This window comes from Triticum aestivum, chromosome 5D (genome assembly GCF_018294505.1).
Source record: "Triticum aestivum cultivar Chinese Spring chromosome 5D, IWGSC CS RefSeq v2.1, whole genome shotgun sequence".
In the NCBI taxonomy this organism is placed as follows: Eukaryota; Viridiplantae; Streptophyta; class Magnoliopsida; order Poales; family Poaceae; genus Triticum; species Triticum aestivum.
The window spans coordinates 318,393,863-318,465,951 of NC_057808.1; positions in this window are offsets into that span (position 1 = coordinate 318,393,863).

Genomic DNA, 72,089 nt, shown 5'->3' on the forward strand with positions numbered 1-72,089 from the left:
CAATGAGTGTACGGCTCCCTACAAAAGAAGAGAAGATTCACCCAAAAGGAGAAGTAGAAGAGAAGAATCACCTCCAAGAGAGAGAAGGGGTAGAGATGATCGTTATGAACGAAGAACCTCTGGGAGAAGCAAGGATTTGGAAAGGAAGGACAAATCATCAAAGAGCTACACAAAACGAAGAAATCAAGCTCACGTTGGTGAATGGGTATCCGGCTCCGACTCCGACCATCACTCCGAAAGAAGTTATCACTCCGACTCCGAATGTACTCAAGATGAAGGTGTTGCCGGTCTAGCACTTGTGTCAACCAACTCCTATGACATATTTGACTCGCCAAATGAAGGAATTGGAAGATGCTTCATGGCTAAAGGCCCAAAGGTATCACACCCCGAGTATGTTGATTTCAATAGTGATGAAGATGATTTGCTAGGTGATGATGATTTACTTGTTGACAACTCTAGTGATGAAAACTATGATGAACTTGCTATCGATCATGCTAATCAAGATAAAACGAATGATGATGATAAGAAGGAGATTGAGCGTCTAACTAAAGAACTAAACACTCTTAAATTAGCTCATGAAACTACCTTGGAAGATCATTGAGAACTTTTAAAGACTCATGAGAAGCTATGCTTTGAAAAGCTCAGCCCTGAGCAAGAGCATGGGTTCTTAAAGGCAATCAATGATGATCTTCGCAAGAAAAGTTCTTCTTACATTGCCAAGCGTTTACTCTTGTCTACTTACATGCCACAAGTAAAATCTAGCAACAAGAGTAAGAAAGATTCTTCTTCTAGTAGTAACAATAATCATGTTAAATCCAATATTGTTGCTTCTAGTAGTTCTCTTGATTCCACTAATGACTCCCTTAGCCAAGTTACACTTGAGCAAGAAAATAGCTTATTGAAGGGAATTATAGAGAAAGGTGTTTACAAGAGCCTTGCCAGAAGTAAGCAATTTGAGGAAATTGTGCGCAAGCAAGGAAGGCACTGGAAGAATCAAGGTGTTGGTTTTGAACGAAAGTTCAATGCCAATGGAGTTGAGTGGGAAGAAGATCAATACCCCAAGACGAAGTTTGTTCCTCAACAAGAGAAGTATGATCCTACTTCTTTCCAAGGGACACAAGCTCAAGATGATCTTCCACCACAAGACCACAAGCAAAAAGGCTAGGACAAGCTTCAAGAAGAGATTGATGCATTTGAAGAAGCTCCCAAGGCCTTGGTCAAGTGGGTTCCCAAGACTACATCAAGTTCTACTTCATCAAGTACGACTACAACTCCAAGGATTCCCATCAAGATGATGTGGATCCCGAAGAAGAAGAACTAGAGAGTTCTTGAGGGTGACTCCGCCAACATACTTCACTCATATCATCTTGGCGAGGACAAGTGCAAATAACTTCCACATCTTGCACTAGTTCAAGGAATCACAAACCCTCTTGTTGGTAAGACAAGGGACAAGGTAACCCAATGCATTCATGGACATCATCTTATGTGAACTTCACTCTATGTCTATGGAAATCCTTGTTTGTTCCTTGTGGGACTAACCCATGTAGGTATTGAAAGTGCAACTCACTCCAATGGATTGCTCCGAATGATCTACATCAACATTGAGCATCCACATCTTCAACATCTACATGAAGTCATCATTGACAAAACCCAAGGTTAGTTCATCCCTCTTAGGTGGGTATCACATCTAGGGGGAGCTTTACTCTAAATATTGAGCTAAAGCGACTCTAATGGTGTGAACACAATAATGCTTTATGTAAAAGTGGTAACCCCACTTGTGCTTAAACGATGAGTATTACCTATGATCAAATGTTCTCATTTGACTCCTAAGTCAATATACTCATATATAGATGACCTAGTCATCGCCAATTGCTTGATAGATGCTAGAGTGTTTGTGCATGCTTTGTCACATATTTCATTTGCCATTTTATTGTGTGAGCATGTTGATTGCATATTTTACTCATTCGAGGACATCCATTTATTGCTTTGCTTGTTTGGCTCTTTTTCTTTTGCCAAATGGATGGACAAGAATGCCTAAGAACTTCCTCTAGCTATCTATGCTTTTCTCGTCTCAAACTCTATTCATACTACATCACAAAGTTTGATCAAGTCAGATTCAAACACTCTGTGTGAGGAGCACTCGGAGTCCCCGATTCGTCATAGACTTAAACTTCCAAAACCTCTATATGCTTTTCGGTCTGGCCGATTCATCCTTTTCGGTCTGATCGAGTTCACTGAGTTGATCTAGGTTTTCAATCTCGGTGCAACTGATTAGAACTTTTCGGTCACACCAAGTTGCAGTAACCGCTTTTGATTCTGCATCTCGGTGCCACCGAGTTGTTGTCACACCGACAGTGTCAAGATATATATACCGTCAGGTCAAATTTTGGAAATTTCTCCAAAATCCTTCATCCCGCGCATGTCCTGCTCTGCCGCCTCGGGTCTCCGGATCTTCCTCTCGTCGCCAGCGACCTCCCGCTGCTGGTCTCCGTCGCCATCAACGGAATTCAACCCCACCGTTGCCGCCGTAGCGAACTCACCACCGAACTAGGGTATGAGTTCGAAACTTTGTGTTGTTCCTTACTCCGATTCTTAGCACAAAGCAAATGTCATGTTCTTTACCACATTTGCGATCATCCCGTCCATCAAGAACATCCCTTAGATTAGATTTGATTCAAAAATTTAGAATTAGGTTTCCGCCGAACTCATCTCGGACCGACTGAGTTGTGAAAATCGGTCTCACCGATTTGGCTTAGGCCATTGCACTTGCACTTTTTGGTCTGACCAGAAATTGCAAATCGGTGTGACCGAGTTCAACTCTCTGTGAAACCCTAGCAATCTCCGAGTCACCGAACCGTGACTCGGTCTGACCGATTTCACTAGTTTAGACTCCAAAAGTTGCTTCGGTGTCACCGAGTTTAACAAATCGGTAGCTCCGAAATGCTTTCTGTGGAAAACTAAAACTAAGTTTTTGACTCATTTGTTTTGCAAAAACTCTACACTTTGTGATGCTCATCCACTCTACCTCATCTATAACTATTCACAGGGTCTGCTGTCAGTTTGCTTTGCCAGTATGTCTGATCAGAGTGATAGCCAAAACAAGTCAGAAGAGCAAGTGAACATGAGTGAGGGCACTAGTCCCTCTAGCAGCTATGATGAGGGCAGCAGGAGCACCCCAAGCAACTTGCCCAAAGCAGCTACAAGGACAAGGAAGAAGAGAAACTCTAACTCAAGAGGATGAGGATTATGTTGCTGTTGAGGAAGAAGTGAGCTCCAAGAAAAAGGTTGTCAAGAAGGAGTTTGGCACAGTTGCATCTACTAAGCTAGGTCTGAACAAGAAGGCTCCAGCAAAACGAGTTCCTATGTCTAAGGCCAGATCCTCAACTCAAGAAACTATGGAGTTCACACTTGAACCAAAGGAGGATGGTGAAGGCAAGAAGAGGAAAGAGAGGGTCAAGAAGACCATTGCCAAAGTCATTGGGAGATCCTCTATGATAAGAAATCCAGCTGAAGATGAAGAAGAAGAAGAAGAAGATGCTGCACCAGCATCAAAGTCACAAAAGCTGATGGGGGATGCCACCAAGTCTGGGGCTGCCCCTTCAAAGCCAAATACTACCCCTAAAGCTTCTGCTCCAGCTCCAAAAACTTCAAAGCCCAAGAGGAGCACAAGGAATATTCCAGCTGTTGAAAAGAACAAGGCCCCAGTGCCTGAGATTGATGAACAAGATGCTGAAGCCCAAGTGCTTAGGAAGCTCAAACCTAAGATTCCAGATCATGATGACAGCCATCCAGTGGCAGAAGACATGGACATCAGGAAGGATGCAGGTCTCAGACTTTGGTGACAAACTGATCCATATGCTGTGTGGAGAAGGACTTCTGTGGACTACAGGTTCCATACCAAATAGCAGCAGGATTTCTATGAGACCATCTTGCTTGACAAGAAGCCCATTGTTTGTGATATGAAGTGGGCAGATTGGGATTACATTGATGAGAATGAAGATCATTTTCTAGGAGTGCATGAGAGCTTTAGACTTTGTGGAGTGGACAAGTTTGTGGGTCGGAAGCTGACCAAGTGGAATGATGAACTCATCATGCAATTCTACTCCACAGCACACTTCTATCCTGATGGTAGAATTGTTTGGATGTCTGAGGTACAAGGTACCAATCAACAGTTGATGAGTGGGCCAAATTGATCAATGCCCCTGAAGAGCATGAAGATGACTTGGATGTCTATGCCAAGAAGAAGAAATACCACAACTCAATGGCCAACATGTACAGAGAAATTCCAGATAAAGCCTTGGAAACTCATAAGCTTGGGTCTGTTCATTATTTGTTGTCTGGTTTGGCCACAATCAACACTATCCTGAGGCATACCTTATTGCCAAGATCTGGAGATCACAAGATGATCAGAGGCCATTCAATCAACTTGCTGCAACTGTTTGATGTGCCCCAAAAATTCAAAGTCATGAGCCTGATTGTGGAAACAATCAAGTGGACAGCTGCAGATCATAAGAGATCATGTGGGTATGCTCCACATATTCAGGTGCTCATCAACTCCAAGATAGGCACAGGCACCTACTTGTTAGATAAGGAGCATCTGCCATTAAGACCAGATTTTGAGGACAACACTGTTGTCATGAATGAAGAAGATCCCACATCTATACAGGCACAAGAAAAGAGAGATAAAGCTAAGGCTGAAAAGCTGCAAAGATGCCAAGTGTTGAAGAGGCTTCTCAAGCGTTTCTCAAGACCAAACAAGATCAACTTGCATATCTGATTCAAGCAACCTTGAGGATAGAGAAGGGCTTGGCCACCCTGACTCAAAACCAAGAGAGCTTGGAAAGGATCATTGAAACTAAGTTCTATGATCTTGATCTTAAAGTGACAGAGATGCAGATAGCAGTTGAGCAGATCTAGGAAGAGGCCGAGGAGAGGAAAGGGCAGACTACCACAGATGCCTTTCAAAGAGTGCCAAGAGGTCAGAGATTTGCTGCAGTGCCTATGGCTGACACTAGAGAAACTACATCAGCACCTGCAGCCACAGCTTCAATTCCACCTCCAGTTGCAACTCCACCAGCTCCATCAACTTCCACAGATGCATTCATCCTTGGAGTCCTCTCAACATTACCTCCCGAAGATCAAGCCTAGAGAGACGCATAGCACTATGCATTTTCAAACTTTTTGGTAACTCGTTGCCAAAGGGGGAGAAATGTATAGATCATAGGCTTCGAGAGATAGTGTTTGTGCCTCTTTTGTCTCTTTTGCTATTTGATACTTTTGTGTGCTTGCTTAATACTTTATGTCTATGTGTGTGAGATACTTGTATGATCATGTGTTTGATCATATCCTACATTAATGCTTGAGCTTGAATGATGTTATCTTTTATATCTCATGTATGATCATTCAATTTGCCTTCGTGATGAGTGCATGTTTTTACTTTCTATCATTTTGAGCGCTCCACCAAGATGTATGTGACATGGAAGAGTAACCCATGATCCTAATCGATTGTGCATTTGCATTCAAAAGCAAAATTTAAATAATGCACAAATTTAGGGGGAGATCTTACTTATCACATACTTCTCAAAGCGACGATGCATTTCAATCTTATTATCATTTGTCGAAGCTTTGATCTATATGTTGTCATCAATTACCAAAAAGGGGGAGATTGAAAGTGCAACTATCCCTGGGTGGTTTTGGTAATTCCTAACAACATATAGCTCATTGAACTAATGCTCTTTCAAGATGATCATTTCAGAAAGTTCAATGATTGGCATGGCATGGACTAGGAATGTGGACCCCTCAAAATGCTAAGGACACATATTGGCTCAAGCTCAAGACTCTACCTTTTTCTTTAGTGATCCAAGATCACATTGAGTCCATAGGAAAAGCCAATAATATTAAAATGGGATGTCGTGTTGCTTAATGGCTTGCTTGCTCAAAATGCTTAGTGATATGCTCCAAAAGCCTCAACCACTTTCTCATATCCACATATGTCCCAAACCAAAAGTCAAACTCGGCCCCACCGAAATGATCTATCTGGCGCCACCGAGTTCATTTGACATAGCCACTGCCAGAAACCCTAGTCAGTTCGGTCTCATCGATAGGGATCTCAGTGTCACCGAGATGGGATTGCAAACTCTATTTTTCCCTTCGTAACTTTTTGGTCCAACCGAGATGAGCGATCGGTCCCACTGAGTTCGCAATGCAAACTCTTTGTTTGCCTTTCGTAACGTTTTGGTCTCACCGAAATGAGCGATTCGGTCCCACCGAGTTTGCCTGACCAACTCTCTGTTTGCCTATTACAGAAATCGGTCCTACCGAGTTTATGTGATCGGTCTCACCAAGATTACATTATGCCCTAACCCTAATGAAATCGGTCCCACCGAGTTGACATGTCGGTCCCACCGAAAAGCCTAACATTCACATTTTGAACTAAATCGGTCTGACCGAGTTTCATGATTCGGTCCCACCGAGTTTGGTAAATTGTGTGTAACAGTTAGATTTTGTGTGGAGGCTATAAATACCCCTCCACCCACTCTTCATTCATGGAGAAAGCCATCAGAACGTGCCTACACTTCCAGCATACATTTTCTGAGAGAGAACCACCTACTCATGTGTTGAGACCAAGATATTCCATTCCAACCACAAGAATCTTGATCTCTAGCCTTCCCCAAGTTGCTTTCCGCTCAAATAATCTTTCCACCAAATCCAAATCTGTGAGAGAGAGTTGAGTGTTGGGGAGACTATCATTTGAAGCACAAGAGCAAGGAGTTCATCATCAACACACCATCTATTACCTTTCGAAGAGTGGTGTCTCCTAGATTGGTTAGGTGTCACTTGGGAGCCTCCGACAAGATTGTGGAGTTGAACCAAGGAGTTTGTACAGGCAAAGAGATCGCCTACTTCGTGAAGATCTACCCTAGTGAGGCAAGTCCTTCCTGGGCGATGGCCATGGTGGGATAGACAAGGTTGCTTCTTTGTGGACCCTTCATAGGTGGAGCCCTTCGTGGACTCGCGCAACCGCTACCCTTCGTGGGTTGAAGTCTCCATCAACGTGGATGTACGACAGCACCACCTATCGGAACCACGCCAAAAATCTCCGTGTCTACATTGCGTTTGCTCCCTCCAAACTCCTCCCTTTACCTTCATATGCAAATGTTTTACATTCCGCTGCTATACTCTTAGACTTGCATGTGTAGGTTGATTGCTTGACTTGTGCTAAGTTGCTAAAATCTGCCAAGACTTAAAATTGGGAAAAGGCTAGATTTTTATTTGGTCAAGTAGTCTAATCACCCCCCTCTAGACATACTTTCGATCCTACAAGGTGAAAAAGGCCGGGAAAACCACGTCGTCGAGCTCCGGCCCTCTGGTCGGCTGTGCCGCGGGGGATTGGATCCCCTCACGCGTCTCGGAGAAGCGATTAGAGGACCTTGCCACGGAGGGGCTCATCCTGGTGGACGGGTGGAGATGTCCGAGGGCGTGCAAGGTCGATCCGGTGCCGCAGAAGGACGAGTGTGTCCTCTTGATCACCCACATCGAGCGAGGTTTTTCGATGCCTCCTCACCCTTTCTTCCGTGCTTTCTTGGACTATTCTAGAGCTTAGCTCCACCATCTCCCTCCGAACTCCATCATCTATCTATCTGCCTTCATCTCTCTCCGCGAGAACTTCATCGGTTGTCACCCGCACTGGGGCTTGTTCAAACACATTTTCAAGTGCCAGTCGATGATCGTGAAGGACTCGCCGGCCGGTGAGAAGAATCATGTGATCCAACTGTGCGGAGGCTTGGGGATCCAAGATGAGCTTTCCCGACTTTGTTAAGGGGTGGCAAGGCACTTGGTTCTACTATAGTGACATCCCTGGAGCCAACAGCCAGTCGGGCCTTCCTCCATACTCGGCGGAGAGGGTAAGGACCACCGTGTCTCTCACAATGATGAAGGAGGAGAAGCTGGATGTGGGCATCCTGGCTAACTCCATGGTCAGAGTTGTGAACGTTGGCGTCAACGGAATGGATTTGTTGGAGACATTCGTTAGTCGACATATTCAAGCACTGGAGGCTAGGGCGCACCCCATGTGGTTGTATGAGGGCCCGAGTGATCCCACTCGGGTGCACCAGGAGGAGCTCGCCGAGAAGGACATGGGTGGCAAGATCAGGGCCATCACTTCTGCCCGAGACAACCCATGCTAGGCCAGGAGGGTGCCCCCGCATGACAAGGACACCTTGCCAATTGAGGTAACCCCATATTTGATCAGTCGGACTGTCTGTAAGTTTCTTTCTATGCATCTGAATTTTGACTATGTGATGACTTTCTTTCTTTCCTAAGAGCTTCCAGTAGCTGGTCTCCAAAGTGACGGTAGTTGACCGATCACCGGAGGATGTGACTAGTGACACGGAGCGTCAGTACTCGGAGGACAACAACAAGGACGAGGAGGAGAGCGACGAGGAAGAGAGCACCAAGGAGGGGGAGAAGGCCGAGTCCTCGCCATCATCTGACGGCCCCAAGGAACCCCGCACTAAGGCGCAACACGACCTGAGTGGTTGGGTGGGGGGCACTCTGCAGCCGACACGACGCCTAGCTCAAAGTGTGGGTGAGCAGAGGCGGAGAGCTCAGCCAAGAAGCAGCTCAAAGAGCCCAAGAAGATCTCCGTCAAGCCCCGGAAGGCCGCCGTGTCAAGGATCAAGGTGGTGATGCTGGTGGCTTTAACATAAGTGCCTTCGCTAAGCTTCCTTTTGTCGCCATTTTGACTCGGCTAAAAGCCGAGTGACTTCGTGATTTGCAGCAATGAGACATCGACAACCTCGTTGGACTCGAACTCCCCTAAGTAGGATCAGACGGAGGCACTAAAAAACACTTCTCTGATTATACGTGTTTGTCACAGTAGGTCAAGTTTTCTGTCATGCATGTACATCCATGAGGATTTTATGACAGAATCAAGATATTCATACATGTGATGTCGTAGAAGTGCTTCATGACAATACTAAAATTATCATCACGGAAGTGAGCACTTCCATGACAATAAACGGCGCGACATTGAAGTGTTTTCGTCAAGGGTAACCGACACGTGGCATCCACCGTAACGGGTGGCCGTTAAGTTATCGGTCTAGTTTTGGATCTGATAACCCGTTAACAGCAATGACCAATTGTGATTTTTCACGTGTAAAATTCTCACAGGCCGAAAGAACCACGTGTCAACTCCGCGTTGGGACAGATGTCATCCAGCGAATGGACGGGACGCGCCTATGATACATCGACACGTGGCTCGGCCCAACAATGGCCCATTCAGGTCAAAAGGATGGCCCATTTGACTTGGTCAAAAGATAGCGGGCCGGCCCACGGAAAGCCTGTTAACGACATGTTCGCATATAGCCCATTTACAGCCCACTAAGTCATGGCCCATTATGGCCTACCCGAATTAGGCCCAGTAGCGTCATCTGGGCCGTCCAATATGATTCCAGCCCATTATAACTTCCGGCCCATGTATGGCCCATGATGTCTTTCGGCCCATATGATGCCCTTTGTAACTCTAGGCCCTTTAATGGCCCGTGGTGAAGCTGGCCCATAATGAACAGTATATCTCTTTATACCCATTAACGGCCCATTATTTCATCGGGCCATTTCTAGCCCGTGTTAACTTTCGGCCTTCTAAGGGCCCATTTATTCTTGGGCTCATTTCCAGCATTCGATTACATATGGTGCGTTACTGGCCTGTCCGCATGTGGGCCAAATTCAGCCCGTGGTTACAGTCGGCCCGTTTGTGGCCTGCTAATCCACTGGGCCATTTTCATAGCGCATCTAATACGGCCCATTAACGACCCGTTATGCTAGTTGATAGAATTAAGCTTGTTATACATATCAGCCTATTAACAGCCTGTTATGGTCGGCCCATAAATAGACGATTCCCATTCTAGCCCATTTAAGGCCCATATTGCGGTCTGTTATTGTTCTACGAATTGTACGACCATGTTTGGCCAATCGATCATACGGCCCGTACATGGCCCATTGATTCTACGACCTGTAGAAGGCCCATGGATCCTACAACCCGTAGGAGGCCCATGGTCACTAAAGCAGGTAGCAGGACCATGGTTACAACGGTTCGTATGTTGCCCATGGTTATTGTGGCCTGGTTCTTAAGAAATATGTTATTGTGACCACTAGCAAACCGCGGAAAAAGAACTGCAGTGACTACAAGCAAACAAATAAACAAGACAATAAGGAAATAAATAAGCAAGCAACTTAAGCTAGGCTATTACTGCTATTACACATATTACATCCATTGGGCATCAAAGTTCGCCACCAGTGCAAATATAAGGAACAAAGCAGCATATTACATACACTCGGCGTCTAAATTGGCCACCAGTGCAAATAAACGTGGCAGCAGAACAAGTCCATAACTGAAACAACTTCAGAAGAGCTCAAGAAACGTTATCCTAGGTATCCACCATGCTGGCAATAAGCTTAGCAAGCTTATTAGCTTTCTCTTGTTTGGCGCTAAAATCCTCCAACGCTTGTTGTTGCATGACGTGGCTTGAATCTGCGTTGGTATTTCCCCAAAGACGAAGGGATGATGCAGCACAACTACGACAAGTATGTCCATCAGTTATGAAACCAAGGTTATCAATCCAGTAGGAGAACCAAGCAACACTATGTAAACGGTACCTGCACATAAACAAGAAATCCTTGTAACCCAACGTGTAAGAGGGGATGTCAATCCCTCCTCGGTAAAAAGATAGATTAAATTGTATGAGATTGGATAAATATATATGACTAAAACACAAAATAAAATAAGTAAAGAAAAAGTGCAGCAAGGTATTTTTGGGTTGTTGGAATAATAGATCTGAAATGATAAAAGTTAGATCCAGGGGCCGTAGATTTCACTAGTGGCTTCTCTCGAGAAAATAGCATACGGTGGGTAAACAAATTACTGTTGGACAATTGATAGAAGAACAAATAATTATGATGATATCCAAGGCAATGATCGTGTATATAGGTATCACATCCAAGATTAGTATACCGACTCCTGCCTGCATCTACTACTACTACTCCACACATCGACCTCTATCCAACATGCATCTAGTGTATTAAGTTCATGGAGAAATGGAGTAATGCAATAAGAACGATGACATGATGTAGACAAGATCTATTCACGTAGGAATAGACCCCATCTTTTTATTCTTAATAGCAACGATACATGCGTGCCTTGCTACCCCTTCTGTCACTGGGTGAGGACACCGCAAGATCGAACCAATCACAAAGCACCTCTTCCCATTGCAAGAAAAATCAATCTAGTTGGCCTAACTAAACCAAAGATTCAGAGAAGAAATACAAGGAAAGATTAAAAGAAGACTCGAATAATATTCATGGATAGATCTGATCCTAAACTTGAACTTCATTGGATCCCAACAAACACACCACAAAAAGTCATTACATCAAATAGATCTCCAAGAACATTGTATTGAGAATCAAAAAGAGAGAAGAAGCCATCTAGCTACTGCCTACGGACCCGTAGGTCTATGGTGAACTACTCATGCATCATCGGAGGAGCACCAATGAGGATGATGAAACCCTACGTGATCGTGTTCCCCTCCGGCGGAGTGCCGAAAAAGGGCTCTAGATTGGATCTCATGGTTCTGGAACTTACGGCGGCTGGAATTGTGTTTCGTGGAATCCCCTAGGGTTTCTGGAATATTTGGGTATTTATAGAGCTGAGAGGCGGTGGAGGAGACCTCCATGGGCCCCACCACCCATCAGGGCGCGCCAGGGGCCTCTAACGTGCCCTGGTGGGTGGTCGGCCCCATGGGTCTCCCCCAGGTGCTTCCCAGGCTCCCAAGTTGTCTTCTGGTCCAAAAAAATCTCCAAAAAGTTTTGTGGCATTTGGACTCCGTTTGGTACTGATATTCTACGAAGTAAAAAAACAAGCAAAAAACAACAACTGGCACTGGGCACTATGTCAATAGATTAGTTCCAAGAAATGATATAAAGTTGCTATAAATTGATTGTAAAACATCCAAGAATGATAATATAACAACATGGAACAATCAAAAATTATAGATACGTTGGAGACATATCATTGCACCAGAAAGTATGCATATTAATTCTGCAGGGACTTCCTCAGTCCTTCGGCTTATTGTCACAGCACAGCTGATCGATGTCTTTCAGCTTGTAGTTGAGACTCAAAAAACCGAACTGATTCACACAGTGAGTTCGAAGAGCTTGTGCTAGCGGTAGTGGCCAGTAACTCGAACATTGCATCAAGACAGGACTTTGGGGTTGTCTCACTGTCATCAAGATAGTTTTCCTTAGCTGTTTTATCAGCTTTGTTGGAGACCAACAAGGATATCTCACTATCATGAACCTTATCTGCATTACTTTCTTTACCATTGCTTAATAAGGTACTCTTCCCCAATATTTTGTCAGCATTCTAAAAGAAGAAACAAGCAGACACATAACATGTTTAGCATGTAGTATATGAAACTCATTTTGGTGAACCAGTTAAATAGTAAGGTGGACAGGATTAAATACCTGTGCTATCGTAGAAGACAATACCAAAATTATCATCATGGAAGTGTCCACTTGCATGATGATAAATGGCGCGTCATGGAAGTGTTTTCGTCAAGGGTAACCAACACGTGGCATCCACCATAATGGGTCGCCGTTAAGCTACCGGGTTCCGGTTTGGATCCGATAACCCGTTAACAGCCCGGACCAATGGGGATTTTCCATGTGTAAAATCCTCAATGGCTAGAGGAACCACGTGTCGGCTCAGTGTTGGGACTGATTCATCCACTCATTGGATGGGAGGCGCCTATGATACATCGACACGTGGCACAGAACAGTAGTGGCCCATTCAGGTGAAAAGGCCAGACCGTTTGACTTTGTAAAAAGGTAGCGGCCGGCCCACGGAAAGCCTGTTAACGGTATGTTCGCATATAGCCCATTTACAGCCCGCTAACTCACGGCCCGTGGCCTATCCGAAATAAGCCTATTAGCGTCATCTGGGCCATCCAATATGATTCCAGCATGTTGTAACTTCTGGCCCATGTATGGCCCATGATGTCTTTTGGCCCATATGAGCCCTTTATAACCCTGGGCCCATTAACGGCCCGTGGTGAAACTGGCCCATAATGAACAGTATATCGCTTTATACCCATTAAGGGCTCATTATTCCATTGGGCTGTTTCCAGCACGTGTTATCTTTCGGCCTTCCAAGGGCCCATTTATTCTTATGCTCATTTCCAGCATTCGAATAATTACGGTCCGTTACTAGCATGTTCCGCTTGTGGGCCAAATTCAGCCAGTGGCTACAGTCGGACCGTTTGTGGCCCATTAATCCGTTGGGCCGTTTTCATAGCGTCATCAAATATGGCCCACTAACGACCCATTATGCCTGCCGATAGAATGAATCCGTTAAACATATCAGCCTCTTAACGGCCCGTTATGGTTAGCCCATAAACAAATGATTCCCATTGTAGCCCATTTACGGCCCACATTATGGTCCGTTATTGGTCCACGAATAGTACGACCCATGTTTTTCCAACCGATTATACACCCCGTAGAAGGCCCATTGATTCTACGGCCCGTAGAAGGCCCATGGATCCTTCGGCCCGTAGCAGGCCCTGATATGTCTCCAACATATCTATAATTTTTGATTGTTCCATGCTGTTATATTATCATTCTTGGATGTTTTACAATCATTTTATAGTCATTTTATATCATTATTTGGTACTAACCTATTGACATAATGCCCAGTGCCAGTTGATGTTTTCTACATGTTTTTTACATCGCAGGAAATCAATACCAAAGGGAGTCCAAACGCAACAAAACTTTTTGCGGATTTTTTTTGGACCAGAAGACATCCAGTGGGCCAAAGAAGTACCGAAGAGGGAGCCCGAGGTGAGCACAAGACACCAGGACGCGCCTGGAGGCCCAGGCGTACCCTGGTGGGTTGTGCCCACCTCGGTGGCCTCCCACACCACCTCTTTGCTCTATAAATACCCCCAATATTCCAGAAACCCTAGGGGAGTCGACGAAAATCAATTCCAGTCGTCGCAAGTTCCAGAACCACCAGATCCAATCTAGACACCATCATGGAGGGGTTCATCATGTCCATTGGTGCCTCTCCAATGATGCATGAGTAGTTTATTGTAGACCTATGGGTCCGTAGTTAGTAGCTAGATGGCTTCCTCTCTCTCTTTTGATTCTCAATACAATGGTCTCTTGGAGATCCATATGATCTAACTCTTTTTGCGGTGTGTTTGTTGGGATCCGATGAACTTTGAGTTTATGATCAGATCTATCTTTTATCCATGAAAGTTATTTGAGTCTTCTTTGATCTCTTATATGCATGATTGCTTATAGCCTCATATTTCTTCTCCGACATTTGGGTTTTGTTTGGCCAAATTGATCTATTTATCTTGCAATGGGAAGAGGTGCTTTGTGATGGGTTCGATCTTACGGTGCTTGATCCCAGTGATATAAGGGGAACCAACACGTATGTATCGTTGCTATTAAGGATAATAGGATGGGGTCTATTCTACATAAATAGATCTTGTCTACATCATCTCATCGTTCTTATTGCATTACTCCGTTTCTCCATGAACTTAATACACTAGATGCATGCTGGATAGGGGTCGATGTGTGGTGCAATAGTAGTAGATGCAGGCAGGAGTCGGTCTACTAATCTTGGACGTGATGCCTATATAATGATTATTGCTTGGATATCGTCATGATTATTTGAAGTTCTATCAGTTGCCCAACAATAATTCGTTTACCCACCGTTTGCTATTTTTCTCTAGAGAAGCCACTAGTGAAATCTACGGCCCCCGGGTCTCTTCTTTATTATATTTGCCTTCGCGGTCTATTTTCCTTTGCTTTTATTTTCAGATCTATTAAACCGAAAAATACCTTGCTGCAATTTATGCTTATTTATATTATCTCGTGTTCTCGCGAGATCTATTTATCCAATCTATCATATTTTTATCCCGTCTACTTGCCAATTTCTGGCGCTGTTGCCCGAAAGGGATTGACAACCCCTTTAATACGTCAGGTTGCGGGTATTTGTTATTTGTGTGCAGGTGCCGTTCACGTAGTGTTGCGTGGTTCTCCTACTGGTTGAATAACCTGGTCTCATCACTGAGGGAAATACCTACCGTTGTTGTGCTACATCATCCCCTTCCTCTTTGGGGAAGTACCGACGTAGTTCAAGCAAACATCAGGCCCATGGTCACTACAACATGTAGCAGGATCATGGTTACAATGGTCCGTATGTTGTCCATGGTTATTGTGGCCTAGTTTCAAAAAATAGGTTATTGCGGCCACTAGAAAAACACGAAAAAAGAACTGTAGTGACTACAAGCAAACAACTAAACAAGACAATAAGGAAATAATTAAGCAAGCAACTAAGCTAGGCTATTACGGCTATTACACATATTACATTCACTGGGCATCAAAGTTCGACACCAGTGCAAATGTAGGGGACAAAGCAGCATATTACATACGTCGGCCATCTAAATTGGCCACCAGTGCAAATAAACGCGGCAACAAAACAAGTCCATAACTGAAACAACTTCAGAAGAGCTCAAGAAACGTTATCCTGGGTATCCCCCATGCTGGCAATAAGCTTAGCAAGCTTATTAGCTTTCTCCTGTTTGGCGCTAAAATCCTCCAACGCTTGCTGTTGCACCAGAAAGTATGCATCTAAATTCTCCAAGGACTTCCACAGTCCTTCAGCTTCTTTTCGCAGCACAGCTGATCGATGTCTTTCAGCTTGTAGATGAGACTCAAGAAACTGAACTGATTCAGACAGTGAGTTTGAAGAGCTTGCGCCAGTGGTAGTGGCCAGTAACTCGAACACTACATCAAGACAGGACTTTGGGGTTGTCTCAGTGTCTTCAAGATAGTTTTCCTTAGCTGTTTTATCAACTTTGTTGGAGACCAACAAGGATGTCTCACTATCCTGAACCTTATCTGCATTACTTCCTTTACCATTGCTTAATAAGGTACTCTTTCCCAACATTCTATCAGCATTCTAAAAGAAGAAACAAGCAGACACATAACAGGTTTAGCATGTAGTATATGAAACTCATTGCGGTGAACCAGTTCAGTAGTAAGGTGGACAGGATTAAACTACCAAGTCTTCTATTGCCAAGCATCAAACAAACATATATCTATGTCATATGGTCACTGCATTGTCTCACCAAATCAAAATAGAGACACAGTTCAAATCATATCAGTTCAAGACAAAGCAGCATTGAAAGAATACAAGTGTAGGAAACTACACTACACAACAAGATTTCATATGGGTACCACGGGTATACATGTACAACAACACTATTGGCTCTGTTGTGATGCTAGTAATGTGCATGATATGAGAAGTCAATTGTATACACAATTGAAATTGAAATCAACGGAGCAATTTAGAAGAGCAAACCTGTTAAAGAAACATGTTTAAAAATACATGTTGTGCCATTGGAGTTTTGATTGGATCCCTCATTTTTAAAATAAGTTTGTATGAGTAAATACAATGATACAAGAGCAAAGTAGTATGCACCATACCAATGGAATCTTAAATGAGAATTGTTGTTCTTCAGGTTTAAGCACTTGTTCTACACGAACAGAGTACAGTAAGACGCAGGCATATAGTACTTCAAAATACAAAAATGAGCTCATAGACCATACCACATTATTGGTTCGGGACTAGTACAGAACAAGGTGTTCCCAATCATCATCCCGTAAATGTGTCTCTGTAGAAAGTAAGGGAATTTGATGAGTTTCCTTGACAGTGAAGTATGTTTTCTTCACATAATTTGATACCGCCACAAGGCATTCTTGAAGATAGCAGAGGTATTAGCACAGGTTATCTCATCCTGAGCTTCCAAATCGGTCCTTCTTTATAAAGAAAAATGGGAACATTTCCAGTATTATAACCAGCATGGAGGTAGAAAGTATGGGACAAAGCAAAGTAGTGCCATGAATAGCATTACTTACACATAACTCGTGGACGAACACCTGCAACTGGATTTTTCCTTCATCTTCAGTATAATATTTCCATGGTGGGAAGATACGCACATGGGATTTAACGACATCAAATGCAATAGATGCTGAACTACGAGTGGTTGGTTGTGCTTCGTCCACAGGAATAGGTGTAGTAACTGGTGGAGTTGGGGTTCGCCGTGGTAGTCCTGGAGCTTTGGGCACTGGAGCTGCCTTACTAACTGCTCTTGTTTGGGAACTCTATGGTGGAGATGGTGTTGTGTCAACTAGAACTAGGTTGTTATCTGCTAGGGTTGGGGTTAGATTGGGTGAAGCTGGTTCTCTGTCCATCAGAGTAGGGGTACAATCTGCGAGAGTCTGAGTTATGTGTGGTAGGGCTGGTTCTTGTGCATGTACAACCAGGGTGCTATCTCCACCAAGAGGTAGCACAGTTTTATTTGAAGACCAAGTTTTTACTCCACTAGATACTGCCATCAGCCCCTCTAATTCAAATGGCTGAAAAACAAGAAAAGTAGTTGAATGCGCAGACCTTGTATGAGAGACATGCAATAGATAGTGTGGAAAGAAGAGGGCATGAAATAGTTCACATATATATTGTTTAACTAAAAAGGATAACATGACATAATTTCACATATATGATATCTATCTAAACTGGATAGCATAGCATGACATAATTCAAAAATATGATGACTAACTAAATAGAATGGCATGAGATAGTTATATGATGTCTTTAGTAAATAGGTTTGCATGACATAATTCACATACATGTTACCTAAGTAATCAGGATCACATGATATAATTCACATATGTGATTTATATACTAAGCACATGGCATTCCCATATATGATGTCTAAACTAAGAACATGGTGTTCAATATTGTGTATATGATATCTAAACTAGACAATGCAAAACACCATATGCATGATGTGAGGCGTATAACCGCGCCAAGTTAGAGCATACACTTCGGTGGGGGAATAGGACTAGTCATCTGTCTCTGAATCCATCTATGAGGAGCTATCTAGACCCATCAAAAGATCTGCTTCGACAGGTAGCACTGTTTGCTCTGAAGACCTTATTTTCACTCCAGATCTTTCCATCACCCACTCAAATGGCTGATTCACATGAAGACTAGTTGAATGCAAAAACATTGTCGACAAATGGGAATGTAATGAAAAGGGAATGGCAAGATATAATTCAAATATATGATGCCTGACTAAACAGTATGGCTTTGCATATTTCACATATATTATGGCTGGCTAAAAAAGATGAGATTGCATAATTCACATATATGATATAGAAACTAAACATGTGACATTACAGAACATGTCTAAACTAAGCAGATGGCATATATGATGTCGAAAGTACGCACTGCAAGGCAACATATGCATGATATGGCCAACATCATCATGCCAAGTTAGATCAAACACCTAGGGGTAAATAGGAGTGGTCAGCTCCGTCTGAATCCGCCTCTGAACATATATCTTCCTCTGGATTACAATCTAGAGGAGGGGGAAGGGTTTGCCATTGTGCCCACGATGGAGCGGTGTCTGGTGACATTGTATTGCCGCGCAAAACTCTTCTTTTTTCTCTACATGTTCAGCATGAGTGTGTATAATATCTGACATGCATACGAAAAAATATAGTGAGATTATGTAAGGAGAGCATGCAAAAATCTAGAGTGATGGTAACTAATGTCGGCTAGGACTACATCGGTATTTCCCCAAAGAGGAAGGGATGATGCAGCACAGCGATGGTAGGTATTTGCCTCAGTGATGATACCAAGGTTATCGAACCAGTAGGAGAACCAAGCAACACTACGTAAATAACACCTGCACACAAATAACAAATACTCGCAACCCGATGTATTACAGGGGTTGTCAATCCCTTTCGGGTAGCGGCGCCAGAAATTGGCAAATGGACGTGATAAAAATATGATAGATTGGATCGCGGGAACGCGAGATAAAATAAATAAGAATAAATTGCAGCAAGGTATTTTTGTATTTTGGGGTTTAATAGATCTGAAAATAAAAGCAAAGGAAAATAGATCACAAAGGCAAATAATATGAGAAAGAGACCCGGGGGTGATAACCCACAAGTATAGGGGATCAATTGTAGCCTCTTTCGATAAGTAAGAGTGTCGAACCCAACGAGGAGCTAAAGGTAGAACAAATATTCCCTCAAGTTTTATCGACCACCGATACAACTCTATGCATGCTTGACGTTCGCTTTACCTAGAACAAGTATAAAACTAGAAGTACTTTGTAGGTGTAACGGGATAGGTTTGCAAGAATATAAAGAGCACGCAAATAAAAACTAGGGGATGTTTTAAGTAAAGAAGCAATAAATTTAGTATAGCGAGTGTGGAAAAGTGGTGGTAGGAGTTAGGAGTTGCGAAATTGTCCCTAAGCAATTGACTACTTTACTAGACCGATAGCAAGTTTTATGTGGGAGAGGCCACTGCTAGCATGTCATTCCTGACTTGGAATTCTATGCACTTATGATTGGAACTATTAGAAATCATCCGCAACTACTAATGTTCATTAAGGTAAAACCCAACCATAGAATTAAGATATATTGGTCCCCCTTCAATCCTGTATGCATAAATTTCTATGCTAGGTTGAAGCTTCTGTCACTCTTGCCCTCCAATACATAGTCCTATCAACATACAACTAACCATATGGTGTGATCCACGCGTGCGCTCATATGATGGGCACCAAAGGACAGCAACATAACCACAAGCAAATTAAACCAATCATAGCAATTCACCAATTAGCGATAGGACAACGAAAATCTACTCAGACATCATAGAATGGAAACACATCATTGGATAATAATATGAAGCATAAAGCACCATGTTCAAGTAGAGGGTACAGCGGGTTGCGGGAGAGTGGACCGCTGTAGATAGATGGGGGAAGGTGATGGAGATGTTGGTGAAGATGACAGAGGTGTTGGTGTAGATTGCGGTGATGATGATGGCCCCGGCGGCGTTCCGGCGCCACCGGGACAGAGGGGGAGAGAGCCCCCCATCTTGTTCTTCTTCCTTGACCTTCTCCTTAGATGGGAGAAGGGTTTCCCCTCTGGTCCATGGCGGCGGAGGGGCGAGAGCCCCTCCGAGATTGGATCTGTCTCTTTGTCACTCTCTGTTTCCGCGCTCCAGATTCTGGCCTTTCACCGTTTCTTATATTCCTGGAGATCCGTAACTCCGATTGGGCTGAAATTTGGACATGATTTTTATCCGGATATTGGCTTTCTTGCGGCGAAAGAAGGGCACCAACTGCCTTACGGGGTGGCCACGAGGGTCAGGGGCGCGCCCCCTGCCTCATGGCCCCCTCGGGCATCGTCTCGCGTTGATTCTTCTTCCCAAAAATCACATTTATTCCAAAAAAAATCTCCGTCAGTTTTTTTCCCATTTGGACTCCGTTTGATATGGATTTTCTGCGAAACAAAAAACATGCAACAAACAGGAACTGGCACTGGGCACTGGATCAATATGTTAGTCCCAAAATTATATAAAAAGTTGCCAAAAGTATATGAAAGTTGTATAATATTGGTATGGAACTATAAAAAATTATAGATACGACGGAGACGTATCAACATCCCCAAGCTTAATTCCTGCTCGTCCTCGAGTAGATAAATGGTAAAAAAGATAATTTTTGATGTGGAATGCTACCTAGCATAATCTTGATCATGTAATCTAATCATGGCATGAATATTAAGACATGAGTGATTCAAAGCAATAGTCTATCATTTGACATTAAGACAATAATACTTCAAGCATACCAACCAAGCAATTATGTCTTCTCAAACTAACATAGCCAAAGAAAGCTCATCCCTACAAAATCATATAGTTTGGCTATGCTTCATCTTCGTCACACAAAATGCTCCCATCATGCACAACCCCGATGACAAGCCAAGCAATTGTTTCATACTTTAGTATTTTCAAACCTTTTCAACCTTCACGCAATATATGAGCGTGAGCCATGGCCATAGCACTATAGGTGGAATAGAATATGATGGTGGAGGTTGTGTGGAGAAGACAAAAAGGAAGAAAGTCTCACATCGACGCGGCTAATCAATGGGCTATGGAGATGCCCATCAATTGATGTCAATGCGAGGAGTAGGGATTGCCATGCAACGATGCACTAAGAGCTACAAGTGTATGAAAGCTCAAACTGGAAACTAAGTGGGTGTGCATCCAATTTGCTTGCTCATGAAGACCTAGGGCATTTGAGGAAGCCCATCATTGGAATATACAAGCAAAGTTCTATAATGAAAATTCCCACTAGTATATGAAAGTGATAACTCAAGAGACTCTCTATATGAAGAACATGGTGCTACTCTGAAGCACAAGTGTGGTAAAAGGATAGTAACATTGTCCCTTCTCTATTTTCTCGCATTTTTATCTCTTTTTTTGTAGGCTTCTTTGGCCTCTCTCTTTTTTTTGGGGGGGGGGCTTCTCTGGCCACTTTTATTTTGATAACCTCACATGGGACAATGTTCTAATAATGATGATTATCACACTTTTATTTACTTACAACTGAATATTACAACTCGATACTAGAACAAAATATGACTCTATATGAATGCCTCTGGGAGTGTACCAGGATGTGCAATGATCTAGCATAGCAAAGATATCAAAAAATGGACAAGCCATGAAAACATCATGCTAGCTATCTTACGATCATGCAAAGCAATACAACAATGAATGCTCAAGTCATGTATATGATGATGATGGAAGTTGCATGGAAATATATCTCAGAATGGCTATGGAAATGCCATAATAGGTAGGTATGGTGGTTGTTTTGAGGAAGATATAAGGAGGCTTATGTGTGATAGATCGTATCGTATCACGGGGTTTGGAAGCACCGGTGAAGTTTGCACCAACTCTCGAGGTGAGAAAGGGCAATGCATGGTACCAGAGAGGCTAGCAATGATGGAAGGATGGGAGTGCGTATAATCCATGGACTCAACATTAGTCATAAAGAACTCACATACTTATTACAAAAATCTACAAGTCATCAAAACCAAGCACTACACGCATGCTCCTAGGGGGATAGATTGGTAGGAAAAGACCACCGCTTGTCCCCGACCGCCACTCATAAGGAAGACAATCAAAGAAACACCTCATGCTTCAAATTTGTTAGACAACGGTCACCATACGTGCATGCTACGGGACTTGCAAACCTCAACACAAGTATTTCTCAAATTCACAATTGCCCACTAGCATGACTCTAATATCACCATCTTTATATCGCAAAACTTTTGCAAGGAATCAAACATATCATATTCAGTGATCTACAAGTTTTATGTAGGATTTTATGACTAACCATGTGAATGACCAATTCCTGTCATCTCTCTAAATAGTTATAAGTGAAGCAAGAGAGTTTAATTCTTTCTACAAAAGATATGCCCACGCTCTAACAAATATAAGTGAAGCAAAAGAGCATTCTACAAATGGCGGTTTTCTATGTGAAGAGAAACAGGCAATCCAAACTTTAAATGATACTCCCTCTGTCAACTTTTATAAGAGCGTTTAGAAAGTGCAGTTCAAATTTCGTAACGCTACGCAAATTGTGTCGTTTCCCATTTTGCCCCCGCGCTCACTCACTCATTGCTCACTCGCTCTGTTGATTCCCCTTCCTCTCACCGCACTCTCTCCCCAAATCCCTAGCTCCCTCTCGCCGGCGCCGCTCTCCCTCACGCTTGCGCTGCTCCCTAGCTCACCCGCGTCGGCGTTGCCCCTTCTCCCTTTCGCCTGCGCCGCCTTCTCCCTCTCACCGGCGTCTCCTGCGCCACCTTCTCCCGCTCAAGGCAAAGTTGCCTTTTTTACCAAGGTCGAGGAGGAGCGGGAGGACAGCCTTGTCCTGCTCGATGACGGTGATAGTTTTCTTCTGCTCGACGACGCCGGCGACGAATGTCGGCGCTCCTCATCGCCCTCGACGTGCAAGGAGGAGCGCCTACCCCATGTTGGGCCGGAGATCTGCTGGAGAAAGGAGTGCATGAAGAAGCCCCTCCAGTGGCAGCCGAGGTCGTCCACGGCGTCGTCGAAGCAGAGCAGCGGTGGGTCCTCGTTCAGGCTGCGGCAGCTCCTCCATGCGCGCCTCCATCTTCCTCTGCTGTGTCGATGGTGGATTGCGGAGAAGTCTGTATGTGAAGGTACTCTTCTTGCGTCTGTATGGATGTATGGATGATTCGAGGAGTACTATTGTATAGATAAGTGCATAGAAGAATTGCTCTAGGAACTCACGGATGCGAGTGGTAGGCTTGCTGCTTTTACCCCAGAAATAATCATACTGCATCTAGGAGTAAAATGCCAAACAGGAATGCCCATGATGCTGTGCTGCTTCTTTTCATACTAGGCTTCTTTTCATACTCAGTTTGTATCGCCAATTTTTGCAACAACACATGTGCTATAGCAAATGCAGTGGAGCAGGTATCCAACCAAACACCTGTCATTTGCTACTGCTATAAAAAATGCAGTCTTATCTACTGCTTCTATGAATCTTTTGTTCGAGTACAAATGATGAAATGTGGGCGTTTAGTTTATAAGAAAATGCCAGTGCGGCAAGACTCTCAACAGTGTATGCTTTACATTGCTTTGCTTATGACCATGACCAGCCTGACCATGATCTTTTAATTTTGTCCAATTGATCTACCACTAGAACGAGTACTCTTTCATTAGCCTATTTATCTACTTCCACTAGAGGCATGTTTGTGTTATTTTTTCTAAGAGGTGCGGGAATAAAAGAAGTCTGACGGCAGAGTAGCATCTTATTAGCACAAGATTATTTGGTGAATTATCAGCCGAGTCCTATTAGTTGGTGAATTATTAGCACAATATTAGGAGCTCCTCGTTCATGTTGAATTACTGCAGAAAGTACGAGGAGTAATTATCTCCTCTCCTACTCCAACAAACAAAAGGAAATTTAGAAACTCTCCTTTCCAACAAACAACATAAAATTCAAAAATTTGCATACAATTCAGAATATTTCAGAAAATGTAATCATACAAAGCCCTTTCTTCTCCTCTGTCTCCTCTCCAACAAATTCAAAAATTTCATATAATTTTTTTCTGAAATCATACATAGCCTTTCACAACTTCATATAAAATTCAAGTAATGTAATCATAGAAAGCCTCTCCACAAATTCAGAAATTTCATATAAAATTCAGGGATAAATTCTGAAACTTCCTAAAATTCATATAAAATTCCTAAAATTCAGAAATTCATATCCTCTCCTCTCCTTTCCACTACAGACATCGAGTACAAGACTTTCCATTACAAACATCGAGTATAAGACTTTCCATTACAAACATCGAGTACAAGCATCTCCTCTCCTTGCCTCTCCTCTCCTATCCTCTCCTCTCCTTTCCACACTAGTCAATGCCTTTCCACTACAAACATGTAGTACAAGCCTTTTGCTACAAGCCAAAATGGAGTACGACATCTCTCCCTTTCCAATCCAAGCTCACTGGACATCTTGTTCTAGAATATCCATGGCATTTTCATAAACTTCACGGGGAAAGTGAATCCTAGGTGGTAGGATTCCTTGCCTTTCCAATCTATCCTTGCGCAAATGTTGAATTTTGTATGAATTTTCCCCTCCATGGTTCATCACTTCTACCATGATGGTCTGAAGTGTTAGAAATATTCTGTTGAGTTTTCCGGCATCATACTCATCAAATTCTTCCTGCACACCTTGAATCAGTTCTTTGATAGTTGTGGGTGCTCTACAGTCGGTCAAAGACTCAAGGGATCTGAAATATCCAAGATCAAGTGTGTTTAGATCAGGAGAATTTGGAGGTTGGTTTATTATTTTAATGTCCAGACCAGTTGTAGCCACAGCTTCTGCAAACTCTACATCACCGGGAAGAATGTGCGTTCTTGCATTATCTTGCTGGATCAATATTGGATTAGTATCATCTGCGGTCCAGACTTCCTTTATTCTAGGAACCACTTTTTTCTATCATATACCTCCTCATTACCCGTCGGTTCATGTTGAAGGACTTGATTTCAATGGTCCATCTTGCTCTATACTCACTTCTTCTAGCAGCAGGAATTTCTTGCACAAAGGGCCAGACACCAATTTTACCCGAGAATGTCATATTGCCTTCAGCGTCATATCTAGGTCGAGCAACAGCGGTCAGAAACATCACTTTCCCAATATAGTTTTCGTTCCGAACAATTCTGACCGGGTCATCTTCCTCGGGGAGGAGGTAGTAGCATATGTTCATTTTTGTCATATAGAACCACTTTTCGTCAATATGCACAATGCTGTGCATACTGATGAATTTAGGACTTGGAGGTTCTAAGGTGGTCTCGTCAAGCATTGACAAACAAAACTTGATCCTTTCTCTTTTATTCTTTTCTTTCAAGGATGGCTTCAAACGATTGGAGTGCCTTCTAATCTTGCGAAGCTTGAGTTTCTTGTAGAGTGTAGTATGACTGACACCCAATTGGTGAGCAAGTGACCTGAGAGTCAACCTTCTATTCAAAGAACTGTGGGGATTTGGGATAGAGTATCATCCTTTCCTTTCCTCCCGCATCTTCGTTTCCTTCTGCTATCGTCCAGATTTTTCAAATATGTTGAACACCAACTTGAAAAATTTGAGCAACATCCTTCCTGTCATTTCTTTTGAACCTGCCACCCCTAGCCAGATGCAAGGTATGTAGTGCCATGTAGGCAGAATATCTCTGCTCATCTGTCATTGACTTTCTTTGCCTACACAATTGCTGACCACCTATAGTAGCAAAAGAAAAAGAAACTTAGGGAAATGATGGAGGCCTTGATGACCACAAGATAGACCACATGTTGCGGGTAGCTAGCTAGAGTGGCTAGCAGGAGTACCTGCTGCTTGACCATGCACTGCTTCTTCTTCTTCTTCTTGGAGTTCCATGTCAACTTCTTCTTGGAGTTCCATGTCAATGTCTTCTTGGTGTTCCATGTCAACTTCTTCTTGGAGTTCCATATCAACTTCTTCTCATGCAGGTTGAGTACTTGCTTGAGGTCCAGGTTCATCCTCTTCTGGTGGAGAACAATTCAGGTCAAGGTTCAACATCTTCGTGTTGCAGTTGCTATTGCTCTTGATATTGTTGATGTGTGCTGCTAATTTACTGCTGATGCCGCTACTAATTTGCTGCTGTTGTTGCTTGAGCTACTGCTGCTGCTGCTGTGTTTGTTGCTGGAGTACTTGCTTGAGCTAATGCTGCTAATTTGTTGATGGAGTACTTGATTGAGCGACTATTGCTGCCATTGTGTTGCTGCTTCTCTTGCTTATATTTCCATGAACAAGTCCATCAAATGACACAATCTTCAATTTATATGGTTCAGAACTGGTTAAGTTTATAAGGTAAAACATCAGATATGCAGATGTTTAAACTCTCTGTAATAAATTTATAGGGGGTATCATTAGATGCTACTGCAAAGATTCATAGTAATGCTGTTGTAGAGACAAAATGCACCTTCATAGTACTCCTTTTATTTATACAGAATTTATACAGAAGTTTGCTGAGTGTAAATTCGGCTAACTGATAATTTTAATATAGACAAGTGCTATATATGATGTTCCTGACCCACAATCAGTAGTTGTACAATGCTCTTAGAAATGTTGCATACTGTAGAAACTAAACTTGTGAATGTTGTACGCATACTGTTGTAGAGATTCATGTTGTGACAGTCATAGTTGATCCATTTAGACAAGGAGTATTGTGCAGTAGGAGTACAATAGTCTGTATTCTGACAGACAAGTGCAGCATCACATAGTGAATTCTCCTGTAAATTCTGTAAATAATGCATAGACAGACAAGTGCAGCATCTCATGTGTGACATGCATAACTGAATCTATGCTGAATCTAAATGATCCTTGTACTGATACTTGAGTCTCTTTGAAGAATTTACAGTAAAATTTACTCCAGGGAGCAAGATCACATTACTGCAGTTACGTACTCCCAGCTGTAGTTCATGATTTACTTTACCAAGATCACATTACTGTAGACAAGTAGTCCATGCTGTAGTTCATGATCTTACTGTGATTACATCATGAGAAAAAGGAGTAAATTCTTCTGTAAATTCATGGAGTAATTTCGATTGTTGTGCAAGGGGCGAGGCGAGGAGAACCTGCCTGGAGACAACGTGCTACGTGCGGCAGCGATGAGCCAGGTGGGCTGGGCGCGGCCAGGACCAAGCTGAGGGGGTGGCGACCAATCTTGCGCGGCGGCGACGAGGCTGTGCCGGCTGGGACCAAGCTGGGGCGAGAGTAACCAAACTGGGCGCCTGGGCGCGGCGGCGACCAAACTGGACGAATGGGTTGAGCGCCTGGAGACGGGGCCGAGCGCCTGGATAATGGGGACGACTCGAGCTCATGGCGGAAGACGAGGAGGCGAGCTCCTAGAGGAAGGGAACGGTGCGAGCTCCTAGAGGAGGGGGGCGGCCCGAGCTTTTGGAGGAAGACGAAGACACGAGCTCTTGGAGGATGGGGACGGCACGAGCTCCTGGAGGATGGGGATGACGCGAGCTCCTGGGGGATGGGGATGGCGTGAGCTCCTGGAGGATGGGGATGGCGCGAGCTCCTGGAGGAGGAAGACGGTGTGAGCTCTGGAGGAGGAAGACGACACAAAATTCAAATCGGGGGTAAAATAGTCTAATTCGCCATTTGTCGGCTGTGTCCTAAAATTCTAAATGCTCTTATAAAAGTTTACAGAGGGAGTATAAGTGAAGCACATGAAGCATTCTATAAAGCCATACTCAAAAGATATAAGTGAAGTGCAAAGAGCATTCTATAAATAAACCATGGACTATCTCATACCAGCATGGTGCATCAAAGAAAAGTGAAAACTGAATGCAAAAGACGCTCCAAGATTTGCACATATCACATGAACGAAATGAAACCAAAAACATACCGATTATTGTTGAAGAAAGATGGGATGACTTCCGGGGCATCCCCAAGCTTAGACGCTTGAGTCTCCTTGAATATTTACTTGGGGTGCCTTGGGCATCCCCAAGCTTGAGCTCTTGCCTCTCCTACTTCTCCTCACAACGAGACATCCTCGATCTTCGAACACTTCATCCACACAAAACTCAACAGAAAGCTCGGTAAGATCCGTTAGTATAATAAAGCAAATCACTACTCTAATTACTGTTGCAAACCAATTCATATTTTGTTTTTGCATTGTAGCTACTGTAATATAACTTTTCCATGGCTTAATCCACTGATAGAAATTGGTAGTTTCATCAAAACAAGCAAACTATGCATCAAAATAGAATCTGTCTTAAACAGGACAGTCTGTAGTAATCTGAACATTCACCATACTTCTGCTACTCCAAAACTTCTGAAAAAATTAGGAAAAATAAACAATTTGTATAGAAAGACAGTGCAAAAAGTTTCAGAACCGTCTGACGTTCCAGTAAAAAATGTCAAATCGCGCACTACAGCCAAAGTTTCTGTTTTGCACCGCACAAACCAACGAGCAATGTAAACATCCTAAAGGCAAATCTTGGCACATTATTTTTATTTTTAAACTTTATAAAATCACAAAAAAGAAATAAATGACTCTCTAAAACTTCCGGGTTGTCTCCCTGGCAGCGCTTTCTTTAAAGCCATTAAGCTAGGCATATAGTGCTCAAGTAATGGATCCACCCGGATCCCAAGGTATATCAAAGCCAATTTTAATTAACAATGATTTGTGATTTAGTAGTGAGCACAAAGTAACATATATCATGCAACAACAAAGTCTAACTCTCTTCGTGTGCATCGGCATGTCATAAAAGAACAATTCATGCACATCAAGTAAAGGCCAATGCATAGCATAAGGAGTTTCTTGCAATTTTATCGTGTTGGAAACATAGAGAGGCAGAGATGTAGTTCCTCTTTCATAATAATTGCAAGTAGGAGCAGCAAGCACATGCTATTATATCTATCAAAATCATCATGTGTAGTAGTGAAACGCAACCCATCAATATAATCCTTAATAAGGGCAAACTTCTCCGATATAGTGTAGTCGGGAGAATTCAAAAAGATAATAGGACTATCATGCGTGGGTGCAATAGCAATAATTTCATGTTTAACATAAGGAACTATAGCAAGTTCATCTACATAAGCATCATTCATATTGGCATCTTGGCCAGAAGCATAGCAAGCATCAAGTTCATCAAAAAGGGATATTTCAAACGAATCAACGGGATCGTAGCAATTATCATGGCATTCATCCTTCGGTAAGAACGAAGGGACATTAAATAATGTATGAGTTGGAGAGTTGCTCTCATTAGAAGGTGGGTACGGGTAGCTAACCCGATCTTCCTCCTTTTGTTCTTTGCTCTCCTCATCATCTTTTTCATCCAGTGAGCTCACAGTTTCATCAATTTCTTCTTCCATAGACTCCTGCAAAATACTAGTCTCTTCTTGGATAGCGGAGACTTTCTCAATAAATTCATCAATATCATAATTGTATTTATAATTCTCATAGCAATATTTAAGGATAGCTAAATTTTCAGGTCTATAAACTGAATCATCAAAATCTTCGAACTCTTTAAACAAAGATTCAATTTCACAAGCACCCTTAAAAGCAACAAATTCTTCTATTCGTTCCACATCATAGTAATCATATATAACATTAGCATAAGAAGCTAAGGTTTCATTATCATTAAATTTGCATGAAAAGGGAAGGTGTGGAGCCTTCATCCTAGAGCAACAAGTATAATCATGTCTCAAGCATAGATCCCGAGCATACCACCGCAACATATAAATTTGATCCCATAATAGTTTCCCTTCTTGAGTCAAGCGATAATCCCTAAAGTATTCACGTTGATCCAATGTGTCTCCCATAACATAGTTGAATGGGATTTTCCCAGGATTATTAAAGTAGTACATAATATCTTTCACGTAATGAACATCGATGGTTAGGAGGTTCCCCATCTCCATGAGTAGCAAGTAAACCTAATTTTTTTTTTGGTATTTCGTGTTCCATATCCATAACTAAAGATAGAAAACAAGAGCACAAAATAAAAACTACTTAGTGATAAAGCAAACAAGCACACACGAGAATATTCACCCCACGCTATAACTCCCCGGCAACGGCGCCAGAAAAAGGTCTTGATAACCCACAAGTATAGGGGATCAATTGTAGCCTCTTTCGATAAGTAAGAGTGTCGAACCAACAAGGAGCTAAAGGTAGAACAAATATTCCCTCAAGTTTTATCAACCACCGATACAACTCTACGCACGCTTGACGTTCGCTTTACCTAGAACAAGTATAAAACTAGAAGTACTTTGTAGGTGTAACGGGGTAGGTTCGCAAGAATATAAAGAGCACGTAAATAAAAACTAGGGGACGTTTTAAGTAAATAAGCAATAAAGTTAGTATAGCGAGTGTGGAAAAGTGGTGGTAGGAATTAGGAGTTGCGAAATTGTCCCTAAGCAATTGACTACTTTACTAGACCGATAGCAAGTTTTATGTGGGAGAGGCCACTGCTAGCATGTCATCCCTGACTTGGAATTCTATGCACTTATGATTGGAACTATTAGAAAGCATCCGCAACTACTAATGTTCATTAAGGTAAAACCCAACCATAGAATTAAGATATATTGGTCCCCCTTCAATCCCGTATGCATAAATTTCTATGCTAGGTTGAAGCTTCTGTCACTCTTGCCCTCCAATACATAGTCTTATCAACATACAACTAACCCTATGGTGTGATCCATGCGCGCGCTCATATGATGGGCACCAAAGGACAGCAACATAACCACAAGCAAATTAAACCAATCATAGCAATTCACCAATTAGCGATAGGACAACGAAAATCTACTCAGACATCATAGGATGGCAACACATCATTGGATAATAATATGAAGCTTAAAAGCACCATGTTCAAGTAGAGGGTACAACGGCTTGCGGGAGAGTGGACCGCTGTAGATAGATGGGGGAAGGTGATGGAGATGTTGGTGAAGATGACAGAGGTGTTGGTGTAGATTGCGGTGATGATAATGGCCCCGGCGGCGTTTCGGCGCCACCGGGACAGAGGGGGAGAGAGCCCCCCATCTTGTTCTTCTTCCTTGACCATCTCCTTAGATGGGAGAAGGGTTTCCCCTCTGGTCCATGGCCTCCATGGCGGCGGAGGGGCGAGAGCCCCTCCAAGATTGGATCTGTCTCTCTCTCTCTCTCTCTCTCTGTTTTCGCGCTCCAGATTCTGGCCTTTCACCGTTTCTTATATTCCCGGAGATCCGTAACTCCGATTGGGCTGAAATTTGGACACGATTTTTATCCGGATATTGGCTTTCTTGTGGCGAAAGAAGGGCACCAACCGCCTTACGGGGTGGCCAGGAGGGTCAGGAGCGCGCCCCCTGCCTCATGCCCCCCTCAGGCATCGTCTCGCATTGATTCTTCTTCCCAAAAATCACATATATTCCAAAAAAATCTCCGTCAGTTTTTATCCTATTTGGGCTCCGTTTGATATGGATTTTCTGCGAAACAAAAAACATGAAACAAATAGGAACTGACACTGGGCACTAGATCAATATGTTAGTCCCAAAAATAGTATAAAAAGTTGCCAAAAGTATATGAAAGTTGTATAATATTGGCATGGAACAATAAAAAATTATAGATACGATGGAGACGTATCAGGGGGCTGTAGGTTTCACTAGTGGCTTCTCTCGAGAAAAATAACAAATGGTGGGTAGACAAATTACTGTTGGGAAATTGATAGAACTTCAAATAATCATGACGATATCCAGTCAATGATCAATATATAGGCATCACGTCCAAGATTAGTATACCGATTCCTGCCTGCATCTACTGCTATTACTCCACACATCGACCGCCATCCAGCATGCATCTAGTGTATTAAGTTCATGGAGAAATGGAGTAATGCAATAAGAACGATGACATGATGTAGACAAGATCTATTTATGTAGAAATAGACCCCATCATTTTATCCTTAGTAGCAACGATACATACGTGTCAGTTTCCCTTCTGTCACTAGGATCAAGCACCATAAGATCGAACCCACTACAAAGCACCTCTTCCCATTGCAAGACAAATAGATCAAGTTGGCCAGACAAAACCCAAATATCGGAGAAGAAATATGAGGCTATAAGAAATCATGCATATAAGATATCAAAGAAACTCAAATAATTTTCATGGATAAAAAGATAGATCTGATCATAAACTCAAAGTTCATCTGATCCCAACAACCACACCGCAAAAAGAGTTACATCATATGGATCTCCAAGAGGCCATTGTGTCGTGAATCAATCGAGAGAGAGGAAGCCATCTAGCTACTAACTACGGACCCGAAGGTCTACAAAGAACTACTCACGCATCATCGGAGAGGCACCAATAGAAGTGGTGAACCCCTCCATGACGGTGTCTAGATTGGATCTGGTGGTTCTCGACTCTGCGGCGGCTGGAATTGATTTTCGTCGACTCCCCTAGGGTTTCTAGAATATTGAGGTATTTATAGAGCAAAGAGTCGGTTCAGGGGGCACCCGAGGTGGGCACAACCCACCAGGGCGCGCCTGGGCCTCCTGGCGCGCCCTGGCAGGTTGTGCTCCCCTCGGAGCACCCCCAGGCGCTTCTCTGGCCCATTGGATGTCTTCTGGTCCAAAAAGAATCCACAAAAAGTTTCGCTGGGTTTGGACTCCGTTTAGTATTGATTTCCTGCGATGTAAAAAACAAGCAGAAAACAGCAACTGGCACTATGTCAATAGGTTAGTACCAAAAAAATGATTATAAAACATCCAAGAATAATATAATAGCATGGAACAATCAAAAATTATAGACACGTTGGAGACATATCAGCATCCCCAAGCTTAATTTCTGCTCGTCCTCGAGTAGGTAAATGATAAAAACAAAATTTTTGATGTGGAATGTTGCCTAACATGTCATCTCATATTCTTTTCTTTATAGCATGGACATTTGGACTCTTATATTGTTAAAAGCAATAGTCTAGTTTTGACATGATAATTTAGATACTCAAGCATATCAACAAGCAACTATGTCCTTCAAAATATCAATGCTAAAATAAGTTATCCCTAGCCCATTGATACGTCTCCAACATATCTATAATTTATGAAGTATTCATGCTGTTATTTTATCATTCTTGGATGTTTTACAATCATTTTATAGCAACTTTATATCATTTTTTGGGACTAACCTATTGACCCAGTGCCAGTTGCTGTTTTTTGCTTGTTTTTTACATCGCAGGAAATCAATATCAAATGGAGTCCAAACACCGTGAAACTTTTTGTGGATTTTTTATGGACCAGAAGACCACCAATGGGCCAGAGCAGCACCTGGGGGTGCCCCGAGGGGGGCACAACCCACCAGGGCGCGCCTGGGGGCCCAGGCACGCCCAGGTGGGTTGTGCTCACCTCGGTGGCCTCCTGCACCCCCTCTTTACCCTATAAATTCACAAATATTCCGAAAACCCGCGGGGTTAACCTAGATTAGAAGTTCCGCCGCCGCAAGGCTCTATAGCCACCGAACACCAATCTAGACCGTTTCCGGCACCCTGCCGGAGGGGGAAATCATCACCGGTGGCCATCTTCATCATCCCGGCGGTCACCACGATGAGGAGGGAGTAGTCCTCCCTCAGGGCTGAGGGTTTGTACCAGTAGCTATGTGTTTAATCTCTCTCTCTCTCTCTCTCTCTCTCGGGTTCTTGAGATGTCACGATCTTGATGTATCGCGGGCTTTGTTAATATAGTCGGATCATATGGTGTTTTCCCCTCTCTATCTTGTTGTGATGAATTGAGTTTTTCCCTTTGAGATTTTGTTGTTATCGGATTGAATACTTTTATGGATTTGAGAACACTTGATAGATGTCTTGCAATTGAATACTCGTGGTGACAATGGGGTATCGTATTGATTCACTTGATATATGTTTTGGCACTCAACTCGCGGATTCTCGAGGTGACATTGGGGTAATCTATGCATAGGGGTTGATGCACGTTCTTGTCTTTGTTTCTCTGGTAGAAATCTTGGGGCACTCTTTGAAGTTCTTTGTGTTGGATTGAGTATTATGAATATGAATTTGGTTTGGTGTTATTTTAGTACGAACACTAGGATAGATCGAACGGAAAGGATTACTTTGTGTTATTTTAGTATGAACTCTTGAATAGATCGAACGGAAAGAATAGCTTTGAGGTGGTTTCGTTCCCTACAAAAAATTCCGTCTTATGTTCTCCGCTAGACAGGAATTTGGAGTGATTCTTCGTTGCACTTTGAGGGATGGTTATATGATCCAATTATATTAGCACTATTGAGAGATTGCACTAGCGAAAGTACGGACCCTAGGCCTCATTTTCAAGCATTGCAATACCGTTTTTGTGCCCGTTTACTATTTGCTACCTTGCTGTTTTTATTTATTCAGATTATAAAAATATATTTCTACCATCCATATTACACTTTTATCACCATCTCTTCGCTGAACTAGTGCACCTATACAATTTGCCATTGTATTGGGTGTGTTGGGGACACAAGAGATTTCTTGTATTTTATTGCAGGGTCGTTCGAGAGAGACCATCTTCATCCTACACCTCTCACGGAATGATAAACTTTAGGTCATCCACTTGAGGGAAAATTGCTACTGTCCTACAAAACTCTACGCTTGGAGGCCCAACACGTGTCTACAAGAATAAAGTTGCATAGTAGACATCAAGCTCTTTTCTGGCGCCGTTGCCGGGGAGGTGAGTGCATGAAGGTATATCTTTAGATCTTACAATTGAATCTTTTAGTTTCTTGTTTTATCACTAGTTTGGTTTATTAAAAGAAACTACAAAAAAATGGAATTGAGGTTGCATCATATTATTGATCATCTTTATAATATCTTTCTTGAAAATGATGGATCGGAAAATTGTGCTCAATTGTTAGAAGAAGAAGTCAATAAAATGTTTGGCATAAATGATGAGCATGATTGCAATGCTATTAGTATGAATTCTTTGAATGTCCATGATGCTAATGATATGCAAAGCCATAAGCTTGGGGATGCTATGTTTGATGAAGATGATATTTTTAGTCCCCCAAGATTTGATGTGGAAATTTGTTATGATGATTGCACACCTCCTATTTATGATGATTATATTGATGAAAGTGGATTCGGAGGTGTCATGACTTTATTTGATGATGAATCCACTATTTTGGAAGAGGTTGCAATTTATTATGACAACAAAGTTGCTATCTATGATGACTATGGTGATGACATGTATGCTATATTGAATAATGATAACCATGAAACTTGTCACCATGATTTTAATTTTCAATCCCATGATAGTTATTTTGTTGAGTTTGCTCCCACTACTATTCATGTGAATAAATTTTCTTATGTGGAGAGTGAGAAAATTTCTATGCTTATGCATCATGAAAAGAATGATTTATGTGATAGCTATATTGTTGAATTCATTCATGATGCTACAGAAAATTATTATGAGAGAGGAACATATGCTTGTAGGTATTGCAATAATATCAAGTTTCCTCCCTATGTGTTGAAGTTTTCGAAGTTATGCATGTTTTGCCTTCCTGTGCTAGTTGATTCTTGCTCCCATAATTTTTTTGCTCACAAAATCCCTACGAATAGGAAGTGGGTTAGACTTAAATGTGCTTGCCATGTGCTTCATGATGCTCTTGTTATGTTTCAATCCTTATCTTTTATGCGAGCATCATTGAACTCATCATGCCTAGATAAAAAGGCATTAAAGAAAAGCGCTTGTTGGGAGACAACCCAACACTTTTGCCTACTGGTTTTGTGTGTTCACATGATTATGCTACTGTATTGATCATATTTTATTGCTTTTTTTCAATAAAGTGCCAAGTAAAGCCTTTGGGATCATGTTGGGTGATAGTTGATTTGATCTTGCTGAAAAACAGAAACTTTTGCGCTCACGAAAATAATTATCATTTTTAACAGAAGAGTGATTTTGAGTAGATTCTTTTTGCAGAATTTTAATATACAAATTGCTCACGTGATCCTAATTTGTTCATAAGTTTTGGAGTAGCAGAAGAATGGTAGTTATCCAGATCATTACAGACTGTTCTGTTTTTGACAGATTCTGTTTTCAATGCATAGTTTGCTTGTTTTCTAATTTCTATGGCTTATATTGCTCAATATAAATTGTGGAAATGATACTCTACAGTAGGCATTGTGTGAGAACAATTATGAATCTTGTTTGTGACAGTACCAAAAGTGAAATGGTTTGCTCTTTATCATACTAACCTATCTCACAAAGTTCCGTTAAGTTTTGTTTGATTGAAGTTTTCAAGTTTTGGGTAAGATGTAGATATGAGGAGAATAAGGAGTGACAAGACCCTAAGCTTGGGGATTCCCAAGGAAACCCAAGGTAATATTCAAGGAAGATCCAAGCAACTAAGCTTGGGGATGCCCCGGAAGGCATCCCCTCTTTCGTCTCCAACATTATCGGTAACCTCACTTGGAGCTATGTTTTCATTCGTCACATGATATGAGTTTTGCTTGGAGCATCATTTTATTTTGATAGGATTTGCTTGCTGTTATTTATAATAATGTTTTGCATCTTTTATTTCAATAGAAGTGGCAATGATAGCCTTTGCCATGCTTATTTTGCAAGTATACATGTTGCTTTTGAAAAACAGAAAGTTTACTGTTGTTGCAAAAATTCCCTAGAAAAGTCAGAATGTCATAAAATGTTGAAACTTTTTGAAAAATGAGCTATGTTAAATTTTCTAAAGTGTGGCAAATTTTCATAGATTTTGGAGTTAGGGAAGTATTGATACTCTTGCATTCTTTACAGACTGTACTATTTTGGCAGATTGCTGTTATGTTTGCATTGTTTGCATACGTTTGCTTGTTTAATGATTCTATTCGAGGATAGGAGTATTAAATATGAAGAGGCATTTAGTGTGCAATGTTGAATAATAATTTTAGTGGCTTGCTACAGTAGAGAATGATAAGGTTTTGCATTGGTTTATACTAACTTATCTCACGAGTCCTTTTTGAGTTTTGTGTGGATGAAGCTCTTGAGATTTGGCAAAACCGTGATATGAGAAGAATTAAGGAGACACAAAAGTTCAAGCTTGGGGATGCACAAGGCATCCCAAGATAATATTTCAAGAAGTCTCAAGCATCTAAGCTTGGGGATGCCCCGGTAGGCATCCCACCTTTCTTCAACAACAATTATTGATTAGTATCGGTTGAGCCTAAGTTTTTGCTTCTTCACATGAGTTGTGCTATCTTTGAAATGTCATTTTATTTTGTTTTGCTTTATGTTTTAATAAAGTACTTAGATCTAAAAGTTTTTAAATAAAACAGAGTCCTCAAATAGTTGCCAGGGAGACTAGGTAAGCGGCACGCACATCCCGTCAATGAAGGTCTTTTCTGTGGAATTGCTCTAGTGCTTCGCTTATATCTTTTTGAGCACGGTGTGCTTTAGTATTTTTTAAGAAATTCCCTCTTGCTTCACTTAAATTAATTTGAGAGAAATAAATATTATACTCATGATCTTCACTTATATCTTTTTGGAGTACTTTGTCATTTACTCTAGTGCTTCACTTATATCCTATGAGTAAATTGTTGAATGAATTGAATATCATGAAGTTCAAATTATATCATGCCTAGTAGTAGCTTCACATTGGGTTTAGAAAGTGAAATCTTTTGAGGCTTGACAATCACAATATTGGTGATACAAGCAATTCACGAATAATTAGTATAAGGAAGAGAACTTTCATATGCAAATACACTATCTTGGAAATCTTTTGTGATTGTGAGCCCCCATCAAAATATTATATGCCAAAATTGTTGACGTTGGACAAGGAAGACAACATAATGGTTTATGTTTGTTCATATTCACATAGAAGTTATATTGTCATAGATCCTTCAACATGTGGTGCTTGCCCCCCATCTTTGCTAGCCAAAAATTCCGCACCAAGTAGAGATACTACTTGTGCATCCAAAAACCCTTAAACCCAAATCTTATTTTCAAGAGTTCACCATACCTACCTAAGTATTGGATAAGATCCTGCAAGTAAGTTTTCATCGGTGCAATAAGGCAATAAAAATTGCTTCTAAAAGTGTTAGATCATTTAGTGTAAGAGAAAATTGAGCGTTGTACGAACTTGTGATGGCAAAGAATAAAAGTGACAGACTGCATAATAAAGGTTGCTATCATAAGGGGCAATATAACGTGACGTTCTTTTGCACTAAGGGGTTGAGCATACAAACAAATAAGCGCATGGCAATCTCTGCTTCCCTCTACGAAGGGCCTATCTTTTACTTTTCAGTATTTACTTTTATGCAAAGAGTCAAAGTTTTTCTCTCTATTCCTTTTTATTTTTCTCTTTTGGCAAGCATCATGTGGTGAGGAAAGATCTAGGCACATATGTCCAGTTGAATATGGGTATCATGAGTTAGTATTGTTGACATCACTCTTGAGGTGAATACATTGGGAGGCAAAACAATAAGCCCCTATCTTTCTATGTATCCGGTTGAAACGTTTTGCTCATGTGTACGCGGTGAGTGTTAGCAATCATAGAAGACTATATGATGGTTGAGTATGTGGAGCTCTTACTTAAACTCTGTTGACTAAGTTGAATTGCAATTGCTTGGTGACTGAGAGCATAGGTTGTTGGGTTTCAAGAGAATTCATTGTTTGAACCTTAACATGTGAATTGGTTGCTACTTCAACATGAGAAGTTTCATAAGGAAGAATTGTTGTTATGATGCTAGGAAAAGTGATTGAAATTGTCATTGATCAAACTTGTGCACCTTGCTAGCATTCACTCTACATAAATTATTTCTTTTATCATTTACCTACTCGAGGACAAGTAGGAATTAAGCTTGGGGATGATGATACGTCTCCAACGTATCTATAATTTATGAAAAATTCATGTTGTTATTTTATCATTCTTGGATGTTTTACAATGATTTTATAGCAACTTTATATCATTTTTTGGGACTAACCTATTGACCCAGTGCCCAGTGCCAGTTGCTATTTTTTTGCTTGTTTTTTACTCGCAGGAAATCAATATCAAACAGAGTCCAAACACCGCAAAACTTTTTGTGGATTTTTTATGGACCAGAAGACCACCAATGGGCTAGAGCAGCACCTGGGGGGGTGCCCCAAGGGGGGCACAACCCACCAGGGCGCGCCTGGGGCTCAGGCGCACCCAGGTGGGTTGTGCCCACCTCGGTGGCCTCCTACACCCCCTCTTTACCCTATAAATTCACAAATATTCCAAAAACCCTCGGTGTTAACCTAGATCAGAAGTTCCGCCGCCGCAAGGCTTTGTAGCTACCGAAAACCAATCTAGACCCTTTCTGGCACCCTGCCGGAGGGGTAAATCATCACTGGTGGCCATCTTCATCATCCCGGTGGCCACCATGATGAGGAGGGAGTAGTCCACCCTCGGGGCTGAGGGTTTGTACTAGTAGCTATGTGTTTAATCTCTCTCTCTCTCTCTCTCGTGTCCTTTAGATGTCACGATCTTGATGTATCGCGGGATTTGTTAATATAGTCGGATCATATGGTGTTCTCCCCTCTCTATCTTGTTATGATGAATTGAGTTTTTCCCTTTGAGATTTCGTTGTTATCGGATTGAATCCTTTTATGGATTTGAGAACACTTGATATATGTCTTGCAATTGAATACTCTTGATGACAAAGGGGTGTCGTATTGATTCACTTGATATATGTTTTGGCACTCAACTCACGGATTTCCGAGGTGACATTGGGGTAATCTATGCATAGGGGTTGACGCACGTTCTTGTCTTTGTTTCTCCGGTAGAAATCTTGGGGCACTCTTTGAAGTTCTTTGCGTTGGATTGAGTATTATGAATATGAATTTGCTTTGGTGTTATTTTAGTACGAACTCTAGGACAGATTGAACAGAAAGAATAGCTTTATGTTATTTTAGTATGAACTCTTGAATAGATCGAACGGAAAAAATAGCTTTGAGGTGGGTTTTTACCCTACAAACAATTCAGTCTTATGTTCTCCGCTAGATAGGAACTTTGGAGTGATTCTTCGTTGCACTTTGAGGGATGGTTATATGATCCAATTATATTAGCACTATTGAGAGATTGCACTAGCGAAAGTACGGACCCTAGGCCTCATTTTCAAGCATTGCAATACCGTTTTTGTGCCCGTTTACTATTTGCTACCTTGCTGTTTTTATTTATTCAGATTATAAAAATATATTTCTACCATCCATATTACACTTTTATCACCATCTCTTCGCCGAACTAGTGCACCTATACAATTTGCCATTGTATTGGGTGTGTTGGGGACACAAGAGATTTCTTGTATTTTATTGCAGGGTTGTTCGAGAGAGACCATCTTCATCCTACACCTCTCACGGAATGATAAACTTTAGGTCATCCACTTGAGGGAAAATTGCTACTGTCCTACAAAACTCTACGCTTGGAGGCCCAACACGTGTCTACAAGAATAAAGTTGCGTAGTAGACATCACCCATCATGCTCAATCATTGATCCATTCATGAAACACACTCGCATATTAACTACACCTAATGCTCAAGTACGATCATAGTGCCTCCTAGTTGGTGCTTTTATAAGAGAAGATGGAGACTCTAATTTAAAAAAATTGCATAAAGTAAAAGAAAGGCCCTTCGCAGAGGGAAGTAGGGATTTGTAGAGGTGCCAGAGCTCAAAGTGAAAATTGAGAGATAAAAACATTTTGAGAAGCATACTTTTCCTACCAATGAAAACAACTTAGAGTTCCAACACTTTCCATGCTAGATATATCATAGGCGGTTCCCAAACAGAAAATAAAGTTTATTCCTTTTTCCACCATACTTTCACTTTTCATGGCTAACCGTATCCACGGGTTCCTTCCATACCAAAACTATCCAAGGAATTTATTATTTGACAACATAAAGTAAATTCATTTTTCATTTCAGGATTGGGCATCCCTAATACCTTTGCCTTACTGTTGTGCAATGACAAGTGAATAAACACTCATCGTGAGAATAACACATGTAGCATGGAAAATATTAGCCACCCCTCACCGCCTCGCGAGCACACAAAAGAGAAATTTATTTTGAATATTAGAGATGGCACGTACAAATTTGCTTAGAACGGCAAAATAATACCGCATATAGGTAGATATAGTGGACTCATGTGGCAAAACTGGTTTAAAGGATTTTGGATACACAAGTAGTGATCATACTTAGTGCAAAATGAAGCCTAACAAAATATTGAGAAGTGACCAACCAAGAAACGAATAATTTCATAAGCGAGCATTAAGCATAATTAACACCGAATAATGCACCACAAGTAGGATGTAATTTCATTGCATAACTATTGGCTTTCATGCTTGCATAGGGAATCACAAACCTTAACACCAATATTCTTACTAAAGCATAATTACTCATCAACATGACTCACATATCACATCATCATATCTCAAAACGATTACAAGGAATCAAGTCTATTTTGTCCAATGATCTTCATGAAAGTTTTTATTATATCCTTCTTGGATATCTATCACTTTGGGACTAATTTTCATGTGTTGCTTTTGATAAGCTCAATCAAATATAAGTGAAGATCATGAGCATAATTTTTCTTTCTCTCAAATTAATTTAAATGAAGCAAGAGAGAATTTCTTGAAAATTTCACTAACTCTCAAATAAATCTAAGTGAAGCAAGAGAGCATTTCTTCAAAAATACTAAAGCACACCGTGCTCAAAATGATATAAGTGAAGCACTAGAGCAAATCCATAGCTCATAAAAATTTAAGTGAAGCATAGAGAGAAATTCTAACAAGTCATGACATAATTTTGGCTCTCTCAAATAGGTGTGTCCAGCAAGGAATCAAGACTAAAAACACAAAGCAAAACTATCAAAGACTCATATCATACAAGTCGCTTCAAGCAAAACACATAGTATGTGACGAATAAAAATATAGCTTCGAGTAAAATACCGATGGTTGTTAGAAGAAAGAGGAGACGCCACTTGGGGCATCCCCAAGCTTAGTTGATTGCTTCTCTTTGGATAATAACTTGAAGTGCCATGGGAATCCCCATGCTTAGGCTCTTCTTACTCCTTATTCCTTCATCCATCGTAAGATAACCCAAAACTTGAAAACTTCAATTACACAAAACTCAACAAAACCTTCGTGAGATCTGTTAGTATAAGAAAACAAATCACTACTATAAGTAATGTAGAAAACCAATTCATATTTTATTCTTGTATTATATCTACTGTATTCCAACTTTTCTGTGGCAAAAACTAATCAACGAAAACCATAGAATCGTCAAAACAAGCACACAACGCAAAGAAAACAGAATATGTCAAAAACAGAACAGTCTGGATATTTCGAATACTTCAGAAACTCCAAAAATCTTGAGAAATTAGGACAGTCTGAGCAATTTGTATATTAATATTCTCCAAAAAGAATTGGTATTTTATCACGCTTTGGTTAAAAATGAGAATTGTTTTTGTGAGCGCGAAAGTTTCTGTTTTTCAGCAAGATCAAACAACTATCACCCAAGAAGATCCTAAAGGCTTTACTTGGCACAAACACTAATTAAAACACAAAAAACATAATCATAACAGTAACATAATTGTGCAAACACTCAAGAACAGAAAGCAAAAGCAAAAATAAATTTTACTCATTGGGTTGCCTCCCAACAATCACTATCGTTTTACGCCCTTAGCTAGGCATAAAGCAAGGATCTAAGTTTTGTCATCCTTCTTCTTAATTTCTTTAGAGGTGTTTTCGTCATGAGGTTTTGTAAAAACAACATAAAACATATTGTCCATAGAAACTTTAGCACTATTAAGTTGCCCATTATCATAACCGCGTTGATTTCCGCCAAAAATCAAGATTAATGTTGATTAACATTATTGAAAACTTGTTGGGTTACATCTAGAATGGGGACTTCCTTTTTAAGATTCTCATCAAAGATTTTATTATCCCCAAGCAAATGTCTTAACGCATAATCGCTATTGTAAAGAATTTCATCTATCATGGGCTTTTCACGATTCATACCATAAAAATCAAAGATTTCCCTAGCTTCCTGTATTATGTAGTCAAATTCATTCATAAGAACGAGAGTGGCCAACTTTTTAGCTTTAGGATTCTTTATAACGGGAAGCTCAAAAAACAATCTTTGCAAAGAAGGATGGGTACGGATAAATTTACGTTCAAGTTTCAGAACTAGTGCTGAAATAGCATCCGCATAAGATCTAGTTGTTCTAAGTATAGGAGCATCATCAAGACTTAGATTTCCCACACAATTGAAAATTCTTGGATACGTTCTTTTCCCATAACATTCCCTTGCCCCAAGATAATAGTTTTAGCATCCATATTGCCCGTACGTCCAATCTTAGGAGTTAAGCCATGATCTGTTGGTGCCATACCGAAATCACTCATGATTGCAAGCAAAGGGTAGATCTGACGAAAAAATGGCGAACGAAAAAGAGGGCGACTAAAACGGCAAACTTTTGTGAAGTGAGGGAGAGGAAAACGAGAGGCAAATGGCAAATAATGTAATGTGCGAGGAGATGTGATTTATGATTAGGAACCTGGTAGATGTTCAAGATCCTCCCTGGCAACGGCGCCAGAAATTGGCACGTGGCCAGGAGACTATCTTGACGTGATCTTCCCCGGCAACGGCGCCAAAAATTCCTTTTGATGTCGGCTAGGAATACGTCGGTATTTCCACAAAGAGGAAGTGATGATGCAGCACAGCGATGGGAGGTATTTCCCTCAGTGATGAGACCAAGGTTATCGAACCAGTAGGAGAACCAAGCAACACTACGTAAACAACACCTGCACACAAATAACAAATACTCGCAACCCGACGTAGTAAAGGGGTTCTCAATACCTTTCGGGTAGCGGCGCCAGAAATTGGCAAACGGACGTGATAAAAATATGATAGATTGGATCGCGGAACGCGAGATAAAATAAATAAGAATAAATTGCAGCAAGGTATTTTTGTATTTTTGGGTTTAATAGATCTGAAAATAAAAGAAAACGAAAATAGATCGCAAAGGCAAATAATATGAGAAAGAGACCCGGGGGTCGTAGGTTTCACTAGTGGCTTCTCTTGAGAAAAATAGCAAACGGTGGGTAAACAAATTACTGTTGGGCAGTTGATAGAACATCAAATAATCATGACGATATCCAGGCAATGATCATTATATAGGCATCACGTCCAAGATTAGTAGACCGACGCGTGCCTGCATTTACTAATATTACTCCACACATCGACCGCTATCCAACATGCATCTAGTGTATTAAGTTCATGTAGAAATGGAGTAATGCAATAAGAACGATGACATGATCTATTTATGTAGAAATAGACCCATCGTTTTATCCTTAGTAGCAACGATACATACGTCTCGGTTCCCCTTCTGTCACTGGGATCAAGCACCATAAGATCGAACCCACTACAAAGCACCTCTTCCCATTGCAAGATAAATAGATCAAGTTGGCCAAACAAAACCTAAATATCAGAGAAGAAATACGAGGCTATAAGCAATCATCCATATAAGAGATCAAAGAAACTCAAATAACTTTCATGGATAAAAAGATAGATCTGATCATAAACTCAAAGTTCATCCGATCCCAACAAACACACCGCAAAAAGAGTTACATCATATGGATCTCCAAGAGACCATTGTATTGAGAATCAAATGAGAGAGAGGAAGCCATCTAGCTACTAAATACGGACCCGAAGGTCTACAAAGAACTACTCACGCATCATCTGAGAGTCACCAATGGAAGTGGTGAACTGCTACCTCTTGAGCATGCGTTGGTTTTTCCTTGAAGAGGAAAGGGTGATGCAGCAAAGTAGCGTAAGTATTTCCCTCAGTTTTGAGAACCAAGGTATCAATCCAGTAGGAGACAATGCACAAGTCACCTAGTACCTGCACAAACAATCAAGAACCTTGCAACCAACGCGATAAAGGGGTTGTCAATCCCTTCACGGTCACTCGCAAAAGTGAGATCTAATAAAGATAGTAAAGTAAATATTTTTGGTATTTTTTTTATAGATTGGAAAGTAAAGATTGCAAAATAGTAAATGAGATGCAATGTGTAAATAAAAGAGATGCAATATAATAAGAAAGAGACGCGGGGGCCATAGGTTTCACTAGTGGCTTCTCTCAAGATAGCATGTATTATGATGGGTGAACGAATTACTGTCGACCAATTGATAGAAAAGCGCATAATTATGAAGATATCTAAGGCAATGATCATGAATATAGGCATCATGTCCGCGTCAAGTAGATCGAAATGATTCTGCATCTACTACTATTACTCCACACATCGACCGCTATCCAGCATGCATCTAGGGTATTAAGTTCATAAGAACAGAGTAACGCATTAAGCAAGATGACATGATGTAGAGGGATAAACTCAAGCAATATGATATAAACCCCATATTATTATCCTCGATGGCAACAATACAATATGTGCCTTGCTGCCCCTACTGTCACTGGGAAAGGACACCGCAATATTGAACCCAAAGCTAAGCACCTCTCCCATTGCAAGAAAGATCAATCTAGTAGGCCAAACTAAACCGATAATTCGAAGAGACTTGCAAAGATATCAAATCACGCATATAATAATTCAGAGAAGAACCAAATAATATTCATAGATAATCAAGTTCATAAATCCACAATTCATCGGATCTCGGCAAACACACCGCAAAAGAGTATTACATCGAATAGATCTCCAAGAACATCGAGGAGAACTTTGTGTTGAGAATCAAAGAGAGAGAGAGAAGAAGCCATCTAGCTAATTACTATGGACCCAAAGGTCTGTGTAAACTACTCACGCTTCATCGGAGAGGCTATGGTGTTGATGTAGAAGCCCGCCGTGATCGATTCCCCCTGCGGCAGATCGGCGGAAAAGGCCCCAAGATGGGATCTCACGGGTACAGAAGGTTGCTGCGGTGGAAAAGTGGTTTCGTGGCTCTCCCTGATGTTTCTAGGGTATAAGAGTATATATAGGCGAAAGAAGTACGTCGGTGGAGCTACGAGGGGCCCACGAGGGTGGGGGCGCGCCTACCCCCCTGGGCGTGCCCTCCTGCCTCGTGGCCGCCTCTTTGCGTCTCCGACTTTATCTCCAAGTCTTCTGGTTGCTTTCGGTCCAAGAAAGATCATCGCGAAGGTTTCATTCCGTTTGGACTCCGTTTGGTATTCCTTTTCTGTGAAACTCTAAAATAGGCAAAAAAACAGAAACTGGCACTGGGCCTCCGGTTAATAGGTTAGTCCCAAAAATAATATAAAAGAGCATATTAAAGCCCATTAAACATCCAAAACAGATAATATAATAGCATGGAACAATAAAAATTTATAGATGCGTTGGAGATGTATCAAGCATCCCCAAGCTTAATTCTTGCTCGTCCTCGAGTAGGTAAATGATAAAAACAGAATTTCTGATGTCGAATGCTACCTAACATATTTGTCAATGTAATTTTCTTTATTGTGGCATGAATGTTCAGATCCGAAAGATTCAAGACAAAAGTTTAATATTGACATAAAAACAATAATACTTCAAGCATACTAATAAAGCAATCGTGTATTCTCAAAATAACATGGCCAAAGAAAGTTATCCCTATAAAATCATATAGTCTGGCTGTTCTCTATCTTCATCACACAAAATATTTAAATCATGCACAACCCCGATGACAAGCCAAGCAATTGTTTCATACTTTTGATGTTCCCAAACTTTTTTAATCTTCACGCAATACATGAGCGTGAGCCATGGACATAGCACTATAGGTGGAATAGAACGGTGGTTGTGGAGAAGACAAAAAGGAGAAGATAGTCTCACATCAACTAGGCATATCAACGGGCTATGGAGATGCCCATCAGTAGATATCAATGTGAGTGAGTAGGGATTGCCATGCAACGGATGCACTAGAGCTATAAGTTTATGAAAGCTCAATAAGAAACTAAGTGGGTGTGCATCCAACTCGCTTGCTCACAAAGACCTAGGGCAATTTGAGGAAGCCCATCATTGGAATATACAAGCCAAGTTCTATAATGAAAAATTCCCACTAGTATATGAAAGTGACAACATAGGAGACTCTCTATCATGAAGATCATGGTGCTACTTTGAAGCACAAGTGTGGTAAAAGGATAGTAGCATTGCCCCTTCTCTCATTCTCTCTCATTCTTTATTTGGGCTTTTTCTCTTTTTATGGCCTCTTGATACGTCTCCGTCGTATCTACTTTTCCAAACACTTTTGCCCTTGTTTTGGACTCTAACTTGCATGATTTGAATGGAACTAACCCGGACTGACGCTGTTTTCAGCAGAATTGCCATGGTGTTATTTATGTGCAGAAACAAAAGTTCTCGGAATGACCTGAAACTTCATGGAGATTATTTTTGGAAATAATAAAAAAATACTGGCGAAAGAATCAATGCCAGGGGGCCCACACCCTTTCCATGAGGGTGGGGGGCGCGCCTGCCCCCCTGGGCGCGCCCCTGCCTCGTGGGCCCCCTGGAGCTCCACCGACCTCAACTCCAACTCTATATATTCATGTTCGGGGAGAAAAAATAAGAGAGAAAGATTCATCGCGTTTTACGATATGGAGCCGCCGCCAAGCCCTAAACTCTCTCAGGAGGGCTGATCTAGAGTCCGTTCGGGGCTCCGGAGAGGGGAATCCGTCGCCATCGTCATCATCAACCATCCTCCATCACCAATTTCTTGATGCTCACCGCCGTGCGTGAGTAATTCCATCGTAGGCTTGCTGGACGGTGATGGGTTGGATGAGGTTTATCATGTAATCGAGTTAGATTTGTTAGGGTTTGATCCCTAGTATCCACTATGTTCTGAGATTGATGTTTCTATGACTTTGCTATGCTTAATGCTTGTCACTAGGGCCCGAGTGCCATAATTTCAGATCCTAACCTATTATGTTTTCATGAATAGATGTGAGTTCTTGATCCTATCTTGCAAGTCTATAGTCACCTACTATGTGTTATGATCCGGCAACCCTGAAGTGACAATAATCGGGACCACTCCCGGTGATGACCATAGTTTGAGGAGTTCATGTATTCACTATGTGTTAATGCTTTGGTCTGGCACTCTATTAAAAGGAGGCCTTAATATCCCTTAGTTTCCATTAGGACCCCGCTGCCACGGGAGGGTAGGACAAAAGATGTCATGCAAGTTCTTTTCCATAAGCACGTATGACTATATTCGGAATACATGCCTACATTACATTGATGAATTGGAGCTAGTTCTGTGTCACCCTATGTTATGACTGTTACATGATGAACCGCATCCGGCATAATTCTCCATTACCGATCCAATGCCTACGAGCTTTTCACATATTGTTCTTCGCTTATTTACTTTTCCGTTGCTACTATTACAATCACTAGAAAACCCAAAAATATTACTTTTGCTATCGTTACCGTTACTTCCATATTACTTTGCTACTAAATACTTTGCTGCAGATACTAAGTTATCCAGGTGTGGTTGAATTGACAACTCAACTGCTAATACTTGAGAATATTCTTTGGCTCCCCTTGTGTCGAATCAATAAATTTGGGTTGAATACTCTACCCTCGAAAACTGTTGCGATCCCCTATACTTGTGGGTTATCAAGACTATTTTCTGGCGCCGTTGCGGGGGAGCATAGCTCTATTCTTTGAGTCACTTGGGATTCATATCTGCTGGTCACTATGAAGAACTTGAAAGACGAGAAAACAAAAATTTATCCCTCAACTACGAGGGGAGGTAAGGAACTGCCATCTAGCTCTGCACTTGATTCACCTTCTGTTTTGAGTAAGCTTGCGACACCTAAACCTGCTTCTGCTATTCATTCTGATATGTCGCATGTTATTGATGATGCCACTTCTGTTATGCATGATACTTATGATGAAACTACTTCTATGCTTGATACTACTGTGCCACTTGGAGAATTTCTTGATGATCAACTTGCTAGGGCTAGAGAGAATGAAATTATTGAAACTGATAATATTGATGAAAGTGATGATGAAGACTCTCCCAATAAATATGAATTGCCTGTTGTGCCTGAGGGCTATGTTATGGATGAAGAAACTGCTAGAGACTTTCTTGCTTGCAATGATAGAAGTGATCTTAAGAAATTATTAGCTAAGCTTAAACAAAAAACTTTGAATGCGAGAATGAAATATGATCCTGCTTATGCTACTTCACCTATCTTTGTTACTGATAAGGATTATGAATTCTCTATTGATCCTGATATAATTACTTTGGTTGAATCTGATCCTTTCTATGGCTATGAATCTGAAACTGTTGTGGCACATCTTACTAAATTAAATGATATAGCCACATTGTTCACTAATGATGAGAGAACTCGCTACTTTTATATCCTTAAGATATTTCCGTTCTCATTAAAGGGCGATGCTAAGATATGGTTTAATTCTCTTGATCCTGGTTGTGTGCGTAGTCCCCAGGATATGATTTATTACTTCTCTGCTAAATATTTCTCTGCTCATAAGAAACAAGCTGCTTTAAGGGAAAATTGAAGAAGAGAGTCTCCCACAAGCTTGGGGGAGGCTTCTCCAATTACTTAATGCTTTGCCTGATCATCCTCTTAAGAAAAATGAAATACTTGATATATTTTACAATGGACTAACCGATGCTTCCAGAGACCACCTGGATAGTTGTGCTGGTTCTATTTTCAGGGAAAGAACACCAGATGAAGCTGAAATTCTATTGAATAATATGCTGACAAATGAAAATAATTGGACACTTCCTGGACAAACTCCTAAGCCAACTCCGAAGAAAAGGGGTGTTCTATTTCTCAGTCCTGAAGATATGCAAGAGGCAAAGAAATCTATGAAGGAAAAAGGTATTAAAGCTGAAGATGTTAAGAATTTACCTCCTATTGAAGAAATACATGGTCTTAATTTACCGCCTGTTGAAGAAATACATGATTTTAATCCATTACCTATTGAAGAAATACATTATCCTGATAACCCAACACAGGTAGTAAAGGTAAATTCTCTCTATAGATTTGATGAAGGTGATATTCCTCACTATAAGTCTGCTAGACAATGCTTAGATGAGTTTGATAATTTTACTATTAAACAAGAAAACTTTAATGCTTATTTTGGTAGACAATTGAAACACAATGCTTATATGATTGAACACTTGGGTGATTATATGTCTAGAGTTAAAGGTGAACTTAAACTCATCAGTAAACATGCTTCTATGGTTACCACTCAAGTAGAACAAGTACTTAAAGCTCAAAATGATTTGCTCAATGAATTGAATAATAAGAATAATGATTTTGCTGTTAGAGTGGCTACTAGAATTGGTAAAATGACTCAGGAACCTTTGTATCCTGAAGGCCATCCTAAGAGAATTGAGCAAGATTCTCAGACAAATAATATAGATGCACCTAGTCCTTCTAAAAAGAAGAAAAAGAAAAATGATAGGACCTTGCATGCTTCTAGTGAACCTATTGTTGAACCACCTGAGAATCCAAATAATATTTCTATTTCTGATGCTGAAACACAATCTAGTGATGAACATGAACCTAGTGATAATGCTAATGATGATGTTCATGTTGATGCTCAACCTACTAATGATAATGCTGTAGAAATTGAACCTGCTGTTGATCTTGATAACCCACAATCAAAGAATCAACGTTATGATAAGAGAGACTTTTTTGCTAGGAAACATGGTAAAGAAAGAGAACCATGGGTTCAGAAACCCATGCCTTTTCCTCCCAAACCATCCAAGAAAAAGGATGATGAGTATTTTGAGCGCTTTGCTAAAATGATTAGACCTATCTTCTTGCGTATGCGTTTGACTGATATGCTTAAAATGAATCCTTATGCTAAGTATATGAAGGATATTGTTACAAATAAGAGAAAGATACCGGAAGCTGAAATTTCCACCATGCTTGCTAATTACACTTTCAAGGGTGGAATACCTAAGAAACTACGAGATCCAAGAGTACCAACTATACCATGCTCCATTAAAAGAAACTATGTTAGAACTGCTTTATGTGATCTTGGAGCCGGTGTTAGTGTTATGCCTCTCTCTTTATATCATAGACTTGATTTGAATAAGTTGACACCTACTGAAATATCTTTGCAAATGGCTGATAAATCAACTGCTATACATGTCGGTATTTGTGAGGATGTGCTTGTTGTGGTTGCAAACGTTACTATTTTAACGGACTTTGTTATTCTTGATATTCCCGAGGACGATAGTATGTCTATTATTCTTGGAAGACCCTTTTTGAATAATGCAGGGGCTGTTATTGATTGCAACAAAGGCAATGTTACTTTTCATGTTAATGGTAATGAGCATACGGTACACTTCCCGAGGAAACAACCTCAAGTCCACAGTATCAATTCTATTGGAAAAATTCCATCTATTATTTTTGGAGGTTTTGAATTTCCTCTTCCTACCGTCAAGAAGAGATATGATATTCTTATTATTGGGGACGTGCATATCCCCGTTGAGATAACATAGTGTTATTCAAAATTTCTCCGGTTCCATGTTATTCAGAATGAGTTTGTTAACAAGACCTGATCAACCTTGTTAGTGGATTGCTTTTGATGAGCATGAGATGACACAACCTTCTGTACCCTCTTTTTACTTTCTGTTATTTAGTTGAAATAAAGTAATAATAGTATTTTTCTGTCTATTTTTTGAATTATCCGTGCAATATAAAAAGGGACAATTCCATTTATCCCCCTAACTTGAGCCACCACCTGGCATTTGCCCCTAATTTTCAGGTATGCTCAAAAATACCCCTCTTCCGTCAAGTCACCTTAAAGAAATGCCCTTGCCGTCCGGTCAAAGGGGTTTGACCGTCTGGTGAATAGTAACATGGGGAACAGTAAATTCGAAAAAATAGCAAAAAAAAATAAAAAAAGCTGAAATTTTGTGGGATCGAAGATACTTAAGGGCGCAAGGTGTGTGCAAGTTTTTGCATTGTTTGGACATTCCAGGAACTCGTGGGAAAGGAAAAAATTTAAATCTGTACGCTGTGAACAGTAAATTAAAAAAATAGCAAGAATTTTTTTAAAAATGTGAATTTTATTGGCATCAAAGAGGCTTGGGTGCGCAAGGGGCTTGCAAATTTTTGTGATCAAATGGCATGCGAGGTGCTCTAGCAAAAAAAAACAAAATAGTGCATTTTTTCAAAGTTTTCTCTGTGCCAAATTTGTTTTTTTCTCCACGAGCTCCTATAGTGTCGAAACGCAAAAAAAATGCACGCACCTTGCGCACCCCAGCCTCTTTTATGCCATATTTTTTTATATTTTTTTGAATTTTCTTGCTATTTTTTTGAATTAACTGCTCACAGCGTACATTTTAAAGTTTTTCGTTTAACACGAGCTGCTGGAATGTCCAAACTGTGCCAAAATTTGCACGCGCCTTGCTCCCTTGAGTATCTTCGATCCCACAAAATTCCAGATTTTTTGATTTTTTTGCTATATTTTTTGAATTTACTGTTCACCATTTACTATTCACCAAACGGTCAAACCCCTTTGACCGGACGGTAACGGCACAGAAGGGCATTTCTGTAAGGTGACTTGATGGAAGAGGGGTAGTTTTGAGCATACCTGAAAATTAGGGGCAAATGCCAGGTGGTGGCTCAAGTTAGGGGGATAAATGGAATTGTCCCATATAAAAATACCCCGAAAATAAAAGTTCTCCAAATGCCCCGCCAATTTGATATGATTTTTTCTGGAATATTTAAGAATATTTGGCACTGAGAACACATCAGGGGGAGCTGGCACCTGGCCACGAGGGTCCAGGGCGCGCCCACCCCCCTGGGCGCGCCCCCCTACCTCGTGGGCCCACGGTGGCTCCCCTCCACTTATTCCTGCACCCACACACTCCTTCCTCCCAAAAAAATCACCAACCACCTCAAGCACGAGTTCTAGCTCATTTTGCTGCGATTTTTGATCTCCTTGCTCAAGCACCTCTCACAAAACTGCTTTGGGGGATTGTTCCTTGGTATGTGACTCCTCCATAGGTCCAATTAGTTTTTGTTCTAGTGCTTTATTCATTACAAATTTGTGTTGCCTAGGTGCCCATGTTCTTGAGCTTGCATGTCAAATTTATATGGTTCCAAGTAGTTCTAATGCATGATATAGGCTCTAGGCACTTGTAGGAGTAGTTGCTATCAATTTTGTTGAGTTTGGTTCACTTTTATTTGAAGTTACTAAAATTTTTAGAAATTTTTCAGAGGAAGAAATATGTTTAGGAAAATGTACCAAGGTGGTCCTTTAAGGAAGCAAGGACCCAGGCTTGCAATGCGCGATGCTGATGATGAACCATCAAGAGACGCTCCAGTGCGGGCTTGTGAATGACCTTCCGAGGACTTCATAGATCAAGCAGGAATCAAGGAAGAATTTAACGCATATGTGCGTAACGCTGATCTTGTGAGCTTCGAGGCAGAGAAGTGCCGTCAGTACCACTATCTCACTAGTTCCTTTGTGAGGAGGTTTGAATTTTCATCTTCACGCAATTCTCAAACTGTCCTGTTTGATCTTTATGAAAATTCTTATACTATGGACTTAGAGATTTTACCATTGCTTGCAAACTTCCACAATGGGGTAGTACTAATGGACCTCACAAATCTGAATTTAGAGATTTTCTTGCTAGTATAACTGTGTGGGAATCTAGAGACATAGCACAAGCTACCATAGGGAGCATTAATTTTCCTGCTATACATTATTTTGCTCTCTTCATAGGTAGGTGCATAAATGGTAAGGATGAAGCATGTCACATGTGTGTCCCTGACCTCAGTGTTCTCAGGAGTGCTGTATTAGGAGATAAACATTATAATATGGGAGCCATTATTGCACGTAGGTTGCATAATAATAGATTTAATGGAGATTTCTTCGGCGGAATTTATGCAATCCGTTTAGCTAATTTTCTTAATATACCCATACGTGAGTATGATGTTGAGTTGCCTCCTGTTTATTTAGATTATGAGGCTATGGTTCATCATCAGTTTGTTGAGAGGAACGATCAGTTCCTCCAGTACCGACTAATCTTTGACAGACGACGCACCTATCACGTCGCTCTCCTTGCCTCTACTTTCTTTGACTTTCAGGCAAAAGGGAGATATTTTATAACTAGAGAGGAGGCAGACGAGTATAAGAGGAGGACGGAGACAGCCCGCCTCCAAGCTGCAGCCCACGATGTGATAGCCGCTGCATCTCAGTACGACCCCATTTACAACTTTGGATATCCACCAGGCCAACCGTGGCCATAGACCAACTTAGGCCAAAATCCTAAGCTTGGGGGAGTACGTATTTCTCACCGACATTACATTCATGTTCACACAGTCATTGCTAGTTGTCGGTGCTCATACTTTTTCACTGTAATATCCATGCTAGTTTATTTTCCTTTTTATGCTTTCTTCTTGTGTGTTTGATAAACCTTAAGAAAAACAAAAAAATTAGTAGTAGCTTTTAGCTACTTTACTTTCTTGCTGTAGTAGTAATAATTAAAAAGAAAACCCAAAAAAGATTTCCCGTTCTTCTTTTGCTTGTTGGGAGCTTTCCCGTGTAAATAGTTCTATTTCTTTTCTTTCCTTTGGGGGTCGATAGGAGAAGACCATGATTAAAATGTTGAAGTGGCTCTTATATGCATTATTGTTGATTTAACCAAGAGCCCATATTGCCTTGTCTTCTCCTGTTTATTGAATGCTTACAGATTCCAGCTTAGTCCAATGCACGTGCACTATTATTTTTTCACATCGTTCGGTCGTGCAAGTGAAAGGCAATTATGACGATATATGATGGACTGATTGAGATGGGAGAAGCTGGTGTGAACTCGACCTCTCTTGTTTTTGTAAATATGATTAGTTCATCGTTCCTGATTCAGCCTATTATGAATAAAGATGTTTGCAATGACAATTAGAGATTATAGTTGCTTATGCCATGTTTAATTAGCTAGGAGTTTATAATGGTTTACGTTGCATGCCAACATGCTATTAAAATGGTTGTGATGTGGTATAATAGGGTGGTATCCTCCTTTGAATGATTCGAGTGACTTGACTTGGCACATGTTCACGCATGTAGTTGAAACAAAATCAACATAGCCTTCACGATATTTATGTTCATGGTGGATTATATCCTACTCATGCTTGCACTCAATGTCTATTAATTTTAATGCATGTTCATGACTATTGTCGCTCTCTAGTTGGTCGCTTCCCAGTCTTTTTCAAGCCTTCACTCGTACTAAGCGGGGAATACTACTTGTGCATTCAATCCCTTAAACCCCAAAGTTAATCCATATGAGTCCACTATACCTTCCTATACATGCGGTATCTACCTGCCGTTCCAAGTAAATTTGTATGTGCCAAACTCTAAACCTTCAAATGAAATTCTGTTTTGCATGCTCGAATAGCTCATGTATCAACTAGGGTTGTCTGTATCTTCCATGCTAGGCGGGTTATTCTCAAGAGGAGTGGACTCCGCTCCTCACTCACGAGAAAATGGCTGGTCACCGGGATGCCCAGTCCCATGCTTTATGCAAATCAAATCAAAATAATTGCAAACAAAACTCCCCCGGGACTGTTGTTAGTTGGAGGCACTCGTTGTTTCGAGCAAGCCATGGATTGATGCTTGTTGGTGGAGGGGGAGTATAAACTTTACCATTCTGTTTGGGAACCGCCTATAATGTGTGTGGCATGGAAGATATCGCCATCTCTTGGTTGTTATGTAGACAATGAAAGTATGCCACTCAAAATATTATTTATCTCTGCTTTAAAACCGAGCTCTGGAACCTCTACAAATCCCTGCTTCCCTCTGCGAAGGCCCCATCTATTTACTTTTATGTTGAGTCATCACCCTCTTATTAAAAAGCACCAGCTGGAGAGCACCACTGTCATTTGCATCCATTACTATTAATTTATATTGGGTATGACTATGACTGGATCTCTTTTACCATGAATTACAATGTTTAGTCAGTCCTTGATCTTTAAAGGTGCTCTGCATTTATGTTTTGCGGTCTCAGAAAGGGCTAGCGAGATACCATCTTGTTATATCATATCATGATTGTTTTGAGAAAGTGTTGTCATCCGAGATTTATTATTATTGCTCGCTAGTTGATTATGCCATTGACATGAGTAAACATGAGGCCTAAGAGTTATTGTGAATATGGTTAGTTCATAATCTTTGCTGAAAACTTGAATGTTGGCTTTACATATTTACAACAACAAGAGCAAACAGAGTTTGTAAAAGTTTTTCTTTATCACTTTCAGTTTGTCAACTGAATTGCTTGAGGACAAGCAAAGGTTTAAGCTTGGGGGAGTTGATACGTCTCCGTCGTATCTACTTTTCCAAACACGTTTGCCCTTGTTTTGGACTCTAACTTGCATGATTTGAATGGAACTAACCCGGACTGACGCTGTTTTCAGCAGAATTGCCATGGTGTTATTTATGCGCAGAAACAAAAGTTCTCGGAATGACCTGAAACTTCACGGAGATTATTTTTGGAAATAACAAAAAATACTGGCGAAAGAATCAAGGCCAGGGGGCCCACACCCTTTCCACGAGGGCGGGGGCGCGCCCCCTGCCTCGTGGGCCCCCTGGAGCTCCACCGACCTCAACTCCAACTCTATATATTCATGTTTGGGGAGAAAAAAATCAAAGAGAAAGATTCATCGCGTTTTACGATACGGAGCCGCCGCCAAGCCCTAAACTCTCTCAGGAGGGCTGATATAGAGTCCGTTCGGGGCTCCGGAGAGGGGAATCCGTCACCATCGTCATCATCAACCATCCTCCATCACCAATTTCATGATGCTCACCGCCGTGCGTGAGTAATTCCATCGTAGGCTTGCTGGACGGTGATGGGTTGGATGAGGTTTATCATGTAATCGAGTTAGATTTGTTAGGGTTTGATCCCTAGTATCCACTATGTTCTCAGATTGATGTTGCTATGACTTTGCTATGCTTAATGCTTGTCACTAGGGCCCGAGTGCCATGATTTCAGATCCGAACCTATTATGTTTTCAAGAATATATGTGAGTTCTTGACCCTATCTTGCAAGTCTATAGTCACCTACTATGTGTTATGATCCGACAACCCCGAAGTGACAATAATCGGGACCACTCCCGGTGATGACCGTAGTTTGAGGAGTTCATGTATTCACTATGTGTTAATGCTTTGGTCCGGTACTCTATTAAAAGGAGGCCTTAATATCCCTTAGTTTCCATTAGGACCCCGCTGCCACGGGAGGGTAGGACAAAAGATGTCATGCAAGTTCTTTTCCATAAGCACGTATGACTATATTCGGAATACATGCCTACATTACATTGATGAATTGGAGCTAGTTCTGTGTCTCCCTATGTTATGACTGTTACATGATGAACCGCATCCGGCATAATTCTCCATCACCGATCAAATGCCTACGAGCTTTTCACATATTGTTCTTCGCTTATTTACTTTTTCGTTGCTACTATTACAATCACTACAAAACCCAAAAATATTACTTTTGCTATCGTTAACGTTACTTCCATATTACTTTGCTACTAAATACTTTGTTGCAGATACTAAGTTATCCAGGTGTGGTTGAATTGACAACTCAACTGCTAATACTTGAGAATATTCTTTGGCTCCCCTTGTGTCGAATCAATAAATTTGGGTTGAATACTCTACCCTCGAAAATTGTTGCAATCCCCTATACTTGTGCATTATCACCTCTTTTTCCCCTTTTTTTATTGTTTGTCCGGAGTCTCATCCCGACTTGTGGGGGAATCATAGTCTCCATCATCCTTTCCTCACTGGGACAATGCTCTAATAATGATGATCATCACACTTTTTTTTACTTACAACTCAAGAAGTACAAATCGATACTTAGAACAAAATATGACTCTATGTGAATGCCTCCGGCGGTGTACTGGGATGTGCAATGAATCAAGAGTGACATGTATGAAAGAATTATGAAGGTTGCTTTGCCACAAATACGATGTCAACTACATGATCATGCAAGGCAATATAACAATGATGGAGCGTGTCATAATAAACGGAACGGTGGAAAGTTGCATGGCAATATATCTCGGAATGGCTATGGAAATGCCATAATAGGTAGGTATGTTGGCTGTTTTGAGGAAGGTAAATGGTGGGTTTATGGTACCGGCGAAAGTTGTGCGGTACTAGAGAGGCTAGCAATGGTGGAAGGGTGAGGGTGCGTATAATCCATGGACTCAACATTAGTCATAAAGAACTCACATACTTATTCCGAAAATCTATTAGTTATTGAAACAGAGTACTACATGCATGCTCCTAGGGGGATAGATTGGTAGGAAAAGACCATCGCTCGTCCCCTACCGCCACTCATAAGGACGACAATCAAAAAATAAATCATGCTCCGACTTCATCACATAACGGTTCACCATACGTGCATGCTACGGGAATCACAAACTTTAACACAAGTATCTCTCAAATTCACAACTACTCAACTAGCATGACTCTAATATCACCATCTTCATATCTCAAATAATCATAAGGAATCAAACTTCTCATAGTATTCAACGCACTTTATATGAAAGTTTTTATTATACCCATCTTGGATGCCCATCATATTAGGACTAATTTTATAGCCAAAGAAAATTACCATGCTGTTCTAAAAGACTCTCAAAATAATATAAGTGAAGCATGAGAGATCAATAATTTCTATAAAATAAAACCACCACCCTAGTCAAAAAAGATATAAGTGAAGCACTAGAGCAAAATTACATAGCTCAAAAGATATAAGTGAAGCACATAGAGTATTCTAATAAATTCCGATTCATGCGTGTGTCTCCCAAAAGGTGTGTACAGCAAGGATGACTGTGGTAAACTAAAAAGCAAATACTCAAATCATACAAGACGCTCCAAGCAAAACACATATCATGTGGTGAATAAAAATATAGCCAAGAGGGGATGCCTTCCGGGGCATCCCCAAGCTTAGGCTTTTGGTTGTCCTTGAATTTTACCTTGGGGTGCCTTGGGCATCCCCAAGCATAGGCTCTTGCCACTCCTTATTCCAAAATCCATCAAATCTTTACCCAAAAACTTGAAAACTTCACAACACAAAACTCAACAGAAAATCTCATGAGCTCCGTTAGTATAAGAAAATAAACCACCACTTTAAGGTATTGTAATGAACTCATTCTTTATTTATATTGGTGTTAAACCTACTGTATTCCAACTTATCTATGGTTCATACCCCCCGATACTACTCATAGATTCATCAAAATAAGCAAACAACACACGAAAAACAGAATCTGTCAAAACCAGAACAGCCTGTAGCAATCTGTAATGTTCGAATACTTCTGGAACTCCAAAAATTCTACCAAATTAGGAAGACCGGGGTAATTTGTATATTAATCTTCTGCAAAAAGAATTAGGGCAAAATCTCTTTTCTATGATTTATGAAAATTATTTTCTGAGCACAAAGTTTCTGTCTTTTTCAGCAAGATCAAACAACTATCATCCAAGAAGATCCTAAAGGCTTTACTTGGCACAAACACTAATTCAAACATAAAAAACACAATCATAGCAGTAGCATGATTAATTATTTATTACTAAACAGTAGCAAAAAGCAAAGAACAAAAGTAAAATTGGGTTGCCTCCCAACAAGCGCTATCGTTTAACGCCCCTAGGGTTTCTAGATTGGATCTGGTGGCTCTGTACTCTGCGACGCCTGGAATTGATTTTTGTCGACTCCCTTAGGATTTCCGGAATATTGGGGTATTTATAGAGTAAAGAGCCGGTTCAGGGGGCACCTGAGGTGGGCACAACCCACCAGGGCGCGCCTGGGCCTCCTGGCGCGCCCTGGTGGGTTGTGCTCCGCTCGGAGCACCCCCCAGGCGTTTCTCCAGCCCACTCGATGCCTTCTAGTCCAAAAAAATCCACAAAAAGTTTCACTGCGTTTGGACTCTGTTTGGTATTGATTTCCTAAGATGTAAAAAACACACAGAAAACAGCAACTGGCACTTGGCACTATGTCAATAGGTTAGTACCAAAAAATGATATAAAATGACTATAAAATGATTATAAAACATCCAAGAATGATAATATAACAGCATGGAACAATAAAAAATTATAGATACATTGGAGACGTATCAGTAACAACCAGTGGATAGATCCAAAAATAATGATAGCATGCTGATGATAGCTTTAATTTAATAAAAAGATAGATTCAATTACTTTACTGTTTGTTTCCCTGCCAAGATGAAGAACATAGACATACCCTAGGTGAACCAGATAATAGACAGAGATAGTATTCATTGCTTCCTCGATATGTGCCCCACAAGCATTTTAAAACTCAAGTTTGAACATTAATTTGGACCTGACTTGGAGTCTAAGAGATGAACATGACAATAAAGTAGCAGGTAATATTAAGCAATGAATAACATAAGCAGAAACAAAAGAGTGTGACTTATCTTGCGGACCCGTGTACTCCTCAGGTTCATCTGCTGAGTCGATGATGGTGATGCAGTTGTGGTGGGTGCCGACAGTGATACGTCTCCAACGTATCTATAATTTTTGCTTGTTCCATGCTATTATATTATCTGCCTTGGATGTTTTATATGCATTAATATGCTATTTTATATCATTTTTGGGACTAACCTATTAACCTAGTGCCAGTTGCTGTTTTTTCCCTTGTTTTTGTCTTTTATAGAAAATCAATAGCAAACGGAGTCCAAACGGAATGAAACTTTTTGAGGATTTTTCTTGGACCAGAAGACAACCATGAAGCTTCGGGAGGAGGCCAGAGGAGCCATGAGAGGGCCACAAGCCCTAGAGACGTGCCACCAGGCTTGTGGGCCCCTCGGGACTGCCCTAACCCTAATTCCATCTCTATAAATACACAAATATTCCCCATACACCAGAGGGAACACCAAAAAAACTTTTCCACCGCCGCAAGCTTCTGTTCTCTCGAGTTCCCATCTTGGGGCCTTTTCCGGCACTCTGCCGGCGGGGAATTCGATCACGGATGGCCTCTACAGCAACCTTGCTGCCCTTCTGATGATGTGTGAGTAGTTTACCACAGACCTACGGGTCCATAGCTAGTAGCTAGATGTATTCTTCTCTCTCTTTGATCTTCAATACAATGTTCTCCTTGATGCTCTTGGAGATCTATTTGCAGTGTGTTTGTTGAGATCAGATGAATTGTGGGTTTATGATCAAATTATCTATGAATATTATTTGAGTCTTCTCTAAACTCCTTTATGCATGATTAAGATAGATTTTTATTTCTCTCCGACCTACTGATTTGGTTTGGCCAACTAGATTGATCTATCTTGCAATGGAGAGGTGCTTTGTGATGGGTTCAATCTTGCAGTGTCTTCATCCAGTGACAGTAGGGGTAGCGAGGCACGTATTTGTATTGTTGCCATTAAGGATAAAAAGATGGGGTTTTTACCATATTGCTTGGATCTATCCCTCTACATCATGTTATCTTGATTAAGGCGTTACTCCATTCTTTTTAACTTAATACACTAGATACATGTTGTACAGCGGCCGATGTCTGGAGTAATAGTAGTAGATGCAGGCAGGAGTCGGTCCACTTGTCACAGACGTGATGCATATATTCATGATCATTGCCTTAGATATCGTTATAACTATGCCCTTTTCTATCAATTGCTCAACAGTAATTCGTTTACCCATCGTATGCTTTCTTTAAGAGAGAAGCCTCTAGTGAAACCTATGGCCCCGGGGTCTATTTTTATCATATTATTTTCAGATCTATAAAACCAAAAACCCAAAAATACCTTGCTGCACTTTATTTATCTTTACTTTATTTTGCACTTTATTTATCTTTTATACCTATCTCTATCAGATACCATCCTTGTAAGTAACCACTAAGGGATTGACAACCCCTTTATTGCGTTGGGTGTCGTGGGAACGGATGTGAGAGTAGAGATGGGGGTATGTAGGAGAGGGCAGAGTCCTAGCTACGGTGAAGTTGTACACTCGGATTTACGAGTTCATTCCCCTCTCGGAGGAGGTAAAAGCCCTACGTCTTGGTGCCACAGAGGCTCTGTTGATTGGAGTATGAGTTACAGGGGGTGCGAACCCTCGTGCAAGAGGGGAGGGGTGGATTATATAGAGTACGTCGACCCCTCGCAGCCCTCAGTTACACGAGGGTTCAGTGAGAGCATAATGTCGTGTACGTTACTGGTAACACTCGTATTAAATGATCTTCATGACGACAGAGTGAATGCCTGACCGTTGCCATCCAGGGGTGGCTCTAGGAGTTCTGAACTCCGAGTGGATTCTTGTCTTCCGAGTGAATAACGACAGTCGAGTGGAATTGGGATATCCAAGTGAGATCTTCTGTCGAGTGTATTACACTCCATGATGAAGTCAGTCGGTATATTATGTTCATCTTTGTGGGCCTTGGCCTCTTGTGTAATGTCCTTGGGTAGGGCATGCAGGTCAGGCCTATGCCCCTACCCTAGGTACATGTCATCAACATTAGCCCCCGAATGGATTGAGGACCGAGTGAAGAAGGGTTGAAGTTGATTCTGATCCAATTCAATGTCCCGGGGACATTTTCTCAGGGGCCTGGAAGTATGCTAGGTATTTTAACCCTTCGTCAGTCGCCTTGATCGATTCTGGCTTCTGGAATTTCCGAGTGAAATATACAGCATGGTATTGAGCAGATTGGATTTGGTTATGTTCGGCGCGATCGACTGATTTGCTGGACCCGGATTTCACGGGATTTGAAATTTGGAGAAGCGCGCGGGTCGGGGCGTGGCATAGTAAGTGGGGCAAGTGGAGAGGGACTCCTCAATCTACGCACCCCTTTTTTGCCACGTATCAAGCGAGCGCCGGTTGCGGGATCCGCTGAGATTGCACGGGCCCGCAAGTCAGTCACTCGGATGCGAGGTTATTTAAGGAACATTGCCTGCCATTCCCCTCTTTCTCCTCTGCCAGTCCGCCTCATCTCCTCCAGCGCAACGCCTCTCTGCCCTCCACCCTCGAGCTTCGTAGCAATGGCGAAGGACAAGACCGTAGCTCTGGAGCGTGCGAAGAAGTCGACGGCCAAGATCAAGAAAGCGCTGAAGGGGTCGACCTCGCGGTCTGCTCTGCCACCAGGTTGGATCAAGGGGGATTGGATCCTCTCCTCCATCACGGCGGAGGATCTGGAAAATCTCGTCACCGATGGTCTGATCGCGGCCGGATCTTGGAGGTTGTCGGAGGGGGAGTTTGAGCCCGAGTCACGCCACAGCGAACGAGTCCTCCTCACGACGCACGTCGAAAGAGGTTTCTCACTGCCCCCACACCCATTCTTCCGAGGTTTCTTGAATTTTTTCGGTGCTTAGATTCATCATTCCCCCCCAACACCATCTCATATCTTGCCGCATTCGTTTCGATTTGTGAGAACTTCTTGGGATGCCACCCACATTGGGGGTTGTTCAAACATATTTTCACTTGTCGATCTCAGTCAGTGAAGAAAGCTAATCCGATTGACGAGAGGACCCATGTGATCCAAATGTGCGGGGGGGGGGGGGGCTAGGAATCCAGATGAGGGGTAGGAGCTCTTTTCCTCCTATGACTTTTCCTGAAACAGTTAGGGGGTGGCAGTCGACTTGGTTTTATTGCAAGGATGTCCCGACTCCAGGTTAGTCAACTAGCCTTCCCCCTTTCTCTCTGCAGAGACTCTGCACCCCTTGCTCATTGACTGTATCTGGAGAGGAGAAGGGTGAGGTAGCCATCTTAGTCGATGCGGTCGTTGCATTAGTCCAGGGTGGAGTGACGGGCATGGATCTGTTGTTGGTGTTCCTCAGTCGACGTATCCAACCCTTGCAAGCTCGTGACCATCCCATGTGGCTGTACTCGGGCCCAGAAGACACCACCTGGATTCACCTGGAGGAGGTCGGCGAAGAGATGGTGGCCCAGTGGCTCCGGAGCATCACTGGGAACAAGGACAACCCGCGTGGAGCAAAACAGATCTTGCCATTCCATGCCGAGCACCTTCCAGGAGAGGTTTAACATGCCTTGTCGAGTGGTTCTCCTTTTTTCCTTTCAATATGCAACAGAACTAGAATCCGACTGACTTAGCTGCGAACCCGTACTCGCAGCTGAGCCCCCGAGTGGGAGGATTGCTCTCCACTCGGAGTAGGTTTTTAACTTAGGAGAGTACGAGGTCGCAGCTAAGCCTCCTAGTGGGAGGATTGCTCTCCACTCGGAGTAGATTTTTAACTTAGGCGAGTACGGGGTCGCAGCTAAGCCCCCGAGTGGGAGGATTGCTCTCCACTCTGAGTAGATTTTTAACTTAGGCGGCTACGGGGTCGCAGCTAAGACCCCCCGAGTGGGAGGATTTCTCTCCACTCGGAGTAGATTTTAACTTAGGTGAGTACGGGGTTGCAGCTAAGCCCCCCGAGTGGGAGGATTGCTCTCCACTCGGAGTAGATTTTTAACTTAGGCGAGGGCGGGCTCACGGCTAAGTCCCTGAGTGGGAGGATTGCTCTCCATTCAGAGTAGGTTTTTAACTTAGGCGAGTACGGGGTCGGAGCTAAGCCCCTGAGTGGGAGGATTGCTCTCCACTCATTGTAGATTTTTAACTTAGGCGAGTACGGGGTCGCAGCTAAGCCCCCGAGTGGGAGGATTGCTCTCCACTCAGAGTAGGTGTTTAACTTAGGCGAGTACGGGGTCGTAGCTAAGCCCCCGAGTCTGAGGATTGCTCTCCACTCGGAGTAGGTTTTTAACTTAGGCGAGTACGGGCTCGTGGCTAAGTCCCCGAGTGGGAGGATTGCTCTACATTCAGAGTAGGTTTTTAAATTAGGCGAGTACTGGGTTGCAGCTAAGCACCTGAGTGGGAGGATTGCTCTCCACTCGGAGTAGATTTTTAACTTAGGTGAGTACGGGGTCGCAGCTAAGCCCCCGAGTGGGAGGATTGTTCTCCACTCGAAGTAGGTTTTTAACTTAGGCGAGTACTGGGTCGCAGCTAAGCCCCCGAGTGGGAGGATTGCTCTCCACTCGGAGTAGGATTTTAACTTAGGTGGTACAGGGTCGTAGCTAAGCCCCCGAGTGGGAGGATTGTTCTCCACTCGGAGTAGATTTTTAACTTAGGCGAGTACGGGGTCGCAGCTAAGCCCCCGAGTGGGAGGATTGCTCTACACTCGGAGTAGATTTTTAACTTAGGCGAGTACGGGGCCTCGGCTAAGCCTCCGAGTGGGAGAATTGCTCTCCACTTGGAGTAGATTTTTAACTTAGGCAAGTACGGGGTCGCAGGAACGTAGTAATTTCAAAAGAAATCCTACGCACACGCAAGATCATGGTGATGCATAGCAACAAGAGGGGAGAGTGTTGTCTACGTACCCTTGATACGTCTCCAACGTATCTATAATTTTTGATTGCTCCATGCTATATTATCTACTGTTTTGGACATTATTGGGCTTTATTATTCACTTTTATATTATTTTTGGGACTAACCTATTAACCGGAGGCCCAACCCAGAATTGCTGTTTTTTGCCTATTTTAGAGTTCCGCAGAAAAGGAATATCAAACGGAGTCCAAACGGAATGAAACCTTCGGGAACGTGATTTTTAGGAAGAATATGATCTAGGAGACTTGGACCCTACATCAAGAAACAAAAGAGGAGGCCACGAGGTAGGGGGCGCGCCTACCCCCCCACGGCGCACCCTCCACCCTCGTGGGCCCCCTGTTGCTCCACCGACGTACTCCTTCCTCCTATATATACCTATGTACCCCCAAACGATCAGATACGGAGCCAGAAACCTAATTCCACCGCTGCAACCTTCTGTACCCACGAGATCCCATCTTGGGGCCTGTTCCGGAGCTCCGCCGGAGGGGGCATCGATCACGGAGGGCTTCTACATCAACACCATAGCCCCTCCGATGAAGTGTGAGTAGTTTACCTCAGACCTTCGGGCCCATAGTTAGTAGCTAGATGGCTTCTTCTCTCTTTTCGGATCTCAATACAATGTTCTCCCCCTCTCCCGTGGAGATCTATTCGATGTAATCTTCTTTTGCGGTGTGTTTGTTGAGACCAATGAATTGTGGGTTTATGATCAAGTTTATCTATGAACAATATTTGAATCTTCTGAATTCTTTTATGTATGATTGGTTATCTTTGCAAGTCTCTTCGAATTATCAGTTTGGTTTGGCCTACTAGATTGATCTTTCTTGCAATGGGAGAAGTGCTTAGCTTTGGGTTCAATCTTGCGGTGTCCTTCCGAGTGACAGTAGGGGCAGCAAGGCACATATTGTATTGTTGCCATCGAGGATAACACGATGGGTTTTTTATCATATTGCATGAATTTATCCCTCTACATCATGTCATCTTGCTTAAGGCGTTACTCTGTTTTTATGAACTTAATACTCTAGATGCATGCTCGATAGCGGTCGATGAGTGGAGTAATAGTAGTAGATGCAGGCAGGAGTCGGTCTACTTGTCTCGGACGTGATGCCTATATACATGATCATACCTAGATATTCTCATAACTATGCTCAATTCCGTCAATTGCTCAACAGTAATTTGTTCACCCAACGTAGAATACTTATGCTCTCGAGAGAAGCCACTAGTGAAACCTATGGCCCCCGGGTCTATCTTCATCATATTAATCTTCCAACACTTAGTTATTTCCTTTGCTTTTTACTTTGCATCTTTATCATAAAAATACCAAAAATATTATCCTATCATATCTATCAGATCTCACTCTCGTAAGTGACCGTGAAGGGATTGACAACCCCTTATCGTGTTGGTTGTGAGGATTAATTTGTTTTGTGTAGGTGCGAGGGACTCGCGCGTAGCCTCCTACTGGATTGATACCTTGGTTCTCAAAAACTGAGGGAAACACTTATGCTACTTTGATGCATCACCCTTTCCTCTTCAAGGGAAAACCAACGCAGTGCTCAAGAGGTAGCAAGAAGGATTTCTGGCGCCGTTGCCGGGGGGGTCTACGCAAAAGTCAAGATACCAAGTACCCATCACAATCCCTTATCTCCCGCACTACATTATTTTCCATTTGCCTCTCGTTTTCCTCTCCCCCACTTCACCCTTGCCGTTTTATTCGCCCTCTCTTTTTCGTTCGCCTCTTTTTCGTTTGCTTGTCGTTATGGCTAGTCCTCTATCTTCTCCGTTGTCTCCCGAGAATGAAGTTCTAAATTTTAAACAAAGGGAGGGAGAAAATCTAAAAGGTGCTTGGTATAGAATTTGCAATGCTCAAAATAGATCTACCAGGAAGCAATCTACTTCCATTATTCTCCGCAATTTTTATGTAGGCACTAATCCTTGGTATAGATATATTCTTGATACCATTACCGGAGGGAATTTCTTGGGTAGCCATACTTTTGACTCTTATAATGCTATGATAGATTTATTCGGCTCACCACCTCTCTTGGTTAATGGAACTATGTTAACTTTGGAGCATGTAATGCAAAGGCTTGAAATTATTGAAAACAAAGTTGCTACCGTAGAGTTAATTGAAAATCTTGATAAAAAGATCCACAACCAAATTACCCAATATGGATCTAAGATAGGAGTCACTTTGAAAAATATTAAGGAGAAGGAACCCACAGTTAATGAAAAAATAAATCAAGATTCCACTAGAATCGATAAACTTGAGGGAATCATTACCAACTTGGGAACCGCTTTTTCTTCCGTAAAGAATACTCCTAGTCCTCCCACTAAAATTGCCAAGCTTATGTATGTTCCTAAAAATAAGGGTGAATCCACTAGTAAGGAAACTGCGGATCTCAAATCTATAAGTATTCATCCCAATCTTTTTGCTATCATTAAGGAACCATTTGCTACAAACGAATTTTTTGATCTTGTGCCTAAAAGTTTGATAATTAATAAAAATAAAGGAACTCTTAAGGGTGATAGATGTCTTATTGAAGAATTGCCTACCAAAGATGGCAACACCTAGATCTATCCTTGCTTTTATGCCTAGCTAGGGGCGTTAAACGATAGCGCTTGTTGGGGGGCAACCCAATTTCATTTTTAGTTTTTTTGATTTTTGCTTCTGTTTAGGAATAAATATTTGTTCTAGCCTCTGGTTAGATGTGTTTTTATGTTTTAATTAGTGTTTGTGCCAAGTTAAACCTATAGGATCTTCTTGGATGATAGTTATTTGATCTTGCTGTAATTTCCAGAAACTTTCTGCTCACGAAAATAATTGTTAAAAATCACCAGAACGTGCTAAAATCCTGATTCCAATTGCTGCTGATCAATAAACAAATTGTCTAGGTCTTCCTATTTTGGCTGATTTTTTTGAGTTCCAGAAGTTTGCGTTAGTTACAGATTACTACAGACTGTTCTGTTTTTGACAGATTCTGTTTTTCGTGTGTTGTTTGCTTATTTTGATGAATCTATGGCTAGTAAAAGAGTTTATAAACCATAGAGAAGTTGGAATACAGAAGGTTTAACACCAATATAAATAAAGAATGAGTTCATTACAGTACCTTGAAGTGGTATTTTGTTTTCTTTCGCTAACGGAGCTCACGAGATTTTCTGTTGAGTTTTGTGTTGTGAAGTTTTCAAGTTTTGGGTGAAAGATTTAGATGGATTATGGAACAAGGAGTGGCAAGAGCCTAAGCTTGGGGATGCCCATGGCACCCCCAAGATAATCTAAGGACACCATAAATCCAAAGCTTGGGGATTCCCCGGAAGGCATCCCCTCTTTCGTCTACTTCCATCGGTAACTTTACTTGGAGCTATATTTTTATTCACCACATGATATGTGTTTTGCTTGGAGCGTCTTGTATGATTTGAGTCTTTGCTTTTTAGTTTACCACAATAATCATTGCTGTACACACCTTTTGAGAGAGCCATACATGATTTGGAATTTGTTAGAATACTCTATGTGCCTCGCTTATATCTATTGAGTTATATAGTTTTGCTCTAGTGCTTCACTTATATCTTTAAGAGCACGGTGGTGGATTTGTTTTATAGAAACTATTTATCTCTCATACTTCACTTAGATTATTTTGAGAGTCTTTAATAGCATGGTAATTTGCTTAAATAATCCTAATATGCTTGGTATTCAAGAATAGTAAAAATTCTTATGAGTGTGTTGAATATTATGAGAAGTTTGATGCTTCATAATTGTTTTGAGATATAAAGATGGTGATATTAGAGTCTTGCTAGTTGAGTAGTTGTGAATTTGAGAGATACTTGTGTTAAAGTTTGTGATTCCCATGGCATGCACGTATGATGAACCGTTATGTGATGAAGTCGGAGCATAATTTATTTATTGATTGTCTTCCTTATGAGTGGCGGTTAGGGACGAGCGATGGTCTTTTCCTACCAATCTATCCCCCTAGGAGCATGCACGTAATACTTTGCTTTGATAAATTGTAGATTTTTGCAATAAGTATATGAGTTCTTTATGACTAATGTTGAGTCCATGGATTATACGCACTCTTCTTCCTTCCACCATTGCTAGCCTCTCTAATACCGCGCACTTTTCGCCGGTATCATACACCCACCATAAACTTTCCTCAAAACAGCCACCAGACCTACCTATCATGGCATTTCCATAGCCATTCCGAGATATATTGCCATGCAACTTTCCACCGTTCCATTTATTATGACACGCTCCATCATTGTCATATTGCTTAGCATGATCATGTAGTTGACATCGTAGTTGTGGCAAAGCCACCGTTCATAATTCTTTCATACATGTCACTCTTGATTCATTGCATATCCCGGTACACCGCCCGAGGCATTCATATAGAGTCATATTTTGTTCTAAGTATCGAGTTGTAATTGTTGAGTTGTAAGAAAATGAAAGTGTGATGATCTTCATTTTTGGAGCATTGTCCCAAGTGAGGAAAAGGATGATGGAGACTATGATTCCTCCACAAGTCGGGATGAGACTCCGGACGAAAAATAATTAAAAAAAGGAGGCCAAAAAAAAGAGAAAGGCCCAAATAAAAAAAAGAGAGAAAAAGAGAGAAGGGACAATGTTACTATCCTTTTACCACACTTGTGCTTCAAAGTAGCACCATGATCTTCATGATAGAGAGTCTCTCATTTTGTCACTTTCATATACTAGTGGGAATTTTTCATTATAGAACTTGGCTTGTATATTCCAATGATGGGCTTCCTCAAAATGCCCTAGGTCTTCGTGAGCAAGCGAGTAGGATGCACACCCACTTAGTTTTCTTTTGTTGAGCTTTCATATACTTATAGCTCTAGTGCATCCGTTGCATGGCAATCCCTACTCACTCACATTGATATCAATTGATGGGCATCTCCATAGCCCGTTGATACGCCTAGTTGATGTGAGACTATCTTCTCCTTTTTGTCTTCTCCACAACCACCATTCTATTCCACATATAGTGCTATGTCCATGGCTCACGCTCATGTATTGCGTGAAGATTGAAAAAGTTTGAAAATGTCAAAAGTATGAAACAATTGCTTGGCTTGTCATCGGAGTTGTGCATGATTTAAATACTTTGTGTGGTGAAGATAGAGCATAGCCAGACTACATGATTTTGTATGGATAACTTTCTTTGGCCATGTTATTTTGAGAAGACATAATTGCTTTGTTAGTATGCTTGAAGTATTATTATTTTTATGTCAATATTAAACTTTTGTCTTGAATCTTTCGGATCTGAATATTCATACCACAATTAAGAAGAATTACATTGAAATTATGCCAAGTAGCACTCCGCATCAAAAATTCTAATTTATCATTTACCTACTCGAGGACGAGCAGGAATTAAGCTTGGGGATGCTTGATACGTCTCCAATGTATCTATAATTTTTTATTGCTCCATGCTATATTATCTACTGTTTTGGACATTATTGGGATTTATTATTCACTTTTATATTATTTTTGGGACTAACCTATTAACCGGAGGCCCAGCCCAGAATTGCTGTTTTTTGCCTATTTCAGAGTTTCGCAGAAAAGGAATATCAAACGGAGTCCGAACGGAATGAAACCTTCGGGAACGTGATTTTTAGGAAGAATATGATCCAGGAGACTTGGACCCTACGTCAAGAAACAAAAGAGGAGGCCACGAGGTAGGGGGCGCGCCTACCCCCCCCAGGGCGCGCCCTCCACCCTCGTGGGCCCCCTGTTGCTCCACCGACGTACTCCTTCCTCCTATATATACCTACGTACCCCCAAACGATCAGATACGGAGCCAAAAACCTAATTCCACCGCCGCAACCTTCTGTACCCACGAGATCCCATCTTGGGGCCTGTTCCGGAGCTCCGCCGGAGGGGGCATCGATCACGGAGGGCTTCTACATCAACACCATAGCCCCTCCGATGAAGTGTGAGTAGTTTACCTCAGACCTTCGGGTCCATAGTTAGTAGCTAGATGGCTTCTTCTCTCTTTTTGGATCTCAATACAATGTTCTCCCCCTCTCTCGTGGAGATCTATTCGATGTAATCTTCTTTTGCGGTGTGTTTGTTGAGACCGATGAATTGTGGGTTTATGATCAAGTTTATCTATGAACAATATTTGAATCTTCTGAATTCTTTTATGTATGATTGGTTATCTTTGCAAGTCTCTTCGAATTATCAGTTTGGTTTGGCCTACTAGATTGATCTTTCTTGCAATGGGAGAAGTGCTTAGCTTTGGGTTCAATCTTGCGGTGTCCTTTCCCAGTGACAGTAGGGGCAGCAAGGCACGTATTGTATTGTTGCCATCGAGGATAACAAGATGGTTTTTTTATCATATTGCATGAATTTATCCCTCTACATCATGTCATCTTGCTTAAGGCGTTACTCTGTTTTATGAACTTAATACTCTAGATGCATGCTGGATAGCGGTCGATGAGTGGAGTAATAGTAGTAGATGCAGGCAGGAGTCGGTCTACTTGTCTCGGACGTGATGCCTATATACATGATCATACCTAGATATTCTCATAACTATGCTCAATTCTGTCAATTGCTCAACAGTAATTTGTTCACCCACCGTAAAATACTTATGCTCTTGAGAGAAGCCACTAGTGAAACCTATGGCCCCCGGGTCTATCTTCATCATATTAATCTTCCAACACTTAGTTATTTCCTTTGCTTTTTACTTTGCTTTTATTTTACTTTGCATCTTTATCATAAAAATACCAAAAATTATCCTATCATCTATCAGATCTCACTCTCGTAAGTGACCGTGAAGGGATTGACAACCCCTTATCGCGTTGGTTGCGAGGATTTATTTGTTTTGTGTAGGTGCGAGGGACTCGCGCGTAGCCTCCTACTGGATTGATAC